This window comes from Dasypus novemcinctus, chromosome 10 (genome assembly GCF_030445035.2).
Source record: "Dasypus novemcinctus isolate mDasNov1 chromosome 10, mDasNov1.1.hap2, whole genome shotgun sequence".
NCBI lineage: Eukaryota > Metazoa > Chordata > Mammalia > Cingulata > Dasypodidae > Dasypus > Dasypus novemcinctus.
This window is the reverse complement of record NC_080682.1, coordinates 15,747,149-15,804,644: the sequence shown is the minus strand read 5'-3', so window position 1 is coordinate 15,804,644 and position 57,496 is coordinate 15,747,149. Positions and strand designations below refer to the sequence as shown.

The window sequence follows — 57,496 nt, the reverse complement described above, 5'->3', positions numbered from 1 at the left end:
AAGAAATGAACTATATTGTAGTAATTGCCAGTTTTGGGGCTGTAAATACTTCCACAATGGACCATTTCGAACTACTATCTTTTTTTATCTCTGAATGCAGAATTTTGAAGAAATGTTCTTGAAAGGCTATTATAATCTTTTACCGGCCAGCTTCAGCCTACCACTAAAAGTCATAATTCTAATTTTAGTTGCTATATAAGATGTGGTATCCTATTTAAGTAGGTCCAAATAGACTCTGGAAGTTAGTATGTGGTTATTTATCTGGAGAACGCATTCTTATAAATAAAAATTATTCAAGAAGAGAGTTCAGGACAAATTCATATTCATCAGGGATGGATGGTAATACACAGACATGGTCTTACCAAGCTATATTAAAACTCCTGTTGCTGACACAAGGATATTTCCTGTGATCATCTGGATATTCTGCAGAATATTTGTTGATCAAATCAATTGATGGTTTCATGTTAATCACATTTGGGCAGCAGAAAGGGAATGGCTACTGTGGCAGTTTGGCATTGTTCATGAATTCCAGGGATAGTTGTTGGATTGTGTTTGTAAACTGCTCTGTCAGTGGTATTGCTTTTAATTGATTGGGTTGTGATTGGAACTTTGGTGGGCCACGTCAGTGGGGCCTTGGGTTTGCATCCCTTGTGGGTAGAGACTCAGAGAAAAGACATGGCAAAGACAGAGTTTTTGAGCTGGAGCCTTAGAAGTGAACACACAGGAGAAGAACACAGAGAAATAGAGATGACTCCTTAGATGTGGCTGAAGCCCTGGGGAGAGAGACCGAGCCATTTACCTGATAGTCTACAGCTGGCCTTGTGGAGAGAGCACAGCAGCTAAGCCCGGAGAGAAACAGAATCCCAGGAAGAGAGGAACCCAAGAAGCCTGAACTCTCAGTAGACAGTGGCAGCCATCCTGCCCCAACACGAGGGAAGTAACTTAAGCTTTATGGCCTGGTAACTGTAAGTTTCTACCACAAATAAAAACCTTTTATAAAAGCCAACAGATTTCTTGTATTTTGCATCAGAACCCCTTAGGCTGACTAATACAACTGCCCACTCCCGTACCTCAACCAGTGAAGGAGTATGAAAACTTGGGTAAAGTTATTCTCTTCGAGTGAGTGCAGTTCTCAAAAGTGGGACTTAGCTAAGAGCCTTGGGTAGTCAATACTTCCAGGAGCTGTGGATATGAATGCCTCAGTTCTGAAGGCCAGATCTAGGCAGTGCACCCTAACAACTATCCATTTCGCTCTCTCTCTCTGTATCTATTTATCTATCTATCATTCACCTATCATTTATCTATGTATCATCATTCTATGTTCCTGCACACCTTTATATAATATGTTGTTGTTATGCCATAGCTATGCTTACTTGTGTGAAAATGATAGAACTTTGGCCCATGAATCTGATGATTCTTCTTTTGCAGTCATTTTGACCATAGAGAAACTGAGAATTACCATGTGTAAATTTGGTATCTCAATTTCTGTTAAGTTCTAAAGCCTATCACCATTTTCACTGTGTACCTTGAATTGTCCAGTTATGTAGCATGTGGTTATCTTAGATATGACACTTTGGTTTGCAAGTAGAAACAAACAAAATTGCATACTTCAGAGATAAATTATGTCACGGGAGGAAAGTTTAGGGGTTGTGCTAACTTCAAGCAGTTCTGCTGGGGTTGATTTGGTCATATGACTGCCTACTATTCTTCAGTGGGCTTTTGGATTAGTGGCATTCAGTATATGGGAATTTTTGAAATATAGCCCATAGGTCAATTCTTCTCCTCCTTGAAACATATGTAATTCAAAAACTCTCATTATTCTTATTTTAGGATGATCAATATTTTATTGTAATAAGAAAGAAAAATTGTCAGACAAAATTATTACATGTCTGTCTCAAAAAGTATTAATGTTTGTGATACGCAATTCCATTAGAAAATAAATAAAGGTTATCTGCAGTGATATACATGAGCAGAGAAAAAATGTGCTTGGATGTCATCAATATCAACAATTTCTACCCCAAAATAAAGGGTGGGGGTGTTTAAATAATTTCCTGCTGAAAATATGACTGTGGATGCACCTCTTTTCAAACAGAGACATCTCCCACTGCTCAATGTATAAAATAAAATTTGAAATCTATAAGCCAAGGGCTGAGACTGAGAGACTAATGTGCAGACTCTCAGATTGTAATTAGCTTGAGTAGATACTTAAGCTCTTGTGAATCATTTACGTCTCCTAGTATGTGAAAAAGTTTGTTTCAGTGTTTTATGAATGAACACCTAGGTAATTATAAACTGGAAAGAAAGAAGTTACCCATGATTTTGGATAACTCATGAATTTTAGCAAGGTTCTAAAACCACCCCCGACAACTGAGTTCACAATATGGGTCAAATTCAATAAGACCCAGTCATTTGTGAAGAGTAAGAATGTGAAAAACCATTTTTACAATTGAAGCTAAAAAATAAAAACATATAATGGGAAAAGAAGAAACTGGCTGCTTGCCACAAGATCTGACAAAGTGTTATCAGCCATGTCAAAACCATGGCTAACATAATTGCCTTCAAAGTTTTTAATTATTTTTTAAATTTCAGAAATCACAATTATAATTACCAAAGCCTCACTTTGTGAAAGTGTGAATTAGTATTCAGGCAATGTGGCACTCTTAACCTCAAAGCCAGAGAAGGTTGAAATCAGGGGAGAGACATTGTAGGTAACTATTTTGGTGTGTTTCTTCTCCCTGGGGAAGAAAGTATCACTGAGGCTTCTACATGTAAGCATTTCAGATAGAGCTTAGGAAGAGTGGGTCAGGCTTATGATCTGAGAAGTGGACAAAGATGGTTATCACTTAAAAAATATTGCATATCTCCTCCCATCACAGAACACCATCCAGTAAGATGAGTGAAGTGAATAGTGCACTATATTTTCAGTGCATTATCTTGCTCAACCAGTAAAGTTCTCATTGCATATCAGAATAGTCAAATCACTTGAGGAATTTCTAGTTAACACTGGTGACCACAATGAATGAGAACCACACCCTGGTGCAGTTCCAAAGAGCTGCAGAGGTAGGCACAGCTTTTTCCTTTTCTCAGCACCTTAGGTTTCCTTTGCAAGGGACTCTTATTGAGTGCCAGAGGGACAAGATTCAAATTGGTAGCCTGGCATGCTCATGTACACTGTTCCGAGTAAGGACTGGAAATGATATTAGCATTCCAACTTCCTATGGACTAGTTCTCTTCTCTCTGTGAGGTAAGTTAATGTCCTCTTTGAGGATTGGGACTGACAAGGTCTTTCTTCTCGGAAACAAACTTGACTCACTGAGCCTGACTGATAAAGAAGGTCTGTGACTTTGGGGATATGAGTAAAATTTCCTGGCTCTCCTCTTCTCATTTGGTCAAGGAAAATTTCTTCCTTACATCTTAGCCCTCCTGTAGTTTGATATACTCAATCCATGGTGCTCTTCTGTCATTTTACCCCCAATTTGTGGAGCTCTTGGTAGTTTCCAAACAACAAAGCAGAAAGGCCATTAGCACTCTCATCAAAGACTGCAGCTCTCTCTCTTTAAAATTGTTTCATTTGATCTGAATCATCAATCAAACTTTACCATGCTGAAACTATATCCTGATTCCTTTGACAACATAATGAGAGGACTGTGTTAGAAATTTGATTGTTATGAGATCTTTATTCCAGGGGAAGAAGATTTTAAGTAATTCTATCCTCCATAGTCACATTCAATTAGCTCAGAAGAATACTTTAAAATGTAAAGAAGAATAAGTTTTATTTCTTCTAAGGCAAGGCTTCTGACAAATGATGTGTGTGAGGCTTCCTCCGGATTCCTAGTGAGGCTGAAGGAGGGGGCATAATGCAGTTGTTGCCCTCAAGGGCAACTGAATTGAGAGGTAGTAGGTAGGGTTCCATATATCTAACAGTAGCAGAAAATACCTGAACATTATTGACAAGACTAATTGTTGCAAAAGTCAACAAGTCAGGATAATTTCTGAATAAGGTTGGTTTCAGAGGGTTATCAATAAATGACCATTATCTAAACATAAAAATAACCACCACAAAGATATAATTCAAAGTACAATTCAGTTCTCATCCAGAATGAACCACTCATTACTAGGATGGTCATAGAAAAGTTACGTAATTTTGTAGAACTGTACTTCCCTCATAAGAACTGTTGGGATGATTATATGTAACTATAGATATAAATACATATGTGTATATTTATATATGTAACTACATATATTATAGAAGTCTGTACGAACTTATTTTAATTTTGATATAATTTTAAGTTGACAGAAGAGTTGAAAAATAATGCCAAGTTTTTATGTATCTTTCACCTAGCTTCTCCTAATGTTAAAATATTAAATAACAATTGTGCATTTATCAAACTAAGGATGAAACATTGGTAGAAGGCATTGGTAGAATGCATTTTTCCTGTTGATGTCCTTTTTCTCTTCCAGGGTAAAGGATATCACTTGGTGTTTAATCTTTCATGTCTTCTTAACTGCCCTCCAATCTCTAACAATTTCTCGGTCTTTTCTAGTCATTCATGACCTTGACACTTTCGAAGTGTCAGGTAATTTGTAGCATGTCTCTGTTTGGGTTTGTCTGATATTTTCTCATGATTACATTGGAGTCATGGATTTTGGGGAAGAATGCCAGAAAAGTGAATTATATTTCCTACTGCATATTATCAGCAGGTACGTGATACCAACATGACATCTTATTGGTGATGCTAACCTTGATCCCTTGGCTAAGGTGTTTTCTACCAGGTTGGTCCACTGTAAAGTCATGGTTTTTTCCCCTTCCCCTCCTATATGCATTAGAACCCATTAATAAATCCAGCCTGTACTTAAGGAAAGGGGTATTAAACTCAGCTCTCTGGAGGGAAGCATTTCAAAATATTTTTTTGAAAATGTTAAAGCAACCACAGTCATTGATAAATGTTGGGGTTAGCTATTTTGAGGCTATGTAACTATCCTGTTTTTTCCTTAAATTATCACCTATTCTATTTACTTCAGTATTTAAGAGTGCATGTTACCTGCCACAATCATGACCATGATGTGCTAATAGTGAGTTTCTATTTCTCTATTTCACTCCTTTCTATATTTACTATTAGATATTTTTTGTAAGGAATATATTTCACCTTCTCCTACACTTATTTTTCATTTTAAATTGGTCTATTTATCTATCTGGTTATCTATTTATTTATTAATATCAGAAAAGACCCACTGATATTTATTTCATTCCTTAGGTTTTAATCCAAAACTAATTATTGATCTTGTCACTCAAATCGTGCCTATTTTGGATATTAGGAGCTCTTTTTGGCAGATTCCTGTGATTTTTGTACACACCAAAATACTTTTTAATTTTTTAAAGTTTTATTTTGAGCATTCTTTTACTATTGGTCACTGCAAAATGCTTTAGGATCATTTTTTAATTTTCATCTACAATTCCTAGAATTATCTATTTCTTCCTGTAATATTTAGAAACCAAAATGTAGGTGTTAGGTGTGCTTATTGCTACTGGGCTATCATTACTTCTTGCACTCTCTTCAGATGAGCTAGGATGGCCATGTATAAATGGCCATATACTCAGGGGTACACATAATACTATTTGTGTGTATATAAAATGAATATGAGCTCATACTTCTATATCCACCTTTTTAAAAACATCATTGTGTGTGATGTAGTCTTCCCCCCTTGCTTATGTAAACCTCTGTCTCTGACAGTGAGAAGACTGACTCCTATTACTTACAATATCCATACTGATTTGTTCAGCAGGAGTGAACTTAAAGTTTCAGAGCTGCTAAGCTGTATGCATGCAAGAAACACATTTCTAACTAGTGTATAGGTTACGTACAGTTCATTTTGTATTAACCGTACAGCATCCACACAAAAGATGTTTTCCTAAGGTAGATAGTTTAACTTCTTTTTCCACCCTCTCAGTGACCTTGCATCATGAATATTTAATGCTGATTAATTTGTTATACTCTGTATTCCAGCTGGTTTCCCCCAACAGATAGCTGTTACTGAGCGTTAGATTAGTGATATTATTGCCTGAAAACATACTTTGTATGATTGTAATACTTAAAAGATTTGTTATAAATTATTTTGTAGCTTCGAATGTGGTTTGTCTTGGTGAATGTTCTATGTGCACTTGAGAAGAACATTTATTCTGTGGTTTTCAGGTGGAGTGTTCTGTAAATGTCAGCATGGTCAAATCAGTTGATAGAGTTGTTCAGGTCATCTATACTTACTAATTTTCTATTAGTTCCTGGAAGAGGAGTGTTGAAATTTTTAACCATAATTGTGATGTGGTTATTTTTTCTTTCATTTCTATCATTCTTTGCCTCATGTGTTTTCAAGTTCTGTTGTTAGGGTCATACAAATATAGGATTTTCCTGTCATCTTAGAGTATTGAACCCTTTATCATTATGTAATATTCCTTTTTATTCCTGATAGTATTCTTTGTTCTGAAGGTTTTTTTTGGTATGAAAGTAATACATCACCTCCAGCTTTACTTTGGTCAGTGTTTTTCATGCTCTTTATTTCTCCATCCTTTTACTTGTTATTTATGTCTTTATGTTAAAGTGGGTTTCTTGTAGACAGTGTGTAGTTTGCCTTGTTTTTTAAGAGAATCTAACAATCTCTGTTTTTTACCTGGTGTGTTCAGACTGTTCATATTACATTTGTTATTGATATAGTTGTATAAAATCTGCCTTATTCTAGCTGTTTTCCCTTTGTTTGGTTAAATTTTTCTTCTCTTTATACCTTCTCTATGTTTGAACATCTTTTTTAGAATTTCATTCTTTTTTAAAAAAGGAAATTCTCTTTTTTATAACATCTTCAATGGTTTCACTGGGCTTCACATTTTTCCTTTTGTAATAATGTTTTTATTCAAATAATATTTCATATGAAGTTTAGAAACTTTATAATAGTTTATTCTCAATTCTACTTTCCTATAGTTTGTGCCATTCTTTTCTTATATTTACTTTATTTATATTATAAACATACACAGGGGTTTTTTTTGTCCTTCAGATAGTCATTTTCTTATATTTTTGCTTGTTCGAAAATGAATTCATTCTACAAATATTTATCGAGCACTTAAAAGAAGTAGAAGAATCACGATTATGGGATTTATAAATGAGAATAACTATGTATATTGGGGAAATAGCTTTTCGTCTGTGCCCAGACAGAGCCCGCTGAGGGGGTGTTGATTGCATGGGGTTGTGTGACTTGCCTATGGTGTCGACATCTCGAGGGCCCTCAGGAGCACTTTTGTCTGAGGCTTTGTTTACTGTGGCAGTTTGTGAAGTCTGGCTAAGATCTACATAAGCCTAAACTTTGGAATGATCTTCCAACTTACTTTGAAATCTCTTAGCCATAAAAACTCTACTTTAAAAAATATTTCCCCTTTTACAGATTTCATCCTGTGGTATTCTTCCTTGATTGGATTTTGCTGTCATTCTTAAATTTTTTCCTTTGTAGATAATGTGTCTCTTTCAAGATTTTCAAGATTTTCTCCTTCTCTTTAGTTTTTAACAGTTTGAATGTTTTATACCTGGATATAATTTCAGGGATGGATGGGGTAGAAATTTACCATGTTTGGTGTTCTCTGAGCTTCTTTTTCTAATATGAGAAGTTGTGAGTTTACAAGACAATCTTATATACCGTGCAATATTTTCATACATTGCCCCACTACCAACACCTTACATTGTTGTGACATTTGTTACAAACGATGAAAGAATATTTTCATAATATTACTGATGTCTATAATCCATAGCTTATATTTGGTGTATTTTTCCCACAAACCATCCTATTATTAACACCATATATTATTATTATATAGTGGTTGTAGTGCATGACAGAACATTCTCATATCCATATTGTTAATCTGTGGTTTAGTGTCTGTCATAAATTTTAGAAAATTCTCAGGCATTAATTCTACTTATTCTGCCCATTCTATCTGTCATCTCCTGTAATCCTAATTATGCCTATGTTAGACCTTTATTATTATCCCACTGCTCTTTCATGCTCTGTGTCATTTTTCCCCCACTCTTTTTTTTCTCTTTGATTTTGGTTTGGATAATTTCTACTGACCTATCTTTAAGACACCACTGATTATTTCCTAAGCCATGTCAAGCCTAGTATTGAACCCATTAAAAGCATTCTTCAATGCTGTTATGGAGATTTCCTTTTCTAGTATTTACATTAGGTTCTTTCTTAGAGTTTCCATATCTTTGTGGAAGTTACTTATCAGGTCTTTCATGTTGTTTCCTTTCTCCATTAGACCCTATAATGTATTAATCATAGTTATTTTAAAATTCATTTTCTCATACATCTAACTCTTGTGTCACTTTGAGTCTGGTTCACATGACAGCTTTGCTTCTTTGGATTTTGTTTTCCCTTACATTTTCTCTTTATATTTTGTTGTTGCTGCTGAAAACTGGACATTTTGCTTTGGACGATAGATGCTGAGATAAATACTTTTTTATGTTTGTAGATGAGCAATTGCCTTCTGCTAGGTCTTTGGTGTGTGGTTTGTGCTAATCTAGTCAGGAGTTAGATTAAGTTTGGAGTTTGTTGTGCTACAGGTAGTTCAGTGTGTCAAGACTTCTCATTCCTCTTGTGATTTCTTGAGCGTATACTGTAGGCTAATTTAGAGATTTTTTAAATTTTAAAAATAAATATTTACTATCATTTTATTTTATTATTCATTCAGATAATCCAATATTAGGATAGCATTCAAATAGGTTATGGTTTTTTTTTCCCTTTTATCAAAGTCATTCCATTTTCTTTTTTCTTTTTTTCCATTTTTTTGTCTTTATTTTTTTTTTAATATTACATTCAAAAAATGTGAGGTCCCCATATGCTCCCCACCCCCTCACCCCACTCCTCCCCCCATAGCAACAATCTCCTCCATCATCATGAGACATTCATTGCATTTGGTGACTACATCTCTGAGCACTGCTGCACATCATGGTCAATGGTCCACATCACAGCCCACACTCTCCCACGTTCCACCCAGTGGGCCATGGCCTTCTCAACTTTGGGTATTTACCAACTGCTCTTTCTTAAAGAACATTGTCTCTTGAAGTCTCAACTGTATTCCATTGTTAGTTATTTTACTTAATTTTTTAAAAAAAGTTTGCATTAAGGGGAGTGGTTCTGGGGTGGGGATTCTTAGAAGTTCTAATGAAGCCTCTGTCTTAGTCTGGCACTGTCAACCCAGGACTCAGGCACGTGTGCTACACAAGTGTTCCTAATTCTCCCCCAAAGGTAATCATGGGGGAGAACTCATTCCTGCCCTTTCCAGACAGGTATAGCTTTTTGTTTTCCTGATCCTTTCCTAAAGCTGCAGTGGGTTTGAACTCATGCCTTAGACTACTGGAGTGTTGTTTTATACCTTTCAGATTTAAGCTTTTATTTTATTTTATTTTATTTTTATTTTAGGGTCAATATCAAATGAAATTTATTTTTTGTGTTTTAATATACATAGGACTTTCAAAAAAGAATTGCCAACAAACTTGCCATACTGTTTCAAGAATTGTTTTAATGACTAACATCTGTTTATCCATTTCAAAAATTTCCTTTAAAAAGGAAAAGCAAAATGGAGACAGTTGCCCTGAGTTCAAGAAAAGACCACATGTAGAGTTGCAGCTCTAGAAATCTCAGAAAGGGAGGCAGCAAGTGTGGTGGGAGGGAGGAAAGGATCTGACCTTGATGGTGTCAAGCACAGCACTTTGGAATTTTCTACCCACTGACAGTGGAGAAATGTGTCGAAACTGAGATTTGTTAGTAACTGCAGATCTTCTTCCAGAGGCACCACCTGTGGGAAACTTTGTAGGATTCTCCTCACTTCCCCTGTGAGTGCCCCACAAAATTCCTGGAGAAAAAGCCTGGGAGTGGGAGTAAAGAGCCCTTGTCTGTGGCCTCCACAGTCTTCACATCACATTAATGTGCACGCCTGACTTTAGCAATTTGCTAAGAATTTCTAGTTGAATCTTATTACCAACTTGTGCCTTCCATAGAGATCTCCCCAGGTAAGCAAATGCTTGGGTCCTGTTTCTTCCAGCAGAAACTTCTCTCTCTCTAGACTTAAGGTTAGTTTTCCCTGAGTTCAAGAAAAGACATTATTATGCTGTTTGTCCAGTAATCTTGTTTGCCTGAAAGCATGCTATTTCCAACTCTCTGAATCTCTGAATTAAACTAGAAGTCTATTTGCCGTTTTTGATATTTGTAAACCGCCCATTTGCTAAAATTATAATGAGGCATATAAAATATTTGCAATGAATATATTTTTATTTCTTACTGATATTTCTTGTTCAAGACTATGCAAATTGAAATATTTGCAAAAACATGTATAATGCTACCTCCTGTCGCCTGTTTTTAAGTTGATCTTGTAAACTGATTGGAAAGCAGTTCTTTGCTTACAGGTGTCTCTTGTCTTCTCCATGTCATCAATGATAGCACCAGGACATCAGATTCAAAACTTCCCAAAACTTCGCTCATGGTTCATCACCAGAATGTCAACATCTTGCAAATGTGTCAGACTGGATCTTCCAACTCTCAATAGCATAACAACATGCAGAGATTCTTGGATGGGAAGCCCAAGGTTTTTGGGGGTAAGAGGAGCTGAGACTAGGGTAGCATTTATGGAGAAATAGCTCTTTCCTGTGATAGAAACAGCTTTTGGAGGGATAGTCAGGATCTACAGGATTGTGTCACCTTCACAAGCACCATCCTCTCAAGATCAGGGAAATTATGCCTTTCATAGTTTCACATGTGATGAAAAGAAACTAGCATATAACTCATTTTAATAATACCATTATGGCAACTTTCAACAAAGGCCTGATATATAGGCAAATAGCTTGGATCTCAGGGAGTTTTCTTCAATGTGGTTCCCCAGCCCAGAAAATGGGAATATTACCCATTTGGTAAGACCATTACAGGAGATAGACTTTTCTTTTTGTAAAGGGACTTCCTGCCATCTTGGATCTTGTTTTCATGTTCCGGGTGACCCAGATCCTAACTGGTCTCATGAAAATGTGCCTGTGGGCCATGTGGAAGACGGCAGTTTATCCAACTTATGATCTTTTCCCCTTTGTGCATTTTTCTTTCTATCCTGAATGGGAACTCATGTGTAAGTACATTGGAATTTCTCCATTTCTGACATTGGCAGGGTTCTGTAAGTATTCATTTCAAACTTCTCTCTCAAAACTCCATATCTGTGATGTTATTTTCCCCCCTTCCCCCCAAGCATTTGGGACTTGTATTGTTTTGTAGAAAGGCAGTTTGGGGTCATAGGTTAAGATTGAACGTCCCCAGTCCTTAAGAGATTTTTTTTCTTTTGCCAGTTCTTTATATCTGGGTTGCTGTCCATTATTGCTGGAAGAAAATTGAGCATGAAGTTTGTAAATATTCCTCTGGATATCAGATTTGTAGTGGTTGGCTCAACTGAAAAAGCTCAGTGGGAGGTAAAATTTTGTTATATAAATCTTTGGTAATTTCAATAACCTTAGCTCAGAGGGGTACACTGACAAATGTGCCCACCAGAACATTATGGCTCAACCAACATTCAGTATCAATCTCATATGACTTTCTAATCCTGGGTTTCATGCCTCAAACACATGCTATTGAAAGGTTTATTAGTATAAATGAATGTATAACCTCTACCTCCAACTAGAGATGGGGAATCTCCCAGTTTGAGAATCCAAATCCTTCAATTTTACTGCCTTCCATTTATTACTCTGATACTAGAAAGACATGAGTCTGAGAAAAAAAATCTATGTAATTTTTTTCTCTTTCAGATTCAAGGAAGCCTTGCTATGAATATAAGCAGTACCATTGCATCAGGAATGGGGCTAGTTTTACAAACAGTGGATATGAAAGTTAGCATTTGAAGCATGAGAAGTTTAAAGTCTACATATGGAAAATATGCTTCAGTGAGTGATTCCTATGTCAATATATACACCAAGTCATTAGAATTATCAGAAACATTTGTGGCATGTTTCTGAGTAACTCTTTTATTGAAGATCTTTCACCTGGAAGAGAACTGATTTTTTTTCCACCGAGATAAGGAAATTGCAATGCCTCCCTTTTCTGACTTAAAGAAAATCCTGCCGCTGTACAAACTTTTTTTTTTCCTTTTCTGACAGTGTTGATGGACTTTTCTGGTTAGTTGAAGGAGATGTGCTAATTATAGGTGTGACATAATCTTCAGAGTTCTGTAAGGGTATCATTTGGAGGAGGAATGAGTTAGGCAATAAAGTGATTCCTGGATTTATCTTGGAGGATCCAGAGAAGACTATTTGTGACTCACCTTTGATATTTTGTTGTGTTGGGCTATACTTGGATTTGGACACAGCTCATTCGATTAGAGTATTGAGTAGGAATAGGCTTAGAATTGGAGCATGGAAGTCCAAGGTGACATGTTGCACATCTCCCAATGCTCAGGTCCTCCCCATTCCTTTATTCCACACACAAATATGAACATGAACATTTTCGGTAAGTATTTCTGATCGCCAACCTGATCCTGTCCCTGATGGAAGTGTGCACTGCTTTGACTCTCTCTGCTTCTGGATGCAAGGTGGCATTCCTCATCACTCAGGTGAGTGTTCTGGGCATTTTATGTTTCTCATGGGATGGTCTATTTTTTTCCTTCATCTGCTGCTTCTTTAAAGAAGCTGAGAAAATACCGTAAGGAATTTTTTTTTTTAAAGAAATGGAAGGAGAACTTAAGTACTCAGTGAAAGATAGTGTATGTACTCCTGCCAGGCAATGCTGCAAGATACCTAGTGCACCAGGACAAGGTCCCCTGAGGAGCGGGGTGGGGTGGGACAGCAGGAAGGCCATGCTGAAGCATCACTAGGAGGGGGAGGGCCCTCTTGTTTCTTGGAGATGTGACAAGAAGGTTCTCATTGCTCATCTTCCAGGTTGTTGTTCACCTGGCACCTGCCGACAACAAGCAGTCAGAAGTCATACCTGAACATGAGTATGAGGAAGTGACCTAACCACACACCTGTGTTTAAATAGTTTCATTTTTTGGGATACTGCAGCCTTTCTTTTAGGACCTTTTTATGTCACATCACTGAGGCTCCAAATAAGAGCTCTCTGTTTATGTTTTTTGGAACACATGTACTGGAATTGTGAAGAAAATAAAGGCTCATGTATTTTTGCATTTACTAATTTTGATTATTAATTTTTCTGTTATCTTTTATCCTCAGTTCCTGATGTGACCAGAAATATAGCATCATTATAAAGCATGTGAAAATGAGTCCACTTTTTGACTAGGTCTGGGCATCTTAAAATGGGCTCCTAAGGCCCATATTTTCCCCAGCCGTAATGAGTAAGGTCATGTTGGTACTTGTGCATGTGTGCATGCATGTATATGAGTATGTGAGTGTGAGGGTGCATTTCAAGGCTAGTCCTGAAGGGCTCCCTGCTTGTCTGCTGCTAGAATAAAAACTATCTGCAAATTGAGAACAAGAATCAGCCACCACAGGAATAATCACTTTTTCATTATCCCTCTTGTTAGGCTTAGTTACTGGAAGAATTTTCAGTATTCTGAGTATGAACCATTCTAAATAATAGCTGCCCTAATTTGGTTTTATACATAGTGGTAATAACAGCTTCTGTATATTGGATCAGGATCACACAATGCCTGCTGCCACGGGTTGTGTGTTCTCTGTCAGGGGAACACACTGGTAGCTGAAAAAAATCATAAGCAAGGGAGAGCTCGAGATCACTTACAGACTTTCAGTATTTTGCACTAAAGAACTGTGTGCTCAACTATGGTGAATCTCTTGTTTCTTGACCAACATTCATGCCAGTTATAATATGATGAGTTTTGCACATCTAAATTTGCTTTCTAGCATTTAGTTTCATGTTGAAGTTGGTTACAATATGATGAATTTACATCTATTACAATAAACAAATTATCTCATTTTATATCAGACAATAATCTAGGGGTTTTTGAAGACAAACTTAAGTTTAATGCTATATCAATGATACAATGGCCTGAGGAAATAAGAAAAGTATTGGGAGTCACTTGGGTTATTGATTGCCTCTACTTTCTGAGACGAGTTGGAGAATAACCTCTTTTAAAATATAATTGCAGGGAAGTAGACTTGACCCAGTGGATAGGGCATCCGTCTACCACATGGGAGGTCTGCGGTCCAAACCCCGGGCCTCCTTGACCCGTGTGGACCTGGCCCATGCGCAGTGCTGATGAGTGCAGAGTGCTGTGCCACGCAGGGGTGTCCCCCGTGTAGGGGAGCCACCCAGCGTGAAAGTTCAGCCTGCCCAGGAATGGCGCCGCACACATGGAGAGCTGACACACAAGATGACGCAACAAAAAGAAACACAGATTCCCGTGCCACTGAGAACACACAGCAAATGGACACAGAGAACAGACAACTGGGGGGGGGGAGGGCGAGAAATAAAAAAAATCTTAAAAAATCTATATATATAATTGTGTCCAATACTGTTATTAGAATTTTTGCCTTTTAGTTATTTTCAGTTCAATTTCGTATCGCTAATGATTATTTGTTCTCTATTGGATGTAATTCAGCCTAAAGCTAACAAGCTTGAGAAGCTTAGGAGGACTCCTACTTTCAATAGTTTGTAACAACCTCTCACTTAAGAAAGTGAAAATCTTGGCAATACATAAAAGTATTAAAGAGGAAGAAAGTAGTAAGAGGTAACTGAGGTGAGATCCAGAAAAAGCAAGCATTCAGAGGTATGAGCCCTGAACCTTAAAAGCAGTGTTGTTTTTTCCCTTAGAATGTCTGCCAGGTAAAGAACAAGTGAAAATACAAGATATGTTTTAAGTTCCCTTTATAAATATCAGCGGAAGAGTCTGACATTCAGGACTGTTAAATGTGGTAAATCTGAAAAAATGCCACCAACTTTGGTTTTAAGTTGAAATCCTCTAGGGAGAAAAGATTAGTTAAGGCTTCAAATTATCCTTATTAGTATACTTTTATCACCAACATCAATCACCTATGAAAATATAAATATGTTTACAGATAAACAAGTTGTCATCAGCAGACGGTATAAACAAAAGTAACAGACTCACCATCACTATAGATATTGAATTATTTAACATTTTGTAAAATAATTAAGCTTATCATGTTCACAGAGATAAAACTCAAGAGAGAAAACTTTGGAAAGGAGCTGGACTATAAAACCGGGCTAGAAAAATGGGAAAAAATTTACCCTCTATGGACATAAGATACTCTTTCTTCCATGTATTTGTATATAAAAATTTTCAACTATAGTAGACCTATAGCACTCTACAATTTTCATTTACCACTTATGAAAGCAATGTGGCATAGCTATTCAAATGCTATGAAACTCTTTATCAGAAATCTTTATCAGAAACTCTTTCAATCAGAAATCCCAAATTCTGAATCAAATTATTCATTGCATGAAAGAACCACACTCACATATACCCAAATATATCCCTCCCCACTCACACAAAAGCTTATATTGAAACCATACTTAGAGTTGCAAAATATGGGCTAAAATCAATGGGAAAATGTTTAATTTAATATACTTCTTTCATATAAAAGTTGAGGAAGCATTTATATCAATATAGGGTCAGCCAGAGAAGCAGAGAATGTATTAGCAGAATGGGAATATGAGATTTGTTATAGGAATTATATCTTCCACAAATATGGTTGCAGCTGGGGAAATACAATTCACAAAGCTGAAGTTGGAGATGTAAAAATACAGTCACTACCATCTCAAGCTGAAACATTGGCGCAGAAGAGAAGACCAACTGGTTATCAGAAAGTCCACCATCATTAGAACCATGAGGGGGCTCTGTGGGAGATTGTGAGATTCAGGATTCCTGCCTTCTGACCTCAATGAACTCCCAAAATAATGACCGCACTTTCACTTCCACCTTCTGAGTCTTATGTAATTCTCCTCATTGTCAAACTATAACACAGAACCTTACATGGAGGAGGATTCTGGGAAACATGGCTCCCAGACTTAGAATGAATTGCATGGTTGGTGCCATGACAACAACAACCAACTTCAGTTAACATTGAACATGCATAAGAAAGTATTTGAAAAATAAAACTAGTACTAGAAAAATAGACATTAATGCTTACAATTTGATGGTGGGGTACAAAAATGGGTTATTCTGGATAGATCACTATTTTAGATATTAGCCCTCTACAGATTATTAACCACAGTTGAATAAAGAGCTGAAAGAACTAGTCGAATTGGTACAAACACATGGAAACTCATTGGCTCAAGATTAAATCTTTTTCATTTTCAGATACAGTGGATGATCTTTGTGTTCGAACAAGTGTAGAATCTGTCTTAACTGATATTGTTATCATATGTACAACATACTGCTGAAGTTACATCATGTCCTAAATTCTGTATGTTCATTGTTTCCATCTCAAATCCTTCATAGTAAATATAGATTATATCCATTTAATGTTGAACCCTCACAGTTGGTTTGATTGACGACTCTGTTGGACAGAGAAAAATCAGTAATTAATTTTAAATAGTAGAAATGGAATTTTGAAATTTTATGGGCAAGTAAGAGAGAGATCAAAGCTAAAATCAGTTGAACTTCCATCATGTCCCTAGTTGGCTCATGGAAGCTTAAACTGTGCTACTTCATGCACCCTTAAAAAGTTCTTGGGATAAACAATCTCTCTTTTCTAAAGCCATAAGCCCTAAGAATAAAAACAGTTTTCCTGAGGTCACTTGGCCAGTAAGTTATAAAGTGGGGACGTAAACACAGGCTAGACTGAATTTAGTGCCCATATGATTTCCACTCAGCTTTATTGCTCTCTTAGACTTGAGAAGTGTGTAATAAACGAGTCCTATCTTCCATTTAATTGTTCATTTGTTCTTGAGGTAGAAAACATGATGTGTTAACTGGTGGGATGGTTCCTATGTAATTATCTCAATATAACCATTGTTTAAACCCTGGATACAAGAACTTCTTCCATGAACTCTGCTGTCTAGCTCCTGGGACTATCTATTTCTGAGCCTCTAGCATCATTTCTTATTTTAGAATCTTCCTCAGCTGGAATTCGTGAGATCTATATGAATCTGATAAATATGAATATCCTCTCTTGTAAGATAAACTTCCCTAAGACAAACAAGAGGAAACGTATTTCCTATGAACATTCTCTCAGAAGGGAAGATTGTGCTCGACAGATGGAGGGTAAGGTATGCGTCTCTTAGGGTGCTGTTACAGAAGAAACGAGACTCTTGCCTCCAATGGGATGAAAATTGGCAGTCCAAGCAGGACCAAAACTATCCAGGGCTTTTGGAATTATTTTTGTCTCTTTAGATCAAACTGCAGAAACTTCTCAAGGAAATTTAAAAGCCCAGGGTATATATGAGCCTTGGACCAATAGGTTTCTCTCTTCTTCTCTTCTGAAAAGTCTAAAGAGAGATTATGAGAGATTGTGTGACCTGATGGCAATTTGGTGGCTCCATATATACTCAACTGTGAGTCCCTGTGCCTGATGATTAGCTCAACTGAATGAGCAAACAAGGTGTCTGCATATCAGCTCCAACATGCTCCTTGAGAGACTGAGTCAAGAGAGGCATGTGCTGGTGTCTCCTGAACTGGAATTTACCAGGTTGGAGAAGCAGCTGAAAAATGCTGCACAGTGGGAACAAAATTGACCACAGCTGCCTGGGTTGAAAGACAATGCCTGAGACAAAGAACACAACCCTGACCTGCTTAGCAGGTGACATGCTTAGTACCTGATAGACTAGGGACATATCGATGCTAGGACGTAAGTTCATCTCATTCTGGCTCCAGTGACTTCACTGACCTGCTCTGTTTTTTTTTCTCTCCAGTTCATATTAGTGATAATGTAGTTAGGAGCTGACGCACATTCATGTTATTCTCTGGCCTATGAAGTAGCAACTATTATGGTAGGAAAGGCCAAGTTGAATTTCCTAAATCTGCCCAAATCTCTGGTAAAATTAATAAATCCTGATGAATGACAGGTTAGGAAAACCCATAGATTCTTAAGTGATGCTGAGGTGTGGTGATCTCCCTTGCATCCCCCTTGAAATAAGAGATTTGACTCCTGCCAAACACAGATGGATAGACTAAACTCAGTGGTGTGCTAGTAAACTGACTACCTGGGAAATAAAAGCCTACGTTGTAGCGATTGCTAATTTTTGTCTTATAATTACTCTCACAGTAATTGTGAGAATAGTTAGACTGATATCCAACTATTAATACTATCTTTAAATCAGTGAATGCAGAATTTTGAAGAAACATTCATGGTAGGCTATTACAAACTTTTATGGGCCATCTCCAGCCTACCACTCAAAGTAGTAATTCCAACTTTAGTTACTGTATCAAATGTGGTATCTTACTTCAGATAGATTTTGGAATTTTGTTTGTCATTATCTGGAGAATGCATTCTTATAAAGAAAAACTATTCAGGAAGGGAGATCAGGAGCAATTCATCTTCACAAGGGATGGATGGTAATATGTAGACCTGGCCTTACCCATGCTATATTAAATCTGTTTCCCGTCACAGGTCAAATATTCTGCAGAATATTTGTTGATCAAATCAATCGATGGTTTCATATTTATCACACTTGGACAGCAGAAAGGGAATACCTACCGACTCCCCACCCTCAACCAGGGAAGGAGCATGACCTTGGATAAAGCTATTCTCTTAGAGTGGGAACAGTTCTCAAAAGTGGGACTCAGCTAAGAGTCTTGGATAGTCAATACTTCCAGCACCTGGGGTATGAATGCCTTGGTTCTGAGGGAGAGATCCAGGCAGTGCACTGCAGCACCTATATTTCTTTCTCTTTCTCCTTCCCTCCCTCCCTCCTTTCTTTCCATCTATCATCTATCATTAATCTATATATCCTTTATGCTCATGTACACCTTATATGTCATGTTGTTGCTATGCTATGAGGAAAGAAAAAATGTGGTTGGATGTCATCAGTATCAACAATTTCTACCCCAAAATAAAGGGTGGGAGTGTTTAAATAATTTCCTGTTGTGAACATGACTGTGGATGCACCTCCTTGTGTGCAACAAACCTTTTAAAACAGAGACTTCTCCCATTGCTCAGATATGTAAAATAAAATTTGAAACCTACAGGCAAAGGGCTGAGAGACCAGGGCATTCTCAGAGACTGTAATTAGCTTGAGTAGATACTTGAAGTCTTGTGATTCCGTTTTGTCTCCCAGCATCTGAAAGGGTTTGTTTCAGTATTTTATGAATAAACACTTAGATAATTGTAAACTGGAAAGAAATTACCAATGGTTCTAAAATCACCCCATACCACTGCGCTCAGAAATGTGCATCAAATTTGATAAGACCCAGTCATTTGTGATGAGAAAGAATATGAAAAACCATCTTTGCTATCTAAGCTAAAAAATGTAAACAACCATAAAAAGGAAAACATATGAGCTGGCCACTTTCCAAAAGAACTGACAAATTGTGTTCCAGCCAGGTAAAAACACAGCTAACATAATCAACATCAAAGTTTGTGATTTTATTCTTATTTCAGATATTGCAATTATTATTTCCAAAGCCTTATTTTGTGGAACTGTGGATTGGTATCCAGACAACACGGCCCTTGTATGCTCAATTCCAGAGACACTTGGACTCATGGGAGAGACATTGTGGGCAGGCGTTTGTATGTGTTTCATCCCTGTGGGGAAGAAAACGTGATTGAAACTTCTGCATTTCAAATATAGCTTATCACATGAAAAGTGGGTAGTGTTATGACATGAGAAATGGAGAAAGATGGTTATCTTTTAAAAAATATTTCATCTCTCCTCCCATTCACAGGGGCTATCCAGTAAGATGGATGAAGTGAATAGTGCATTGTATTTTCAAAGCAGTGCCTATATTACTCAACCAGTAAAGGCCTCATTGCATAGCAGAACAGCTTAATCTCTTCAGGAAATTTTCAGTTAACATTAGTGACCACAAGGAATGAGAACCACCCACTGGTGCGGTTCTGGAGAGATGCAGAGGTAGGCATGGCTTTCTCCTGTTCTCAGTGCCTTGGGTTTCCTTTGTGAGGGATGCTTACCGGGTGCCAGATGGATGAGATGCAAAATGGTAGCCCAGCATAATCATGTACACTGTTCTGAGTAAGGGATTGGGACTATGCTACCATTCCAACTTTCTATGGACTAGTTCTCTTCTCTCTGTGAGGTAAGTTAATGGTCCTTTTTGAGCATTGGGGCTGACAAGATCTCGGCTTCTTGGAAACAAATTTGACACTCTGAGCCTGGCAGATAAAGAAGGGTTTTGACTTTGGTAATATGAGCAAAATTTCCTGGCTCTCCTCACTTGGCTATGGAAAATTTCTTCCTTATTTCTCAGCCCTTCTGTACTTTGATATATTCATTCCATGGTGCTATACTGTCATCTTGCTCCCAGTTGGTGGAGCTGTCAGTAGTTTCCAAACAACAAAGTATAATGGCCACTAGCATTCTCAGCAGAGAGGCAGATTTGTCTTTTAGAGTTCTTCTGTTTGATCTGAACCATTACCTACCTCAAAGCATGTCAAAACCGTGACCTGATTACCTGGTGAATCTAACAAGAGGTCTGTGTTAGAAATTTGGTTGATGTTGTGAGATCTTAATTCCAGGGGAGAAAAATTCTAATTCACATAATTCTAACCTATGTAGTCACATTCAATTAGCTCAGAGGAATAACTTTAAACTGCAAAGAAGAATAAGTTTTGAAATGATGGTTATTTCAGTATTTCATATGAGACAGGGCTTCTGACAAATGATGCATGTATGGCTTCCTCCAGGTTCTAGTGAGGCTGAATAAGGGGGCTTAATGCAGTTGCTGCCTTCTTATGTAACTGAGTTGAAAGGTAGGAGGTGGGCTTCAATAAATTTAATAGTGGCATGATATATGTCAGCATTAAACGGGCTTAAAGACAAATAATTTAAAGGACAACTTGGCTCTCATGTAGAATGAACCACTCATTACTTGGGTGATCACAGAGAAGTTACATAATCTTGTAGACCTGTACTTTCCTCATAAGATCTTTCGGGATGATGATATGATATTGCAGGCTTGTAAGAATTGGTTTTAACTTTGAAATAATTTCACGTTGACAGAGTTGAAAAATAATGCCAAGAGTTTTCATGTATTCTTCACCCAGTTTATGCTAATGTTCAGACACTATATAATAATGGTATACTTATCAAACCTACAGATAAAACATTGGTAGAGTACTATTAACTATACTAAAGACTTTCACCAGTTTTCTCACTAATGTCCTTTCTTTTCTTCCAGGATCCAATCCAGAATACCAGTTTGCACTTAATCTTCCTTGTTTCTTTACGCCTCCTCCAATCTGCAAAACTTTGTGGGTTTTTTCTAGCCATTCATGACCTTGACACTTTTGAAGAGTACAGGTCAGGTCATTTTTAACATGTCTCTCAATGTTTGGGTTTGTCTAATGTTTTCTGTTATTATGTTGGATTCAAGGATTTGGGGGAAGAAGTCCACAAAAGTGAACTGTTTTTCTGCATAATGTCAGCAGAAACACAATACCAGCATGACTTTTATTGGTGATGCTAACTTTAATCCCATGGCTAAGGTGTTGTCTACCAAGTTCTCCACTGCAAAGTTTTGATTTTTTTTACCCCTTTCCATCCTCTGTTTATTAGAAGTCTGTCATTAAGTTCAGCCTGTGCTTATGGAAAGGGGTATTAATTTCTACTTTCTGCAGGGAAGAGCATCAGAATATTTGTGGGCAAATGGTAAAAAAAACCACAGAAATTGGTAAATATAGTGGGGTAGAAGTTACTTTGAGGTTATGAAACTATCCTCTTTCTGTTTAAAGTATTTATTTCAGCATTTAAGAGTGAATCTTACCTGCCACAATAATTGCAGTTGTATAACTACCTTTAGCATTTCTTACAGAGAAAATTTGGTGATAAATTCTCGATTTTTGTTTGAGAAATTCTTTAATTTACTTCATTCTGTGGTATTTTTAATGGATATAGAATATTGGTTGCCATTTATTTCTTCTACACTTTACAGATTTCACTCTATGGCCTCTTGCTTGGTTGGATTCTGATGAGAAGTCTACTCTCACTCTTATGTTTTTCTTGGAAGATAATGTATCTCTTCCCTCTGACTACCTTTAAGATTTTCTCTCTTTTGTTATTAACAATTTGAATATTATATGCCTACATATATTTGCAGGGGTGGATGGGGTGGCGATTTACTGTGTTTGGTGTTCTCCTAGCTCCTTTAATCTGTGGTTTGTTGTATGTCATTAATTTTGGAAAATTCTCAGTCATTAATTCTACTTATTCTGTCCATTTTCTCTTTCTTCTCCTGTAATCCTAATTATGCCTCTGCTAGACCTTTGATATTTATCCCATAACTTGTGGATGCTCTTCTATTTTTTCCCCCCACTCTTTTCTTCTCTTTGGTTTAAGTCTGGATAATTTCTATTGTCCCATCTTTAAGTCACAACTGATTCCTTGATAAGCTGCCTCAAGTCTAATATGAGCCTGTTGAAAGCATTCTTCAATGCTGTTGCTGTATTTTTCTTCTCTAGCATTTATATTAGATTCTCTCTTAGAGTTTCCATACTTTTGTGCAAGTTACTTGTCAGATCTCTCATGTTACTTCCTTTCCCCATTAGATCCTTTAATGTATTAATCTTAGTTATTTAAAATTCACTGATAACTCTGACAGTTATATCATTCCAAGTCTGGGTCACATGGTAGTTTTGTCTCTTCGTAATATTTTCCCTGTTTTTTCATATGCCTCATAATTTGTTGTTGCTATTGAAAACTGGACATTTTGTTTAGAACTGTAGATGTTGAAATAAATATTTTTTCTTGCAGATGTGCAGTCTTGCTTTCTATTAGAACTTAATTGTGGGTTTTGTGCTAATCTAGTCAGGAGTTGGACTGAATTTGGAGTTTGTTTTCCACAGGTACTTCAGTGTGTCAGAGATTTCTCGTTTCTTTCGCGATGTCTTGAGTGTATACCGTGGACTAGTATGTAAGAGGTTTTACCTCCATATCATCTCCCTTTCAGCTTTGGGTTTTTACTTTCTGCTCGCTCTTAGAGAACATTTGTCTCTTGAAATCTCAGCTGTATTCCATTTGTAGTTTCTATTAAGCAATTAAAAAAAATGTTTTTTGCATTGCTGGTTATGGTGCTGAGAGGTGGGGATGCTTGAGGGTTCTCAGATGTTCTGATTAACCCTCAGTCTTGGCAGGTGCTGTCAACCCAGGACTCAGGTGTGCGGGCTCCACAAGTGTTCCTACCTGTCCTCCAATTGCCGTGAGGGACCCAGAACGCGTTCCGGCCCCTTCGGGAGCGGTGTAGCTTATTTATTTATTTATTTATTTATTTATTTATTTATTTTTTAATGTCACATTCAAAAAATATGAGGTCCCCATATACCCCTCACCCCCCTCACCATACTCCTCCCCCCATAACAACAACCTCCTCCATCATCATGAGACATTCATTACATTTGGTGAATACATCTCGGAGTACCGCTGCACCTCATGGTTAATGGTCCACATCATAGCCCACACCTCATGTCACTAGATCACAGCTTTGTTTTCCTTTCCCATGCAGATTAAAATCTACTTTTTTTAGGGGTAAAGGGAGAAAGATTCCTCAGTAATTGCTGTTCTCCCCCAGCCAGCATCTGTGGAAAACTTAGGATTTTCCTTACCTCCCTGTGAGTGCCTCACAAAATTCCTGGAGGAAAAGCCTGGGAGTGGGAGTAAACAGCCCCTGTCTGTGGCCCCCACAAAATTCACACTCACATTAATGTGCACACCTGCCTTTAACAAATATGCTAAAATTTTCTAGTTGAATCTTCTTACCAATTTATAAATATCCTTTACAGATCTACGGAGGTAAACAAATGTTTGGGTACTGTTTCTTCCTGCAGAAAATTGTCTCTCTCCAGATTTAAAGATAATCTTCCTTGAGTTCAAGAAAAGTCATCAAGGTGAAGTTTGTCCAGTAGTTATCTTCACTGCCTAACATCAGTGCTATTTCCAGCTCTCTGCATCTCTAAGTTGAAACTGAAAATCTATTTGCTGTTCTGATATTTGTAACCTGCACATTTGCTAAAGCTATAATGAAGCATATTCATTTATTTGCAATGAATATGGTTTTTATTTCTTACTGGTATTTCTTGTTCCAGACTATGCAAATTGAAGTATTGGCAGAAGCATGTATAATGCTGCCTCTTTTTAAGTTGATCTTGTGTATTGTTCGGAAAGCAGTTCTTTGCTCACAGGTGTCTCATCCTCTCATGTTATCAATGACAACAGCAGGACATCAGATTCAAAACTTTCCAAAACCGTGCTCATGGCTCATAACCAGAATATCAACATCTTGCAGATGTGTCAGGTTGGATTTTCCAACTATCAACAGCATAACAACCTGCAGAGATTCTTGGATGGGAAGCCCAAGGTTTTGGGGGTAAGAGGAGCTGAGACTAAGGGAGCATTTATGGAGAGATAGCACTTTCCTGTGGTAGAAACAGCTGCTTTTGGAGGGATAGTCAGGATCTCCAGGATTGTGTCACTTTGACAAGCACCAATCTCACAATATCAGGGTAAAATACAATTAATTGTTCCCCTAATGAAGGGAAACTAGTGCATTACTAATTTTTTTTAATGGCAATATAGCAATTTCTCACAAACCATTTATACATGGTTAAAATAGCTTGAATCTCAGGGTGTTTCCTTCAGTGTAGGGCCCCAGTTCAGAACATTGAAATATTAGCCATATGTTAAAACAGTTTGCCAGGGGATAGACTTTTCTTCTTGTAAAGTGACTTCCTGCCATCTTGGATCTTGTTCTCATGTTCCAGGTGACTCAGGTCCTAATTGGTCTCATGAAAATGTGTTTGTGGGCAATGTGGACGGCTGTATTTTCTCCTGTTTTTAAATACGATTATAGAGGCCCCCTTGTACTTACTTCTGTCTATCCTGTATGGGGACCCTTATGTGTAAGTACATTGGAATTTCTCCATTTCTGACATGAGCAGGGTTTCATAAGTATTCCTTTCAAACTTCTCTCTCAAAAGCTCTGTATCTGTGATGTTGTTCCCCTCCAAAACATTTGGGACTTGTATTGCTGAGCTTTGCTTTGCATGTAGAGAGGCAGGGAGGGGGTCATAGGTTAAGGTCGAAGGTCTCTGGTTCTTAAGAGATTTTTTTCTTTTGCCAGTTCTTTTTATCTGGAGTGCTATCCATTGTTGCTGGAAGAAAACTGAGCATGAAGCTTGTAAGTATTCCTTTGGATATCAGAATTGTAGTGGTTGACTCAATTAGAAATTTTGTTATATGTATTTTTGGTAATTTCAATAACCTTAGCTTAGAGGGGTTCGCTGACAAATGTGCTCCCCAGAACATTATGACTCAACCAACATTCAGTATCAATATCATAGGACATTCTGACCCTGGGTTTCATGCCCCAAACACATTATTGAAAGTCTGAAATTAGTGCAACTGAATGTATAACCTCTACCTCCAATAGAGATGGGGAATCTCCCAGTTGAAAATCCAAATCCCTCAAATTTATTGCCTTGCTTTTGTTCCATTCGCACTAGAGAAACATGAGCCCAAAATGGAATCTGATGTTTTATCTTTCAGATTCGAGGAAGCCTGGGTATGAATATAATCAGTGCCATAGTATCAGGAGTGGGATTAGTGATACTAACATTGGATATGAATATCAGCCTTTGGTCCATGTCCATGGAATATTCAGAGGTTACATATGGACAATATGTTTCTGTGAGTGATTCCTATGTTAACAACATACACTGTCATTAGTATTGTCAGAAATATCTGTGGAATTTTTCCAAGGCACTCTTGCATAGAAGCTGCCCTGTCCACTTGAAGGAGGAGAACCTAGTATTTTCCATGAGATAAGGGGATTTCTGTACCTTCCTTCCCTGATTTAGACAAAACCCTGCCACATATACAACCTTGTTTTTGTTTGCTAAAAGCTACAGGGAACATATCAGCAATATAGATTAGCAATGGATTGGTATTAGGAACAGGATTTTCTGGGGTCACAATAAACTCAAACTGCCACAAACCACTTTTTTTTCTGAGCCTGTTGATGTGATTACTTGATTATTATGGGCTCAAGCAAACAGAGATCTCCAATGAGATGTCCCTGCCAAATTTAATATTAGGTTTATAAGAACAAATGGTGTCTAAGTAGGAATCATGGTGCCTGGGGCATAGAGTATAAGATTGGATTGATGAGAGCCTCTTAGAAGATTAAAGAATGTATTTAGCATGTATTTTTCTACTTGGTTGAAGAAGATGTGTTAATTCTAGCTGGGACATAATCTAAAGGGTTTTTTAAGGATATTATTAGGAAGAGGAAAGGGTTAGGGAGAATAAAGTGATACCTAGATCCTTCTTCGAGGATCCAGAGAAGTCTACTTGTGACCCACATTTGATATTTTGTTAGTATTTATTTTATTGAGTAGGGGTTTAGTTGGATTTGGACATAGTTCATTTGATACCAGCATTGGAAGGGAATAGATTTAGAATTAGGGCAACCAGGCCATTGGTGACATGTTGCACATCACCCAATGCTCAGGTCCTCCCCGCTCATTTGCTCCTGGGTGTATTTTTCCCCACAGAAATATGAGCATGGACCTTTTCTGCAAGTATTTCTGATGGCCAGTGTGATCCTCTCCCTGCTGGAAGTATGCGTTGCTTTGACTCTCTCTGCTTTTGGATGCAATGTGGCATGCTTTGTCACCCAGGTGAGTGTCCTGGGACCTTAGGCAATTTTTGTTTCTCATGGGATGGTCTATTTTTTTTTCATGTGTTCCTTCTTTAATGAAGCTGAGAATGGTGAAGCAACTTTAAGGTATTTTCAAAGAAATGTAAGGAGAATGTAAGTACTGAGAGAAAGATAGTGTTTTATTCCTGCCAGGCAATGCTCCACAATACCGAGTGCACTCAGGGCAAGGTCCCCTGAGGAGCGGGGTGGGGTGGGACAGCAGGAAGGCCATGCTGAAGCATGACTAGGAAGAGGAGGGCCCTCTTGTTTCTTGGAGATGTGACAAGAAGGTTCTCATTGCTCATCTTTCAGGTTGTGGTTCACCTGGCACCTGCTCACAACAAGCAGTCAGAAGTCATACCTGAACATGAGTATGAGGAAATAACATTTCCACACACCTATGATCCTTAAATGTTTCCTTTTTTTTTTCTTTTTACCTCAGCCTTTATTTTAGGGTTTTTTTATATTGCATCACTGCAGCTCCAAAAAAGAGCACTTAATTTATGTTTTTGGGCTCTTTTTTGGAGCCCTGTTAATGTGAAAAAAATAAAGATATTTGCATGTTAAATTTTTGATTATTCATTTTTTTCTGGGATATTTTATGCTCAGTTGATTATGTGACTAGAAATATAGCATTCTTATAAAACACATGAAGACTAGTCCACTCTTTGACTTAGTCTGGGCATCTTAAAGTGGGCTCGTAAGACCCATGTTCTCCCAGCTGTTAAGTACAGCCTTGTTATTACCTGAGTGTGTGTATGTGTTTCAGCTCCAGTCTTGATGGGACCTCTGTTTTTCTCTTGCTAGAAGAGAAACTATCTGAAAAGCAGAGAAAAGGAGTCATCTGCCAATGAACTTTCAGCCAACACACCATGAATCAATTTTTCATCCACCCTTTTGTTACTCTTTGTTAATGGAGGGATTTCCCAAAATTTTTGGTAATGGTTTACAGGTTTTGACCTTCTTGCAAATATCCAGCCACATTTACCCCAATGTGAATTCTTTACTACCCTTTCAGCATTTTTCCTAATACCTTTTATGGGATGTCTTAAAAAATCGTGTGCTCAGCAAAGGTGAATCTCTTGCCTCTTGGCCAACATTCATGCCAGTTATAATATGATAAGCTTGCCCATCTAAATTTACTTTCTAGTATCAAATTTCCCATTGAATTTGGTTAAAACATGATGAACTTACACCTATTACAATCAAAATATTTTATATGAGTTAATAACCTGAAGGATTGGGAAGATAAACATATGTTAAATAGTATATCAGTGATGCAATGGTCAGAGAAATAGGTTAAGTGAACACTAATTCTTTCATATTTCTCTCCTCTCAGCACTGTGGAAGGTCAAGTATAATCTAATTGCAGAAGAAACTGAATCCCAAACAGAGTGTCTATTATTAGAATTTCTGTGTTCTGGTTTCTTTTGTTCGATTTAGCATTGATAATGATAACTTTTTCCCTACTGGATGTTATTCAACCTAAGGTTATCATTTGTTACTCCCAAGAAGCTTAGGAGGACAACTACTTTCAATAGTTTGTAACAACCTCTCACTTAAGAAAACTAAAAATTTTGATAATACATAAAAGTATGAAAGAGCTAGGAAGTAGTAAGAAATCAATGAAAAGCAGATGTCCAGAGGGATGAAATATAGTATTGTTTTTCCCTTCGTATGTTTGCTGTGTGAAAGGAGAAGTAAAAATATGGGATATATTTTAACTTTCCTGACGCAATTAAGGGGGAAAGTCAGAGATCCAGGACTGGCAATTGTGGGAACCCTGAAAAAATACCACCAACTTTGCTGATAAGCTGAAATTCTCTAAGGAGAAAATGTCATCTAAGGCTTCTTATAATCCCTATAAATGTATGTTTTCTCCCAACTTCAAGCACCCAAGAAAATATAAATGTGTATACAAATAAACAAAATGCCATTAGCAGACGGTATAGGCAAAATTATCAGACCCATTGTCCCTACAGATATTGAATTATCAGACATTTTGTAAAATAATTATGCTTACCATATTCACAGAAATAGAACCCAAGTCTAAAAACTTTGAAAAGGAACTGGACACTATAAAATTGGGAGATAAATTTGAAAAAGTTCAATATCTGTGGAAATAAGAAGACTGTAATTTCAAGATAGACTTTCATTCCTGTTTTTGAGTATAAAAATTCTCAACTATATTTGTGGATCTGTAGCACTATTCGTAAGTTCTAGCCCAACCTGTGCATGTTGGAGTGTAGACTTGCTTGATAAACATAAAATATTTACTACCAGTTACTGTTAAATGTTGCTTATATGAGTTCACCATGATAATGTTGAAGATAAATTCTACTTCCTGTGTACGAAAATATGGCTTCAGAGATTATTCTAGAAAGAGGAACCTCTTTAAAAATATTATCTATCTTTTTTCTCTTCCTTTCTAAGTCATGATGTGATAAGATATGAAATCTCATGTTTCTTAAAAAAACTATTCTTTTGTTGTTTGTTTTCAGTTCCTTTCTTCATTGATAGTATGGAGTATAAATATTTCTCTTAACATTAGGAAATTAATTGAAATTTTGTCTCTAATGTCTCTTAAGGTAAAAGAAGTAATTTTTTTCTGCTGAGGTTTCTTTATCCAAAGAGAAGTGTTCTTGGTTGGGTCGATTTAAAGAATCATGTTACTATCAGTAGCAACCTGGGCGCAAAAAGAAACTGCACAGTAGATTAAATGGAGGGAGTTTAATATAATGAATTGTTAACTATAATAAAAGAGCAGCTATAATATAAAAAGAAATCATATGTGGTACTGTAGGTCTGAGGGAAAGTATCCAAGGAAAGATAAACTTGGAAGGAGTTTAGATCTCAGAGGAGAAGGTATGGTTCAGCCACCAGATAGAAGAGAATTTTGCTGATTTAGCCAGGCTGGAACTGGTCTGCAGGTGCTGGGCAAATATCAGGCAATCTTCCAGAATGCAAGTGGAAAGCAGTTGGTGGAATAACCAGTGATATGAATCTGTGAGAGTCTGGAGGCTAGGTAGAGACAGAAGGTCTTCAGAATGGCTGTGGCTGGCAGAGGAATGACTGCTTGGTATGCGAGCTTCAGACCACAGAAGGCTGCCTGCCAGTCTGGGCTGGCGGCTTGCAGAGGGAATCAGGAAAGCATTTGGCCCAGCAGACTATGGTTTCCATGAGTGGGAGCTGCTAGGTTGAGATTGCATGGTCACAATGGACCACATTCTAGGAAATTTTAGTGAAACTCTTCTTCCTGTAACTGTCCCTTCAGCCCCTTATATTAACATTTTGCTCACTTTAAAGGAGAAATGTTCCAAGGAATTTTATTGTTGCTCTCATAGATTCTATTTGAGGATGCGTTGAGAGTTGCAAGGCAATGGATTGATAACTGACATGCTGTTCATGGAAATAAGTAAATTTACATCACACAAGATATAGGTGCAAGGTGTTCCAATTCCTGCCCTTTCCTTGAACTGCTGTATAAGGGGCTCCAGTCAGATCCTTCTGTCTTATCCAGGCCAGACACAGGAAGGAAGTCCCAGTCTTTATTACTATACCCACGTTCTTGGTGACACAATTTAAGCTCTTATAAAATCTCTCTTTTGGTCTGATTTAATAAAATGTAATGGGCCTAAAATATTCTGGGACTAAACAAGTGTCAATCCTTCTAAAAATTAAGGGGAATATCAGATAAAGCATATTTTTGGAGTAAAATGAGATGAAATTCTAATTCTGGCAAACCTACTGACTATTTCTGTGAGCTATGTCTTGGTTTTCCTATATATAAAGAAAGAATAACACCTGTTTCTTAGGCCTTTTGGAGGACTCAATGAGATGATGCTTACAAAACCCAGTAAAATTAATAAAATAGCTCCTAGAGCCTCAAAAGTTCTTGTATATTTTATTCCCTCTCTCTCTCTCTATATATATATGTATATAATAACATGAAAATTATTAAATCATCTCATTCCATAGTCATCTTGGAGAAATATAAAACAAAATTATAGACTACAGATTTTAAAATGTAATCTAGGAATGATATAACCTTTCTATTAACTTTAAAGTCATTCTGGGGGAATGTATGTTTATATTGTGCATATGTAGCATATACAGCTTTGTACTTCCAGTTCGTTCCTCTTCTAGTCACAGATGCATTTCATTTCTTAATTGTTACACAGCAAGCTGAGAAACAGTTGTGTGTGAGCTCGTGACTGAGAACTAAAACGTGTGCTTAGATTTCTTTCCTGGAAACTCTTAAATATAATCTGATTTGTGAACTGCTTAACCACCTTTGTATCAATAGATTCTTTAGGTAATTACTGTAAAGATGTAACTTCAATCCTACTGACCACATTATAAATACTTATTTTACATAGTTACTGTGAAAGTGTAACTTCTGCCCCACTGGGAAACACTGTTGAATGTCCATTCCTTGATTATCTGCCCTGAGCACTGCACTCTTCAATCATGCTCCCCCAACCCCATGTGCCCTCCCTGTCCCCATGTAAACATGTAGTTTAAAAGACCCCTCTTGCTTTCTGAAGCCTTGGAAGCACCATGCTCCCCACCTGCTGTCATGGATGAGAATTTAGGCCATGACCAGGCTCGCTATCTCTGAGAGAGAGGACTCCCCTTCCACCATCAAGGGCGAGGCCCCACATAAGCCCCTAGTAAACGTTCTTTTGCTCTCCAACTTCGACTTCTATGACAACTACCCACCAACTGAGGTATTCCTCTCAGTTGGTGGGTAGTTGTCATATTACAAGGCTCCCTGTTATACTCAGAATAGCACATAACTCTACTAGGTAGAAATAAAATGCAAAGGAATTAGATGCATTTGTTTTCCTCAAATTGTTGACAAATTGAGGAGTTATGCTTTTGAAAATTAATCAAAACAATGAAAGCATAAAAAAAAATTCGTGGTTTTTCTTTACTCCAGGAAGGGCATGTGGCTAAGCATCTGGGCTTTTGTCAGGAAAACAAAAACAAACAAACAAGAAAACAATAGGAGAACATTTAATCACCTTGCAAGAACTTTTGATAATGGAGAGGAAATGAACTGAAGTTGATACTTGACTGCTTTTTTCCTGGAGATATTTGCCAATCTGGAACTGTATGAGATAAGAGGCTACAATTCTAAGCAAAAAGCATATACAAAGCAGATTTATAAAATATAAAAATATAAAAAAGCCAAAGCAAGCTGAGGAGACAAGAAATAGAATTTAGAAACTGCCTGAAGAAGTGACCCTGGGTAACCTACAGGGATTCAGATGAAATCCTGGAGAGATAAGCCTAAGGAATATGATAAAACAGAGGTTACTGGAGTAACCTCTGCAAACCAGCCTCAAATACTGTATTAAGATGATGATCTCCTGGGGTAACGAGCTAACAGGTGAAGTATGGACCTTTTCTAGAGGAAAATAAAATAATTTAGATCCTCTAATTGATATGTATATCAAATACATAATTGATATATATATCAAATCATGATATGCAATTAAGAGAAAGGAGTAAATGCTTGAATTAAAGAGACAAAAAGGACAATAAAAAAACAAGACATATGAGGCAGATATTTGCAGGTAATCACTTTCAAATAACTTAGAAATCCGTTTTATCTATTTGTTCATTTTTTGCTTATGCTTTTGGTTACATATTTAAGAAATCATTGCCAAATCCAATGTCATGAAGGATTTTCCCTATGTTTTCTTCTAAGAGTTTTATGGTTTTATCTCTTATATTTAGGTCATTGATCATTTTGTGTTAATTTTTGTTATCGTGTGAAGTAGGGTTCCAACTTCATTCTTTTGTGGATACATATGTGGATATCCATTTGTCTCAGCACCATTTGTTGAAGATACTCTTCTTTTTCCATTTAATGTACTTGGTATCTTGATCAAACATCAGTTGGCCATATATGTATGTGCTCATTTCTGGACTTCTAGTTCTATTCAATTGGTCCAAATGCCTATCTTTATGCCAGTGCACAATTGTTTTGATTACTGTGGCTTTGTGGTAAATTTTGAGTTGAAAAGTGTAAGGCCTCCAACTTCATTCTCTTTCAAGATTGATTTGGCTGGGGATAGGGGGTAGTGGGTAATTATTGATTAAGAGTTACAATTTTCTATTTGGGGTCATGAAAAATCTTGGTTATGGATGTGGTGATGGTAGTACAACATTGGGAATGTAATTTATACTGTGGAAGTGTACACTTAAAACTGGAAACTTTACATAAATTTTTTAAAATGTTACATTAAAAAAATATATATATATATATAAGAGGTCCCCATATATCCCCCCACCCCCCTCATCACACTCCTCCCACATCAACAACCTCTTTCATCATCGTGGTACATTCATTACTTTTGGTGAATACATTTTGGAACACTGCTGCACCACATGGATAATGGTTTACATTGTAGTTTACACCCTCCCCCAGTCCACCCAGTGGGCCATGGCAGGACATGCAATGTCCAGCATCTGTCCCTGCAGTACCACCCAGGACAACACCAAGTCCTGGAAATACTCCCACATCATATCTCTTCTTTCCTCTCCCTACCCTCAGCAGCTACCATGGCCACTTTCTCTACATCATTGCTACAGTTTCTTCAATTACCAATCACAATAGTTCCAGAGTAGAGTATCAATAAGTTCACTCTAATCTATACTCTATTCCTCCATTCTGTGGACCCTGGGATGGTTATGTCCACTCCACCTCTATATCAAGAGGGGGCTTAGATTCCACATGGATGATGGATGCAATTCTCCTGCTTACTGTTTTAGGCATTCTCTGCTCCCTGGTGTGGTGGTTGATCTTCTTCACCTCCCTGATCCCTGGCCGGGGTAAGTCCAATGAACCAGGTGGTAGGAGTTACAAGTCTGCTGAGGCTCAGAGCCCAGCTGTCACATGGAAAGTCCAGTATTCAGGTCTCCTGAGTATACACTAACTCTAGCACCAACCACAGGTCCAGTAAAATTAACAGAAGAGGCATGTATAGAAAGGTCACATCTGTGTCCAAATTTCACACTCAGGAACACAATCTCCAAGGTAGGGTCAACTGACATGGCACTGAACTCCATAGTCATCTGCCATGACCATAGAACCTGTGTGTCTCTGTAGCCCTCAGGAGAGCCAGTACCTGGGGTTGTATCTACTTTGTCTGTCTCTGGGATCCTGCTGAGGCGTGCATAAGCGTGGCCCCTCCGATGACCTCCTGACTCTTTTTTTGAAGACTCATAGCCATATAAACTCATTGAGTTTACATAAATTTTAATATATAACCACAATAAATATGAAGGGCCCCAGATAAAACCAACACTTATGGATGTTTGTTTAAGGCCAACAATATGCCATTAAATCCAGTGGACATTTATTTGCCTATAGAAGTGGTCCTCATTAAGGGTGACTTTACTTCCCAGATATATTTGGCAGTGTCTGGAGATAAATGTGGTGATCCTAGCTTGGTAGGGGTAGAGAGCTAATAGTGATTTCTCTTAAGTAGATGTGGGGGCAACTTCCCATCACAACAATGATGTATCTGGCTTAAAATGTCAATAGACCTGAGGTTGAGAAATTGTGGCCTATGCCAACTTACCTTCTGACTACCTCCAAGCATGCCACCATAATATATATCAGAATTCCCTTGTGTGCTTCTTTCAAGAACAGTCAGGATTAGTTTTCCTGAAAATCATGGTGGCAGCCACCACCTTTCCCTAATTGAAACTCAAGCAGTGTCTAACTAAGCATAAGGTGATGAGATGAATCATGAGATCAAATGGAAATGTTCTCAAATGGAATGCATGAAAACTCTCGGGGATTTGATTATATGTAGGTAATCAGAATGTCAACTATTTTTCTTTTTACATGTAAGGAATATGGGGAAAACTGCTAATTTATTTATTTTATTGGCTTTTGTTTTGCAAATACAGTAGTTAGAGATCCAGAGACATGGATGAGGCAGGTTAGTAGGTTAGGGAATCAATGGATGGATCTGGAACCTGGAAAAAAGCTCGCTGTCCTTCATTTCAATGGAGTTGAGTTCTAGTCTCTCTCTTCTATCATGGTATCTATGGATAAAGTCATCCTTCCCTGTTTCAAATTGTCTGATGCAATTTTTTTCTTTGACTTGTCCCACCCCCTTCCTACCCTCCATGGAGCCTTATCTGTCCAAGTTGAGTCCTTGTCTTTATTTCCTCACGAATGTTGACAAATGAAATGATCTGGGTGCCTTGTTCAGTTCAATAAGGAATTGTACTTCTCATCCCCTGAAGAAAGCCTCAGTCCTTCTCAACTAAAAGCCTACAGTAGCATGGTCTTACTCCTAGATACTGTAGTTTCTTTCTGGGAATTTGTGCCGTTGTTAGAGTTGTGTCCTAGAGTATCAGATGTTTCAGCATTTTCCATTTGGATACCTTGATTATTGTTTGGTGAATGGGTCACAGTGTTTCCCCAAGAGTGCATGATTTTGCTCATTCTGTAACAACTCACTATCTTATAATAACATATGTGCCTTCAATACCCAAAACTCTGCTATATACTGAAAAGTAAATACTGGGATGCCTATCTTCAAAGGCTGAAAATTTAAGGATGAACAAAACTCATCTTTTCTGAGTCACCTATATCTCTGGAAAAAAAATTCTGTACTGTGCTATATACACAGAAGTCATTCCTAAAATTTCTGACTTGAAATATGTATCCTTTGCAAAGCCTGAGATAGGAAATTTCACTTTTTTCCAGCTTAAAAAATCTCTTGGCTTGGAGGCACTTAGAGAGTAACAATCTGGCAATGAATTGTGCCAACCTGGGCCTTTTCCAGTGCTGTTGAGATGGTATCTAGAAATCCCCTTATGTTCTGTAACTTCTCTGTTTGTTCCCAGCTGAGCTATACTGTGGGCAGGGAAATCTTTATTAGGAAGCCCCATGGGTTTCTTCTCATCCTTTATTTTAGCCCATGGTACTCTCAGATAAGCAGTGTGATATGTTTACACTTTGTGTTAGAGTCACTAGAACATTATTCATTTCCATTGCCCAGAATCAGACTCTATCTGATTGTTTTACTCTACTCCTCTTCCTTCTCCTCTTCCATCTTTACTCTTCCCTTCTTTTCTCTGACTGATACTCCTTTTGGTTTTTTTAGAGGTTAGTTAGTGGTTTCCCTTTGAAATAGATGTGGGGAAGGACACATTTCTGCCCTGTCTCTCCTTTGTGTCGGCACTTTAAGTGTTTTCTTTAATATTCCTTATTGTAAAACCAAAATATGGTTGAATATAATCAGCCATTTTAAAAGTGGGAACTCTATCTCCTTCACCTTCAGTTTTGCAGAACAAAGTATTTACAATCAGAAATTTTATTCAAACTGAAATAGGCACCCTATCAAGAATTTTATGTTTATCATCTCCTCGAATCTTAAAAATAACTAAGAAAATACCTTTGGCATCCATTTAAGGAAACAATGTTAGAGAGGTTTAATTATTACCCAGGTTGCAGGCCTAGTCATTGATGCAGCTGGGATTCTAACTCTGATGCTTCTGACTCCAATTTTATAATCTGTTCCTCTTCCTTTTCCCAATTCCCTATGTTTGCCATGTTCGGAAAGACTCTCTGGGGAGAGTGGCTTAGGGATCTGTTGTGGTTTGGAGCTGAATGTGCCTGAAAAAACATGTTATTAAACTTAATCCATTCCTGTGGGTGTGAACTCATTGCACATAGGACCTCCTGATGAGCTTTAGTTAAGGTGTGGCCCACCTCGATCAGGATGGATCATAATGCAATTACTGGAGTCTTTAGAAGCAGAATAAACTTTAGACAGACCAAGGGAAAGCCACAGAGAGAGCAGCCAGAAGGTGAATATCGATGGAACCTGGCAAGGAAGGGAAAGGGTAGGAGATACTGCCGTGTACATTGCCATGTGACAGAGAAGTCAAGGACAAAGGATAACGGGCAGTCAGCCCTAGAATGCCAGCCTTTGGGAAGAAATCATCACCTTGATGATGTCTTGATTAGGACTTTCTTTTAGCTTCAAAACCAAGAGTTAATGATTTCCCATTGTTTAACCCAATGCATGGCATGTGCTTGAGCAGCCAAGGAAAGCAAAACAAGATCTAATTTTGGACTATACTATTTTTATATCAGGTGAATAGAATTGGGACAAAGGTTAGGAATAACTACAGAGCATGTGTGGCTGCTACCAAAGGACTCCTTCATTTCAGAAAGCATTAAACAATGGACAACCTTTATATGGAGCCGGAGCCATCAACTAAGATTAAAATTAGTCTATGAGTAATTAACTGTGACATAGGTTGAGATTCAATTTCTTTCTTTCTTTCTTTCTTTCTTTCTTTCTTTCTTTCTTTCTTTCTTTCTTTCTTTCTTTCTTTCTTTCTTTCTTTCTTTCTTTCTTTCTTTCTTTCTTTCTTTCTTTCTTTCTTTCTTTCTTTCTCTTTCTTGAAATAGCAGTGATAAAACAAAGTACCAATTTGCTGTCATGGAACTTACTAGAGCATGGAGACATAAAAAATGACAATAGTCAATAAAATAGAATAATAATCCAATTGTGATGATTACTACTAAAAATAAACTGGAAAAGTGGGATAGGGATTGTGTGTTTTGCAGGGGGTAAGGAAAAAAGAGATACAGGGAAACAGAGGGAAGAACAATGTTAATACCATAAAGAAGAAAAATACGCTGAGGAGTCTAAGAACATCAAGAAGAAAATTATGGCTCTTAGCAGTATTGAACAAGTGTGATGAAATGAGGAAAGAGAGGGAGTGAGTGGGAATTTTTTGGGGGTGGGGTGTCCTGTATCCTGCAACTTATTCCCTCAATCTTCTCTTTATATAATTTCCCTCACACATACATATTTGTTATCACTATCTAAAGTGGATCAATATTATCAGCAAATATATAAACTGAACTGAGTCTCTGTGTATTTGGGTGAAAGTGGTCGGCTTTGTCAACCAGGTGAGTGCTCAGGGCCTGATGGGGTTAAAAAGTTATTATGTAGATGGATAAACAAAATGTAGTATATCCATACAATGGAATATTATTCAGCCTTAAAAAGAAGGCTTGGTACATGCTACAATGTGGATGAACCTTGAAGACATCATGTTGAGTGAGATAAACTAGACACATATGATTGAATGATTTCTCTTATATGAGATACTTAGAATAAACAAATTCATAGAAATAGTGGTTAAGGAGTAGGAGTAGGGGGAATAGAGAGTTATTGCTAATAAGTGTGAGGTTTGGTTTGGGATGATGAAAATAGCCTGGAAATAGATAGATGTGAAAGTTATACAGTACTGTCGAAGTACTTACTGTTAAAGACTTGTCCAATTAAAGTGGTTAAAATTATTTTTTATGTTATGTACATTTTTATCATAATTAAAAATTAATTAATTATAAAGAGCCAAAAATATATCATGTGATACTATATATCTGTCTTTTTGTTTCTGTCAGTCCTTCCCTCCACTCTAGACCCATTTAATGAGCAGGATGAGGAAGTAAAGGAGGGGAAAGACTATTAGGTACACGAGTCCTTCCTGAAACCGGAGGCAACAGCAGGACATGGAGATAGAGCAATTTCAGATGTTTTCAGTAGCCTCTTAGTTCTGGTTAAATAGAGCTTCATGTCTAGCAATGGGTATATGGCTCTGAGGAGGAGGGAAGTAGATCTAGGAAAGGTATTTTTTTCTCAGATCCAGGTTCCAGAAAGGAGGTCGAGGTTCCCAGAATGAATGTGAACCCTCTGGTCAAGCGATGATGTTATTAATGGTACATATTATTCCCCATTGCAACAGGTGGAGATATTCAATTCAATAAATAATAATGTTCCCTCAGTAATAATACCTTATGAATGTGTCTATGAGGAGCTGGAGTTTCAATTAAAAAGTCCCAGCTTCTTTTTCTGTTTTTATTATTCATTATATATCACTGAGCCAATAATAAGCTGCCTGCCTGAATGCATCCAGATCTGTGCTTGGAAATAGAGCTACTATAAAGCCAGATAAAGTATTTTTTTTCCTTTTGTTGATGCTGATTATGATTTTGAATTTCATCCTTCCTATCCCCCCACTGATGAGATAGCAAAGATGCAGAATGTCATTTTTAATACAAACTTTATTGGAACTATAACACACATATAGGAAAGTGAATCTTTGGTCTAACAGCTGATTGATTCTTAGATGTTTAGAAAGTGAACATACACAAAACCAGCTCCTGGACGAATGGAGAGAATGTTGCTAAAATTGCAAAAGACCATGTGTGCACCCTCCTCACACTAGGGTGTCAAAGAATAACTGCATGTTTCAGTTTGTTAGGCTGCCAAAATACAATATGCCAGAAAAGTGTTGGCTTTTACAATGAGGATTTATTAACTTGTAAGCTTACAGTTCTGAAGCAATGAAAGTGTCCAAATCAAGGTCTCATCGGGCGATGCTTTCTTCTCAAAGACCAGCTGTCAGCTATCCTGGATTCCTCTGTCATGTGGCAAGGCACATGGTGGCATCTGCTGGTCTCCTTTCTCTTCTGGGTTTCATTGTTTCAGCTTCTGGCTTCCTTGGGGTTTTTCTCTCTTCTGTGGCCTTCTCTATATATATTCATACAGTTTAGAAAGTACTCCAGTAAGAGGATTAAAACCTATCCTAGACCATTCCTAACTGAACTAACCTAATCAAAAGGTCTCACCTACAATAGGTTCACACTCACAGGATTGGATTAGGTCTAAAGAGATGATTTTTCAGGGAGCCATAAAAGCCTCAAGCGACCATCCTGCAATTTTGACTTCTAACACAAAGTAGTTTTCCTTGTTTTTGAATTTTATGTAATGGAATCTTAGTACACTTATGGGTCTAGTTCTTTTTATGTTTATGAAATTCACCCATGGTGTGGCCAGTAGTGGTACTTGGTTGTTCATATTGCTGCAAAGTATTCTAATGTAAGAATTATGGAACAATTTATTGATTCACTTAAGTGCTGGTGAACATTTGAGATGTTTTTAGTTTTGACTATTATAAATAGTGCTGCCATGTAAATTTTGTACACACATTTTGGTCCAGGCATGTGTAAAATCCCATTGGGTATATCCATAGGAATGAAAATGGTAGCTCATTCCCAAAGTTCATATAACATTCACACACTTTCCAGCAGATGATGAATGTTCTAGTTATTGCATATCTTCACCAATACTTGGTATTGTGTGAGTTACATGGTGGCCATTCTGATGGGTGTGTGATTGTATCACATTGCAATTTTAAATAGTTATTAATTTTTTACATAGTTTTACATTTTATAGAAAAATTGAGAAGATATTACAGAGAGTGCCCATACATTCCAAGTCCAGCTTCTTCTACTATAAAAATCTTACATTAGTATGGCACATGTGTTACAATTAATTAACCGATATTGATACATTGTTCCCTGAAATTCATACCTTATTCATTTTTCTTTAGTTTTTACCTAGTGGTCTTCTTCTGTTCTAGGATTTCATGCCACATTACATTTAGTCATCATGTCCTCTTAGTCTTCTGCTGAATGTGGCAGTGTCTGAGACTTTCCTTGTTTTTGATGACCTTGACAATTTTGAGGAATACTACTAAGGTTTTTTTTGTAGAAAATCCTTCAGTTGGGGTTTGTTTGATTTTTCTAATGGTCATACTGGGGTTTTGGGTTTGGGGGAGTAAAATCACAGAGGTAAAGCTTTATTCTCTTCACATCATATCAAGGGTACATATAATCATCATGACTTATTCCTACTGGTATTAAACCTCATTACCTGGCTGGGTAGTTTGTCACATTTCTCCACTTCAAAGTAACTCTCTACTACCATGCCTCCCTCTCACACCCCAGTATGAGAATCAGTCACTTAGCCAATGAAGTGTGATTCTTTTTTGTTGGAAAAGTGTATCAAAAAAACAAGATCTGAGCACTAGATATGTTCTTTGATACTGGGTTATCATTACTTTTAAACCCTCTCAGCTGACAGAGCTGAGCAAAGAACTATATGTGTCTATGAACATGTGTATAAGCATATCTATAAGTATTTATATATGTGAGCATCTGAATCTATATTAAGCTAAACATGATTTCAACTGGTGTCACCAACTCTAATCTATTAACACATGGATGATACTATTCTCCTCCCTTTGATTTCCTGTAACCTCCTACTCCAACAGTGAGAAACCTGACTCCCACCATCCGGATCCATTTACATAATTTTAATTTCATGTACATGTATGACAACGTCAGAAATGTTAACCTACACCTCTTGTGAGGCAACTTTATTGACTAAGGTGCAGTTTATTTGCAGTTCCTTCTGCCTTTAGTCTTATAAACTCCACATATTTCCAAGTAGGTCGCAACTTTCCCTCTGTCCTCCTTCAATGAGATTTTTCACACATTTTAAATACAGTTAGATTATCCTGGCAGAGTGTACGTTACTTTCTGGTATCCTCTAACTTCCTAAATGATATAAATGCATACATTAAAATTAATTCTTTGTGCTATAAACTTCTATGTAACTGGACTAATGCATAATTCCATGTATCCACCATTACAGTATTATACAGAATAGTTTTACTTCCCTAAAAATCCCCTGTGCGTCATCTATTCAATCTTCCCTCTCCCCCAACATCCAGCAACACCTGATATTTTAATGTATCTACAGATTTTTCTTTTCCAGAATGTCATATAATTGACTTCTTTTATTTAGCAATATGCATTTATCCTTCCTCCATATCTTTTCATGACTTGATAATTCCTTTCTTTGTATTGCATCATGTGACTACACCACAGTTTGTTTATTCTTCCAGCTACTGACGGACATCTCAGTTGCTTCCAGTTTTTGGCATTTATGAATAGAGCTACTATAACATTCATTTGCAGGATTTCTGTGAACATTAGTTTTCAAATCAATTGGGTAAATATCTGGGAACATGATTTCTATTTCAAATGGTAAGACCATGATTACCTTTGCAAGAAACTGTCAACCTATCCTTCAAAATGACCATACCATTACTTTCCCACTGACAATACATGTGAATTCCTGTTGTCTTTTATCCTTGCCAAAAGTTGATATTGCCAGATTTTGGATTTTAAGCATTTTGATAGGTATTTAGTGGTATTTCACTATTGCTTTAATTGGTATTTCTTAATGGAAAATAGTGTTGCCCATCTTTCATGTGCTTAATTTCTATCTACATCTGTTCTTTGTGAGGCATCTATTCAAATCTTTCACCCATTTTTAATTAAGGGTGTTTCTTTTCTTGTTGCTGAATTGTAAGAATTATTTGTCACATTGAAGAGCCAAGAAAAATCTTCTTATGTTTCTTAGACAGATAGAGGAAAAGTATTTATTGTGAAACATTCCCAGAATGTTCTATATAACAAATGCTTACTCTACTGAAGAAAAGAATCTTACCAGAAACTTATCTGGTCTGGTGATAGGGCAATTACATAATCCAGCCTTCCTGTTTTAGTAAGAGGAAAATAAAGCTAGGAAACACTTGTAGAAAAAATAAAGAAACATGCATTTATGTCACAATTCAGCAACACAGACCCATAAAAAGACTAAGATTCAATCATTAGATAATAAGCTACTTCCCTTTCCCAGCACATCATCATCACACCAAATGGAATCCAGCATAATAATGGAGTGTAAATGAGAGAGCTGCAAGACACTGAATCTGTTTAAGAAAATACTCTAAAGGAAACCTAAAGACAACAAGAAAGACAAAAAGCCAGGGTACTGGAGGAATTGAAAGTGTCTGGCACATAGAGTCACAGAAAACAGTAAATACAGTCTAACTCTTAGCCAGATTAACATAAAACCTCACCCTAAATGCCTTTTACCTCAGTTTCTATTACTTAAAAAAAAAGTAAAAACCATGCTAAAGGAAAGAAGAATTATAGTCTAAAGATACAAAGCAAACCTCAGAACCAGACTAGGCAGATGTAACTCAGATTTTGGAATTATCAGAGAATGTAAAATATTATAAGTAAGTTATGAGCTGTAATGGAAAAAGTAGACAGCATGCACTAAAAGATGGATAATGTAAGAAGGATGTGGAAACTCTAAGAAAATATCAAAGGGAAATGTTAGAAATAAAAAATGCTATAACAGAAATGAATGTTTCTGATAGTCTCAGTAGGGTAGACACAGTAAAGGAAAGTATGAGTGAATTTGAAGATATGTCAAAAGAAACATCCCAAATTAAAAATGCAGAGATAAAAAGAACAGAAAGAAACACAATAGAATATCCAAGAACTGAGAGACAATTTCAAAAGGTTTAATATGTATGATTGTAACACCAAAGAGAAATAAGACATATTTTAAGTAATAATGGCTGAGAATTTCCCAAAATTGATTACAGACACAAAAAACTCACATCCAAGAAGTTTAGAGAAGACCTTGTTCAATTGTCAGTGAATTCATTAGCTAAAATATGCTTTTCTTGATGGTTTAACTTACATGTGAGATACCATCACAAACACTGAAGGTACTCAGAGAGATGCAGCACAATTAAATTAGCTTAGTGTTAAAATTAATTAAATACTTTGATCATATTTCATCTGATTAAATGTTTTTGCATACAGTTATTATATATTGCATGATATATATATATATAAGAATCTGTATTGAGAAAGCACATTCCAGACCATTTCAAAGATAAAGAAATTGATTTTTAATGAGGGAAGTTACATGTCCAAAGTCAAATATAAATTAGAGCCAAGACTTCATGAAAGGTATTTTTACAATTAATCTAAAGAACTCTACCTTTAGTACACTATTTATCATCAATGATTAACATTCAAAGTTTTACATAAAGAACAGAAGTGCATGTCCATATGTCTGAAAATAGTAAGAAAGGTCAAACATCTTTTTAATGTTTAGTCATAAATGAATGAGGGAAAATACTTTCCATAAGTTTGTGTTGTCAAAAAATAGATCATGGCAGGTAAAGACCATTGTGGCAGAGACAACAGTGTTCACCACTGTTTGATGTTGCCCTTATATTTTCCATCATCCACATAGTGTTAGTTAAGGGGCTGTGGCCAGAAGTTGCTCTTGCCAATTCTAGGACAGTTTTTAATTGCCAAAGGTATGACTTTCAACTCTTCTCCTAAATCTGGCAAATGTGGAGAAAAGTTTTGAACTTTGGCATTCCACATTGTGGAACTCATATCTATGGGGGTCTGAGGTGACCATTTTGCCCACAGCCTCTTGCTAACTAATGATCACCTTATAAAATATGCAATAAATGAACTTCAGATGTTTTAAGCCACTGATATTTTAAGGTTAAGATTTTAAGCAGAGCATTCTTTGTCGTGTGATGACATACAATCATAACACAAAATAAGAAGAGGGGCCAATAAGTCCTAGATGTTATAGCTGCTAGTTGTGCTCGCCATGAATTTGAAATGCATGGTTGTAGATTCAGATGAATGTGCTTATGTCTTAGTCATTATAGTATGAGCCTCTTGTCATTTTGGATCCAAACTACAGAGGCGAAGCCTCATATTTGTTTATAGTGATTGTGTAATTTGATGTTATATCCTTATATTCGAGGTCTCGATAGACTGAACTTTGAGGCAGCAAGTCTTGATAAGGACCTTCAGAGGCATATTTCCAACAAGGCAAAGCAGAAATCTGTAAATAGCCGAAAAGAATAACATAGCTTAAATGTTCAGTGATTTGTTTTCACATATATACTCCCTGACTCCAAATAAACTGCACAGACTTTTGGTCCAATGGAAGGTAGAAATTTAGTCATGGCTAAAACTACCAGTGACTCAGTCTTCCAAAGATGTATCCGGGTGAGTATGTATCCATCTGCAACACCAGTGTTTATGGAATTTGAAGAAGATAAAAGAAGAAAAGAAGACGTGTATCCATTAAAATATTTCTTGGAAAACCAAATTTAGGAGAGACAACAAGGCCTATTGCTCTCCTCTCTGATTTTGATCTGAAGGATATCAGCACAGCTAGAATTAGGATCTTTGGAAGTCTGCTGCATTTCTGATGGGCTAGAAAACAAGTTACTGATAAAAGGTAAATAAGCATTTGAGAGAGTCATAAAACGTTATGTATATTTATCTGTGTGCATTTACTTATAAATGTGTTTATGATTTTATTTCTTTCTCTATATTTGATGAATACATGGTGAGAGGAGATACCTGAGGTTTTTTTTCATAAGGGGTGATTATTACATTTTTAAATAACATGCTCTTCATAACTTAAAGTACTTAACCCACTGGGCTGATACTGATGTTTCCTTCCTTCTTCTGTGTATAATATAACATTTTTTGAGGTGCCAGGGGCCAGGGACCTCATGTGGGAAGCCGGCGCTCAATCACTAAGCCATATTGGCTCCCCTGAGATGTTTTTATTCACTATTTTGCTTGTTGTTTGTTTTTATTTTTTCAGGAGGCACCGGGACCCAAACCCAGGACCTCCCATGTGGGAGGTGGGCTCTCAACCTCTTCAGTCACATCTACTTCCTCCCTATAACTTATTTTTAATCCAGAAAATGGAGATACAACTGTAACTATATGTCTTAGGCTATCTTGCACCAAAGTATGTTCAAATGATTAAGTACTGACCAGTGAGAAATGAAAATAAATAATGTGTCCCACTTTGGGTTTACACAGATAAAAAGAAGGATGTGTATTCCCATTTTCCTTTTTGACTGGGAAGTAGGTGTAATAGTTGGAACTGGAGCAGTCTTTGTGGACCTAGAGGTAATAGACACATGTAGAAAATAAAAGGTCTGCCTTTTGATCCCTATTTTCAGTGAAGATATTTCAACATAAGAAAAAATTCCTGGCCTATAATAACCAAGGAATATTAGATATCTAAAGCAATACAACTAAGAAGGGTAGGCTGACCAATGTTTTCTTCAGTGTTTGACATTAAAAATAGTGAGCAAAGGGACAGAGAGGAAAGTGGATATTAATTTTTCTCAGACAAGTGAACTATAACATAGTATAATATAACTATGTATAACATTTTGGGGGGAGAGACAGGAAATATTCTTGATTTCTGCCTCAGAGAATCTTGACTTGTGATGGGCGAATGATTGTAGTTTTTTTTTTCTTTTTCCTCCCTCTCTGTTCTCTCCCTCTTCCTTTCCAAAATGAAGTTTTATTTTATTTAACCTGTTTCTAGCCACAATTTTATAATGGGTGTGAGTGGGGAAGACTTGGATAACTTGTCTTTCAGACCTCATCACAATGAGCCAACTACAAAGAGGCAAAGATGTTGGCTTTTGAACCCAGTGCAATCAATCCATGGAACTCTGGGTTATTGTCCTTGAGGAGTTGGTGAGTGTGTTTTAGGTATGGGGAGAAATTTGCTGGCCATAAAGAAGACCATGGTTGTAAATGCTCCTGTTCCTCCATTACAGTAGAATCCGTCTTCAATTTTAGCTGCATTTTGAACTTCACAATGAATTCTGCAGTCTCCATTGCAGTTCAGTATGGCTATGTGACAAATGTTGGACAAATGTAATGTGAAAGAAGAGACATAGTTCACTTCAGATCTATGACCTCGTAACAAATAAATATATCTTCCCTTTTACTGTATTTTTTTTCTCACTGGGCATTACGAAGATATAAAGGAATCTGTAAGAAATGTTCCACAACAATGCAAGGTGATGTACAGGAATTCTGCCTGTTATACATGATTGTTTCATAAGCTCACAATTTCTCTAACTAAAAATGTTAATAAAAAAAGATGTAGAGGAAGAAGCATGTGATGGTCAGAATTTTAAGATGACCCCTGTGGCTTTTGCTCTCTGATTTTACTCACAAGATTGTGTTATGTTATATGACAAAAGGGAACTTGTCTGGATCGGCCTAATCTAATCACAGGAATGCTTTAAAAGCAGAATGTTTTCTCTGGCTGGTAGCTGAAGAGGAAGTCAAAGAGATTCAAAGCCTGAAAAGCAATTTTAGGAGGGAGATTCTCCATTCCTGAGATAGAAGAGATCATATGAAAAGATCTGAGATCTACCTCTAGCTTCTGAGTGACCTCCATGGACACCAGCAAGAGAAATGAGATTTGCATCCTGCAGTCACAAGGAAAATGAATTCGGACAAGAACAGACTTGGAAGTAGATTCTTCCCCAAAGCATCCCGATAAGAGGCCAGTCCAGCTGGTAATTTGACTCTAGTCTTACGAGAGCCCAAGTAAAGAATCCAGTTAAGTCCATCAGGATTCTGACCTACAGGACATTGAGAATGATAAGCAGGTGTATTTAAGCCATGGTTATTTGTTATGTGGTGATGGAAAGGTAATACAGATTTTGATACTGGAATTTGGGTAATGCCATAATAACTGTCTATATATGGGAGTGGAATTAGCCCATGCACTGGAAGAAGTTTGTGGATAATTTGGGGGAGCAGGACAGAGAAATCCTACATCTCTTCACTCTGTTAGTAGAGATGTGAACACTGGTAGTAGAGGCTTAGAAAGAAATGAGAATGATGTTATTGGAAACTGGAGGAAGGAAAATCTTGTTATACTGTGACAGATAGTTATGTGAAAAGCAGAACTTGTAAATGGTGAACTAGGGTAGAAGAGATTTCCAGGGTGTTGAAAGTGCAGTCTGGTTTTTCGTGTCTTATAATGCAGTGTGAAAGAGAAGAAATGCCGTCTGTACATGGATTCAGCCCCCATAGCTTTCCTTCCTGTCTGTCTGCCCTAAGGGACTTAACTAGTCCCCACAATCTTGTACGCCAATTGCTTGTAATAAAATTTGTAGACTTTAAAAGGAGAGGAATTATGACTGTGTAAACTTGCCAATTCTCTGTTTGAATGAACCCTAAATGACACACAACTGTAATAATTATTTTAGCTTGCAAAAAGAGCCATGCAATGATGTTGCTGCAAGGCTAATATTTCATACTGCCTAGCTGAGTTTTGTGTAATAAATTCAAACTACTTTTTGTGTATTTTTGTGTTTCTAGGTTATAGCATTTTCCCCGGGTTTACTTGAAATGTTATTTATCTCTTCCAGGTATGGCTGATGAATAATATTTTGTTTTTGTACACTTGTGACATTTATACATATATATTCATGACATTACAGATTGTATTGTATATAGTAAATCATTAGATTCATTGATATATTAATTAATGTTTGAATTCATGGGTTCGCCTGTGGGTGAGTATTTCTGCACAGACTAGAGAATTATGTACTGTGTATGCCATGTGTTGCCAGCACACAGCTAGAGACCCCCTAGTTATCCACGGAATCACAAACAGTTTTTGCATTTTTTTTTACCAGAGATATAAAGTGTTCTTGTCAGTATCATTTATGAAATAATCAAATTCGTCCTTATGCTCTCAAAAAATTGCTACTTACCCAACCAATTTTCCCATCATCCACACTATAGATGAGCATGGAGAGAGGTAATGAAATAAATAATTGTAGAAAGCTCAGAATCATTAGAAGAATCACAAGCCCCTATTAAAGAAATAAAATTCCATCAGGAAGATGGTTTGGAGGGTTTTTATCTCAGAGCTCCACATTAGGCCCTGAAAAGGAGACTCTCATAACAATTATACAAAATGGTGGTCTGAGGTTAGGTCTGAATGCAGAAATATAGAAATATAGCTGATGTATGTACTGCCATAGAATAAAATCTGATACTCCTGAACATTTACTACAATATGGGAAGAAAATCCTTGATGCTTTTCAGAATTCTAATGATTATTTCATTTCTGCTTTTTTGTTATAGTATTTTTATTAGTGGTGGCAGAACATTCTTAATATTATAAGTGAAATTATTATTTCATCCAAAATATCAGAAATGTTGAAACGAACGCCAGGCTGATTCTTCTCGATATAAAAGGAAGAAATGTCAGGGGTTTAGACTTCTCCAGTGAAATACTACAATTTGATGGTTTTCCATTTGGCTCTTGGTTAAAGTCGGGAAGTCTCCTAAATTTTGAATACATTTTAGAGTGAAAAATGAAATAAAAGTTGTGACTTTTTGTCCTTGTCCTTCTCGGTGAAATATGTATTCTAACAATCCAATGTTCTTATTTTCCTCTACTGTGGTGAGCTCCTTTCATCCTCCACCTTCAGTTCCCTTCTTTCACCTTTTTTTTTAATTTCATTTTTATTTTTTACAAAAGAGTGTTTTCTTGCAGATACAGGCATATCAGAATAGATATTAATTCTCCAAGTAACTTCAGGTAATACTTAATTTTTAAATAAGCATTTATAATAGAATGTAATTTTAAAATAATAAAGGAGAAGGTGAAAGTCACTCCAATCTTTGACCCAGAAATGAACATATTTAATCTATTCCTTCACAATTTTTTCTTGAAAAGTACAATTTTTATCACAGGATTATTTGGTTTACTACATTGGAAATATTTTCTGCTTGGTAAAATTACACCACCATTTAGAGAAACATTTGGAAAGAATCTGGAAACAGAATATTTGCCATCTTTCAGAAGTATATTAATGATTATGTCTCAATTTCATCATGCTAAAACAAGCATTCAGTTATCCCAGAATTCAGGAGGAAAATACTTACAGTTACAATTGATTTGATGCCAAAACATGAAGTTTCTCCCTTGCAATCATAGTGGAAAATTTTTATTAAATTATATGAGAGAATGCAGATCCCAATAATGGAGACAAAGGTGCTGAGAGTGTTAGCACCCAGATTCCCTCTCAGCTGAAAAATAAAGGAAATCACGTGTTTAAAACGGTAATGAACATGGGCTTCTACACCCCACAGGCTGGGAGGAATTCTGACGCCAGAAACTTAACCATGAAATTTTCACCATTCTTTAGTGCCAATTCAATTAGATGGCAATTCACATTAGTGCAAAGGAAAGTTAGAGAGAAATTATATTCCAGAAACACATACTATGGATAAGACATAAGTCATGCACATTTTAGTGTCTCCATCTTCCTTCTCTGCATGCTCATAGAATATAAAAGCCTCATTTGCTGAAATCTGAGCCACGCATGCATCCATATTACACCCCCAGCCCACTACTAAATGGACCTCCACAACTTCATAAACCTTTACTCGTTCTTCCTATAGAATAACGTTTGAGGATCAGCATTTCTAAAATCCACGGAGATCAATCCCATCTGCGTCTAGACATAGTATGATCACATGATTCACTGGGCCAAAGGGACAGTTACATGATGGAATTAACATATAAAATATTGGATCCCCTTGGTGACCGAACCTTATGTAGGTAAGTCAGAGTGCTATAATTTGTCATTTTCTCCATGAATGGGAAATGGCAAAAATCGTTAACTTACCAGTGATTTTGTTTGCTTCTCGGCAGACACAACAGTCAGAGATCCAGAAATGATAAACTGTTTGTAAGATAAGAAAGGTATCTACAGAGGAGCAGCTTCTTTCATTTCACCCTTTCCACCTCATTGCTAGATGCCCATTTTTCTCTGTATCTAGTGCCCCCCTCATGGCTCTTTGTTTCAAAACTCTGAGGAAAGCAGATCATTATAAGTGTATGCACCACATAATAAAAGTGCTACAGCAACCCTCTTATTCTTAGGAAGCATAAAATTCCATCACAGAACAGAGGAAATAGGTATAAAGACAATTTTAGAAAGCTATTCTATTTTAAGAAAATAAAAATAAATGGAGTGGATATAAGTTAAAGGTGAAGAGAAAGGAAAATGTGAACTCAAATTAGATGACATTTATCTCAATATATTTGGCCGAGGAGGTTGAGGACATAATACTACTTCTGTAGCCTCCACCATCTCCACTAATCCAAATATTGGTTTCCCGAACATCTTTTTGATGACTCATACCCAGCGTTTTCTCCTAAAGCAAGGGAGAAAAATTATATTTTATGGCTTTACACTGCACAGTTAGCCCTTGTCTAATGGTTAACCTATGAATAAAGCGTAAGGACACTATTTTAGTGGAAGATATATTAAAGCTAAGTTTGAAAATTGAGTCTTAGTCATATGCCTGAAATTTTTCTAGCATTATGTAAGTCATGACCTGATTTAATGAGAAAATCAACGAATGATGGAGTAATTATTAATTTGAGATATAAGGAAAATATACTCACAGACAATGCCCCCCATAAAGGGAAGAATAAGTGAAATGAAAAAATAATAATTCTGTATGTTTCAGAATGAAGAGCAAAAAAACCAATTATCCCATAAAAGAGGCATTTCACACCAATCATAATCTGAGCCACCTAAGAGATAAAACAAAAAATTATCAACCATACAAGTTAACAAAACAAAAATATCATGCAGTTTTGAAGACAATGGCAAGCATTTTCCAGGGAAGAGAACTGCTTTGTTCCCAATACTGCGTTCACCCATAAGGGTGTTCCCCAAATAGCATTAAAAAGTTCTGCTAAGAGTTGCTAGAGAATCTGCTTCTCTTTCAGTGGTCCAGTCCATGTGGTTCAGTCTTGCCCCAATAATGTATAGCCACAATGATGCAACCAAGAGGTTAGGAGCTCCTCTATACTCCCCCAAACCAGTCAATAGGTCTCTCCCACCCCATGAAAACATGCTTCCTTGCTTTTACTCTACACAGATAACAAATGACTTGACTCCTCTAAACCAAACCACTTCTTTAGCCAGCACAATTCTCCAACCTCAAATATTCCTAGTCCCCCCTCAACCAAAATTCTTTAGTAAGGCTTACTTACCCCCAGACCTTTTAGATTCTCCTTCAGGAATTTCTGCAACTTGCATTGTTTATGTCTTGAGGTACCAGAAATTTCAGTCCTTCCTAACATGGTACCTTTGTTTTCTGCTGGGACTATGTCTACAGTCATCCTACCAGGATCCAGAGTCTGGCTCATTCTGTAATGGATGGCCACCTGTTAATGGCATTGTATATGTATCTGCCATATTCAAAAGACTGTGCTCTCATTAAAAACAAGTAGATACTGGGTATCCTTGATTTGAGATCTTTATCTTAAATGAAAAAAAGTCACTGTTCAAGTGGTGTTCATATATACATACTGTTAACTTGGTTATCGCTAATATAATCAACAGCAGCATACTTCAAGAAGGGAGATGATGGAGACTGGGAAATATCAAGTCTGAGGGAGTTTTAAGGTGTTCTAGGCTAAGGAATGTTATAAATCTCAAGTCTAATTTATTTTTTGAGTTGCATGTCACCACAAATTTGAATAAAAGTGTCCAGGGAAGAGGGAATATTGCATTATCCAGGGTGGAATAAAAATAACCTGGGAATTAATGGCAGGTAGATGTGAGTTGAAGGTATTTTCTTTTGGGGGAATTATGTACTTTATCCTCCAATCTGGAATAGTTTTGAGAATGAAAGAGAAGAGTGACATTATTCATAATCATGCTGGGAGAAAAAGAACAGCCTGAGAATGCCCCTTGTAAAAGGCACATTAACCACAACAGCTATTGATGATCTCTCTACTTAGATCATTGAAGCTTCAGATTTATTGTATATAAAATACAGTCAATGAAAATATCATAAAGATGTTACAATAAGAAGAATTCACTCAATGTGCCTGCTTTCATCCTGGGCATAATGAATGTTCTATTTATTTTAGTATCATTTTCTTCTCCAGAACTTAGGATGTACTTTTTTACTTTATGTCAGAAATCATCATGAATTACAGCTGTAATGCAAGCTTCAGAATGAACACCCTATGTAACCTAACACTTCTTGCATTTGTTGCCAAATATTAGTGTTTTATTTCTAATCCTTTTTATCAATTTGTAAACACTTTACAACATTAAATAAAGATTGGAAAGTACGGGCAAAGCTTTTTCCTAATTGCATCAGATTTACCTAACTAATATTTATAAATTCCATGACTGTCCCTGCTATAAATGATTTAATATAACTTTGATTAAACTTCATAATATCTTTTATCTTATGTTTTCTTTGCCATTAAACTGAAATGTTGGATTAGACCCTTCTGAGAACTGTTCACATTAGGGATTTCCTGAATCAAATGGAAACATAGTTCTTTTCGCTTCTGAAATTCTTGCCAAATTTCTAAACAGAACAGTTGGAAATTTATGCTGGTACTAGCAGTGTTTGAATTCAGTTTCAATAAAGGTTAAGATATCATGAAAATGTAGACTTTATGGGATGCTTTAGATTAATCAAAAGATTGTGATTGTACTTTTTTTCTTCCCAATAGTTGCGTTCAATTTAAAAGTTGAAATAAAGAATTTATGTGCTCACACTGAAATTGCTTATGACAAAACTCTTATTTTTATTTCTTTGGTGGGTCTGTTAATATATCATGAATAAGAAGAGACCTCATTAATTCATTATTAGTTAAATAAGATTTGGGATCTTATTAAATAGTTAAATGTGACCCTGAAGTCCAAAGATGTTAAATAACTCATCCAAGTTCACAGATATATTTACAGATGTCAGACCAAAGTTCATAAGTGTGATAAATGAAATCTCCTCTCTTCATATAAACCTAGCTCAGACTATCAAACCCCTTATATAGCATACCAAAATCTATGATGTCAATTATGGGCATTTGAGTATGGGCATTTGAGGGAGCCATTGCTTTCAGGGTTAACCTTGTCAGGAGAAACTGCACTGTTGACACCCAAGAGTACGTCCTATCATGCCCCTGCAGACCTCATTAATTCACTCATTCACTTATTCACTCAATAATCTGACAAATGTGTATTACAGACTCAAAACCATTAACCATGTATTCTCTGCACAAACCTTTATTGATTGATATTACCAATTTTTTAAAATTTCAGATATGTGTAATTATATATTAAAATATAGTATCAAAACTTAAACCTATACTTCAGCATTATAATACTCCTTTAAGCTTCAATCCACCCATCTTTAACTATCTGGGCTAAGATCTTCACACCTATACTCATCAACTTTCCAATAACTCTCCTCCTCTACTTCTGTCATCTATTTAAAAAATGGAATTACAGTCTCTCTTACTTACTCAACACAGAAATACAAGAGTCAGCTTTGTCTGCCACACTGTTCTCACCTTAAATATTAACCGCAAAGTCTTACTGTGCTTTTTTATCAAATCCACTTATTCCTCTTCACCATATCCATACCAGATTATTTATAAAATCCTCACAACTGTCATTAAGAATACTGTAAGAAACTCAATTGGCCCACATCCAGACTTGAGGTTCTGAATTCCCCCAGGAATTTTTAACCAAAATGGTTTCTGTATCATGATTCTGATCATAATAGTCCCCTGTATCCTGAACTGGGTGTGCTAGAATATAGAGTCTGGGCAAAAACTTGGCCAGTGCTGTCTTACCATAGGAAGGACACTCATAGGTAAATCATGTGCAGAATGAAGACAAAACCAAACTGTTTTAAGTCATCCATCTCTGGAAAATTAGAGTCTTTCTATACTAATTTTCTTTTCTTTTCTTTTTTTTTTTTAAAAAAAAGCCTTCCTGAAGTTTTGTATTGAATATCTGCAAGTGGAGAGAAAGGAAAAATTGTCCCTGCTCAAACCTCACATACAGCCCAGTTTTTATCCCCAGAGACATGGTTATCTATCTCTGCCTCTCTGATCTCAGTAAAAAATACTTCTTGGTGCTCCAGAAAAGGAAGAATAGAAAGTTTTACCTACCTGAGCTTGTTCCAGTACACAAATGGAGTCTATGGTCTCCCTAGGTTTTGTATTTCTTGTGTGTCTACAAAAATGAGGCAACATGTGATGGTGTTGGGAGGAGGAATCTACACTCTAATCTCTGTTTAGCTTCCTCATTTACTGTACTGCTACAATCACTATTTTTTCAGATATGTTTAGACAAAATTGATAAATATCACACTGCAGCACATAGATATGGGAGTCTGTAGTCTCCTTTTTTTTTCTTTTTTCTTTCTTTGTCTCTTCTGAGTAAACACATAGGGGAGATCTAAATGCTGATATCTTGAGTTCGTTCGTGTGGGCCATATTTCTACAAGTGCTCCCTAGATCTGATGTGTTTAGAAAAAGTTGATATATTTCATACTTCTTGCTCAGAATTAGAAGCATTATAAGCATAATCATGAATGTTAACCAATAGTTTTGTTTCAGTATTCTATTTTTTCCAATTAATTTGACAAAGATAGTATCCATACTCCAAACCTGGTAAATAAAATTATTTATTTTCAGTAGGTCTCTAGGAAGGTGATATGGCCCTCAAACTTCTCTGTTTTGCTTTAGCATGAACAATCATAACATTGCAAACCAGTGACAAACACACAAAAACAAGGTATGGATGACTACATTGTCAATGAAAATTAAATTTCAAATAATCACACACAGAGAACTGAATAGTATAAGGAAAGGGGGCACTGATTGAGGGTGAGAATTTTAACAAATCACAGGAACTGGGTTCACTGTTTGTAGTGAAGTTCCACGCATTTCTTTAAAAATTTGTATTCTATTATCTTATAAACAACCTAACATTTCCTTCTTTTAAGCACATTCATATATATATTTCAGTGTTATTAATTACATTCACAATGTTGTGCTACTGTCACAATTATCTGTTACCTAACCATTTCACATAGTTCTAAACAGGAACCCTGAACATTTTAAGCCTTAACTTTCTATTCTCCATCTCTGCACCATGCCCTGGTAACCTATATTCTAGATTCTGACTCTATGAGTTTGCTTATTCTAATAATTTCATATCTGTGAGATGATACAATATTTATCCTTTTATGTCTGCCTTATTTCACTCAACATACATGTATCAGAACTTCATTCCTTTTTAGAGCTGAACAATCTTCCATTTTATATGTATGCCACATTTTGTTTAGTCGATCATTGGTTAATAGACACTGGGATGGCTTCCATCTTTTGGCAATTGTGAATAATGCTGCTATGGTCATCAGTGTGCAAATATCTCCTTGTGACTTTCCTTTCAGTTCTTTTAAGTACATACCTAAAAGAGGAATTTCCAGGTCATATAATAATTCTATATTTCAAATCATGAGGAATAAGCAAACTGCCTTCCACAGTGGCAGCACCATTTTCCATTGCCACCAATGAGTGACTGTTCCTATTTAACCCACATCCTCTCCAATACTTGTAATTTTCCATTTTTTAAATAGCAGCCATTCTAATGGATGTAAAATGGCATCTCATTGTGGTTTTGATTTTCCTGATGGCTAATGATAATGAGCAAATTTTCAAGTGCTTTCTGACCATTTGTTTAAGTTCTTTGGGGAGATGTCTATTCAAGTCTTTTCTCCATTTTTAAAGCTGGGTTGTTCATCTATTTGTTCTTAGATTGAAGTTTTTATATATACTGGATATTAAAAATATGTGGTCTCCAAATACTTTCTCCCATCGTGTAAGTTGTCATAGTAGTTGTCATTTTACTTTCATGATAAAGTCTTTTGAGGTACAAAACTTTTGAATTCTGATGAAGTCCCATTGATATATTTTTTGTTTTGTGGCTTGTGCTTTCAGTATAAAGTCCAAGAAACTATTGCCTAACAAAATGTCCTGAAGATGCTTCCCTATGTGTTTTTTTTTTCTAGGAGTTTAATAGTTACATTTAGGTGTTCAATCCATTTTGAGTTGATTTTATTTAAGGTATGAGGCAGGGGTCTATCTTATTTTTGTAAATGGAGATCCAGTTTTCCTAGAACCATTTGTTGAGGAGAGTATTCTTTCCCAAGTAAGCTGCTTTGTCAAAAAACAGTTGACAATCAATGTGCCAGTTCATTTCTGAACTCTCAATATGATTCCATTGGTCTATATGTCTGTTCTGTACCACTCTGATATGATTACAGTGGCTTATGATAAGTTTTAAGATCAGAATAAGTGGGTCCTCCAGCTTCATCCTTCCTTTTCAGGATGTTTGGCTATTTGTTCACCTGACCCTTCCATATGAAATTTTTGTTTTTCTTTCCCATTTCTGCAAAGAAGGTCATTGGAAATTTCTTCAGGATTGTGTTTAATCTATAGATTGCCTTGGGTAGAATTGATATCTTACACTTTAGTCTTCCAAATCATGAACATGAAATGTCCTCCCATTTATTTAGGTTTTCTTTTATTTCTTTTTGTAATGTTGTGTAGTTTTCCATGTATAAGCCCTTTACATCCTAGGTTATGTTTATTCCAAGATATATAATTTTTTATTTGTTATAATAAAGAGAATATTTTTCTTAATTTCCTCTTCTGATTGTTCATTGTTTCTGTATGAAATACTATTGATTTTTGCATGTTGAACTTGTACCCCACCACTTTGCTTAATATACTTACTAGCTCATGAGCTTTGTTGTGGATTTTTCAGGATTTTCTGTACATAGGATTTATTTATTCCTTACAAATTTGGATGCCTTTTATTTCCTTTACTTGTGCAATTGCTCTGGCAAGACCTTACAATACAATGTTGAATGACAATGGTGATAATGGTCATCCTTGTCTTGCTCACTGTCATTGAGGGAAATTTTCAGTCTTTCATCATTAAGTAGGATGTCAGGTGTGGGTTTTTCATATATGTCCTATATCATGATGAGGAATTTTCCTTTAAATAGTAGTCTTTTAAGTGTTTTTGTCACAAGGTGGTGCTGGATTTTTCCCAAATGCCTTTTCTTTATCAACTGAGATGATCATGTGTTTTTTTTTCCCCTTAGGTTTATAAATGTGCTATATTGCATTAATTGACCTTCTTTTGTTTAATCACCCTTGTATACCCAATTGATCATGGTGTATA

General features: G+C 36.6%; 2 protein-coding genes and 2 long non-coding RNA genes across 6 annotated transcripts; 2 read left to right on the top strand and 2 right to left on the bottom strand.

The window, feature by feature from the left end:
- Positions 1 to 11,365: 11,365 nt before the first annotated feature.
- Positions 11,366 to 13,156, top strand: LOC139439723 (uncharacterized). Its single transcript, XR_011649808.1, has 3 exons — positions 11,366 to 11,480; positions 11,814 to 12,613; positions 12,939 to 13,156. It is a non-coding gene; the product is annotated as an uncharacterized lncRNA (long non-coding RNA).
- A 10,244-nt stretch (positions 13,157 to 23,400) lies between these two features.
- LOC101417443 (membrane-spanning 4-domains subfamily A member 4A-like) lies at positions 23,401 to 27,295 on the top strand. 3 transcript variants are annotated; one of them, XM_058306375.2, is made up of 7 exons: positions 23,401 to 23,993; positions 24,322 to 24,472; positions 24,867 to 25,004; positions 25,226 to 25,282; positions 25,651 to 25,791; positions 26,658 to 26,783; positions 27,116 to 27,295. In XM_058306375.2, exons 2-7 carry the CDS (start codon positions 24,359 to 24,361, stop codon positions 27,212 to 27,214), a joined length of 675 nt encoding a protein of 224 aa, XP_058162358.1. In that variant the 5' UTR covers positions 23,401 to 23,993; positions 24,322 to 24,358; the 3' UTR covers positions 27,215 to 27,295. The 3 variants fall into 3 exon arrangements, with proteins under 3 accessions (XP_058162358.1, XP_058162359.1, XP_071073949.1); XM_058306376.2 differs by lacking the exon at positions 25,651 to 25,791; XM_071217848.1 differs by lacking the exon at positions 23,401 to 23,993 and having other exon boundaries at positions 24,262 to 24,472.
- A 16,164-nt stretch (positions 27,296 to 43,459) lies between these two features.
- On the bottom strand, positions 43,460 to 48,262 carry LOC111760412 (uncharacterized). The gene is made up of 2 exons (XR_002794105.2): positions 48,167 to 48,262; positions 43,460 to 44,448 (listed from the first exon to the last, which is right to left on the bottom strand). It is a non-coding gene; the product is annotated as an uncharacterized lncRNA (long non-coding RNA).
- A 465-nt stretch (positions 48,263 to 48,727) lies between these two features.
- Positions 48,728 to 51,631, bottom strand: LOC131280145 (high affinity immunoglobulin epsilon receptor subunit beta-like). Its single transcript, XM_058306191.1, has 5 exons — positions 51,478 to 51,631; positions 50,881 to 51,012; positions 50,096 to 50,152; positions 49,350 to 49,493; positions 48,728 to 48,745 (listed from the first exon to the last, which is right to left on the bottom strand). The coding sequence occupies exons 1-5, from the start codon at positions 51,604 to 51,606 to the stop codon at positions 48,728 to 48,730; spliced, it is 480 nt and encodes a 159-aa protein (XP_058162174.1). The 5' UTR covers positions 51,607 to 51,631.
- Between the last annotated feature and the right edge of the window lie 5,865 nt (positions 51,632 to 57,496).

Coding starts and splice junctions, on each gene's coding strand:
- LOC101417443 (XM_058306375.2), top strand. CDS start 24,359: ATGGCTCATAACCAGAATATCAACATCTTGCAGATGTGTCAGGTTGGA. Junction 25,005..25,225: donor CTGTATGGGGACCCTTATGT/GTAAGTACATTG, acceptor TTCTTTTGCCAG/TTCTTTTTATCTGGAGTGCT. Junction 25,792..26,657: donor CATATGGACAATATGTTTCT/GTGAGTGATTCC, acceptor TTTTCCCCACAG/AAATATGAGCATGGACCTTT.
- LOC131280145 (XM_058306191.1), bottom strand. CDS start 51,606: ATGACTGTAGACATAGTCCCAGCAGAAAACAAAGGTACCATGTTAGGA. Junction 50,153..50,880: donor CTTTATGGGGGGCATTGTCT/GTGAGTATATTT, acceptor TCTTACAAACAG/TTTATCATTTCTGGATCTCT. Junction 49,494..50,095: donor AGAAGCAAACAAAATCACTG/GTAAGTTAACGA, acceptor TTTATTTTTCAG/CTGAGAGGGAATCTGGGTGC.